Source organism: Spinacia oleracea, chromosome 2 (genome assembly GCF_020520425.1).
Source record: "Spinacia oleracea cultivar Varoflay chromosome 2, BTI_SOV_V1, whole genome shotgun sequence".
NCBI lineage: Eukaryota > Viridiplantae > Streptophyta > Magnoliopsida > Caryophyllales > Amaranthaceae > Spinacia > Spinacia oleracea.
Window position 1 is genome coordinate 51288220 of NC_079488.1, and position 72089 is coordinate 51360308.

General features: G+C 37.6%; 2 protein-coding genes across 3 annotated transcripts; one reads left to right on the plus strand and one right to left on the minus strand.

The window, feature by feature from the left end:
• Nucleotides 1-15344: 15344 nt before the first annotated feature.
• On the minus strand, nt 15345-22787 carry LOC110790261 (armadillo repeat-containing protein LFR). Of its 2 annotated transcripts, none has more exons than XM_021995050.2 (8): nt 22526-22787; nt 17214-17383; nt 16968-17110; nt 16630-16880; nt 16421-16523; nt 16206-16344; nt 15989-16116; nt 15345-15881 (listed from the first exon to the last, which is right to left on the minus strand). In XM_021995050.2, exons 1-8 carry the CDS (start codon nt 22716-22718, stop codon nt 15626-15628), a joined length of 1383 nt encoding a protein of 460 aa, XP_021850742.1. In that variant the 5' UTR covers nt 22719-22787; the 3' UTR covers nt 15345-15625. The 2 variants fall into 2 exon arrangements, with proteins under 2 accessions (XP_021850742.1, XP_021850741.1); XM_021995049.2 differs by having other exon boundaries at nt 16421-16526.
• A 10585-nt stretch (nt 22788-33372) lies between these two features.
• On the plus strand, nt 33373-36909 carry LOC130467418 (uncharacterized). The gene is made up of 4 exons (XM_056835922.1): nt 33373-35750; nt 35832-36131; nt 36210-36315; nt 36400-36909. Exons 1-4 carry the CDS (start codon nt 33373-33375, stop codon nt 36907-36909), a joined length of 3294 nt encoding a protein of 1097 aa, XP_056691900.1.
• The last annotated feature ends 35180 nt before the right edge of the window (nt 36910-72089 follow it).

Below are 72089 nucleotides of genomic sequence, written 5' to 3' on the forward strand. Positions count from 1 at the left end.
ATGCTTGCATGGTAACTGTTGTTGTATGAAAATTCGATCAAGTCTAGATGGTCTTCCCAACTACCCTTAAAGTAAATAGCACAAGCCCTCATTCCATAGTCTGGTTAGTTCTCTCAGTCTGACCATCGGTTGGAGGGTGGAAAGCAGTGCTCATTTTCAATGTTGTCCCAAGGTTCAGCTGGACCTTTTGCCAAAATTTCGAGAGGAATCTTGAATCACGGTCTGAAATAATATCGGTTGGGACCCCATGCAACCTCACTACATGCTTAATGTAAGTCTTTGCAAGCTGTTTCTTTTTCCATGTCTCTTTAATCGGAATAAACACGGCTGATTTTGTTAGACGGTCCACAATCACCCAAATAGTATCATTTCCGTTCTTTGATCTAGGCAAGGCAGTAACAAAATCCATAGAAATGGAATCCCACTTCCATCCAGGCACTTCTAAAGGTTAAACTTTCCCCATGGGTCTTTTGTGGTCTATTTTGACTTTCTGACAGGTTAGGCATCTAGACACAAACTCAGCAACTTCCCGCTTCATATTAGGCCACCAATAGATTTGCTTCAGGTCTTTGTACAACTTGTCACCCCCAGGGTGCACAGAATATGGAGTATTATGCCCCTCATCCATAAGACGTCTCTTGAGTTCTTCACACTTCTGTGGTACACACCATCTCCCTTTAAACCTTAAACTACCATCATCATGAATCTTGAAATCTACTTCCTTCCCTTGCCCCATCTTTTCTTTGATCTTCTCTAAGTATTCATCCCCAGCTTGACTTTCTTTAATCTCCTCGAATATGGACAACCCCAATGATAATGCACTCAGTTTTTCTTTGGTTTCCCCAGGATTTACTATTTCCAGGCTAAGTCTCTGCATATCTCGACACAACTCTTCAGGAACTACCAAGACATTCATACTATGGCTCGATTTCCTACTCAATGCATCGGTAACCACATTTACTTTCCCCTCATTGTACTGAATGTTCAAATCATAATCCTTGATCAACTCTAACCATCTTCTTTGTCTCATGTTGAGATCTTTCTGGGTGAAAATGTATTTTAGGCTTTTGTGGTCTGTAAAGATCTTACATGTTGCCCCATATAGGTAATATTTCCAAATTTTCAAAGCGAAAACAATCGCAGCTAGCTCTAGATCATGGGTAGGGTAATTAGCCTCATACGGTTTCAATTGACGCGACGCATATGCAATCACCTTCCCATTTTGCTGTAACACACACCCCAACCCATTCTTCGACGCATCACTATATACCTCAAACCCTTCATTCCCATCAAGCAAGGTCAAAACAGGTGCGGAGGTTAAACGCTCCTTTAGAATTTGGAAAGCTTCCTCACATTTTTCGCTCCACTCAAATTTTGATTCTTTCTTCATCAAGTTGGTCATGGGTCTTGCTATCTTTGAGAAATCTCTCACAAATCTCCTATAATAACCAGCTAGGCCTAGGAAACTCCGTATATCAGACACATTCTTTGGAGTAGGCCACTCACTCACATTTTGAATCTTGGCAGGATCCAGAGAGACTCCTTCCTTTGACACATAATGTCCCAAAAATGCTACCTTTTCCAGACGAAACTCACACTTAGAGAACTTTGCATACAACTGGTTCTTCCTGAGCGTCTCCAAGATAACGCTCAAATGCTCATCATGTTCCTTTTCACTCCTCGAATAGATCAGAATATCATCAATGAATACCACAACAAACTTATCTAGGAATTCATGGAAAATCCTATTCATCAAATCCATAAATATGGCAGGTGCATTGGTTAACCCAAAAGGCATTACTGTAAACTCATAATGACCATAACGAGTCCTAAATGCAGTCTTAGGTATGTCTTTCTCAGCTACTCTCAACTGGTGATACCCCGAACGCAAATCGATCTTTGAGAACACACTCGCTCCATTCAACTGGTCAAACAGGTCATCTATCCTGGGCAAAGGGTATTTGTTTTTGATTTTTACATTGTTCAACTCCCTATAATCAATACATAACCGCATACTCCCATCTTTCTTTTTGACAAACAATACTGGAGCTCCCCGTGGTGATGCACTAGGCCTAATATACCCCTTGTCGAACAATTCTTGCAATTGGGTCTTCAACTCACTCATTTCTGGAGGTGTCATTCTATAAGGTGCCTTGGATATGGGTGCAGTTCCGGGATTTAACTCTATAGTAAACTCAAGGGCTCTAGCAGGTGGCATACCTGAAATCTCATCCGGAAATACATCCATTAATTCATTTACGATTGTAACATCCTCTATCTTCACCCCAACTTCTTTACTTACATCCTGGACACTACATAAAAATAATTCACACCCCTTATTGACCAACTTCCTCACTTGCATCGCAGAGATCACCCCAAAGTTCTTAGACTTCTCGAAACGCCTATATGATATCGATTTCCCAGTAGAGTTCTTTAGGCTGACTTTCTGAATCTCACAATCTATCATGGCCTTGTATAAACTTAGCCAATCCATACCCAGAATCACATCTAGGTCCCCCAAACTAAATTCTATCAAATTAGATGGAAAAGTGCAATCTTTTATCTTCAAAGGCAAGTTCTTAAACAATTTTGTACACCTTATGGTTGCACCCGTAGGCATACTAACAGGTAAATCAATTGCCTCAAAATCTACTAACTTCAAACTTTCAACAATAGAGGACGAAATAAAAGAATAAGTTGCCTCTGAATCAAACAATGTTTTAACAGGTAAGGAGTTAATAGAGAAAGTACCCGAAACTACATCTGTCGAACGTTCAGCTTCATTTCTGCTCATTACGAACAGTTTTCCCGGAGCCTTGTTGTTATTGTTGTTCCCATTGGCAGGTTTATTTTGGTTTCCCTGGTTATTTGGTGCCCCAGCAGGCTTCGAACCTTGGTTCCCTGAATGGATAAACCCTGGTTTCCCTTGGTTACTACTCTCACTACCATTCTGCTCTCTCTTCTGCTTAGTATAACATTCATACTCCCTATGCCCCTTTTTCTGGCAGTAATTACAAGTCACCAATTCTCCCCTGCAGTTTCTACCAGGATGGTTGCTATTGCACATCTTACAGTGATGCACTCTCTCAGATTGGTTTTTGTTGTTGTAGTTATTTCCCTGGTTATTTCTTCCCTGGAAATTTCCATTCCCATTACCATTTCCATTCCCATTTCCATTTCTATTCCTTTTGAAGTTCCCCTGACTTCCCCCAGCATTAAACTCTTTCCTTTTTTCCCCAACAACAATATTCTTCTTGTCTCTCCTGGTCTGCAGGCCATAAATATGAGCAGCTCTCCCATACACAATGTTTAAGGATGTAAAGGTTTCCCCACCTAATCCCAGTTGGATTTCATCGTTCAACCTTTGCTCAAACCTCTGAGCTTTTAGCTCCTCAGTAGCTACCACCTCAGGTGCAAACCTCGACAAAGCTATAAACTTGCTATAGTATTCAGCAATGGTCATATTCCCCATCCTAAGGTCGATGAACTCCTGAGCTTTCTGCTTTCACATAAAAGGAGGATAAAACTTCCCCCTCAAGACAACAATAAATGAATCCCAATTGAACCCCTCAACAGCACTTAGTCTAGTCCCATTTTCCCTCCACCAAAGGTCGGCCTCATCTTTCAGGTTCAGGACAGTTTGGCCCACTTTCATATGCTCAGGACAGTTTTCCGCCCCAAATAGTTTCTCAAACTCCCTGATCCAGTTTTCAAGGAAGGTGGGGTTTGCCTGCCCCTTAAAGTACGGTGGCTTAACTTTCGCAAGCCTTTCAAACATGTCCCCTGCAGAATCGGGGCGCTCAGTTCTTTCCTGGGTTAATCTTTCTGCCAAGAGGCGAATAGCAGCAGCTAGGTCGTTATTACTGGCCATCCTAGAGCGCGACCTGAAATTAATATACTCTAATTCATGTTCAAAACTTTACTTATATTATCCTCTAGCAATGTAATAACACACCAACATCCAGAATTCACATAAAATGAACAATCATTTACGAATGATATTCGCATGCAGAACATTCAACTGAGAAACAAAGAATAACTTCAATCATCACGAATAATAAGATAGAATAAAAGAAGAAAACATTCCCCTTGCGAGCCCACAATAAACTTTGATCCTTTGGATAATCAATAATCTAACTTTTATTCCTCAGAAGAATGTCAATAACAATCCTAAATATTAACACACACCTGTCCTCAAAATAAAATAAAAAGGTTCTATGACATAAACACAAACTATGTTGGGCGAATTGTCCAACATTATTTTCACACACAACTAAATATGTAAACAAAGCTAGAGGGAGACATCATCAGACTTGTCCTTTGATTCGCTATAACCTTCTAGGGTGAATAACTCGTATTTAAGTTCATCATCATCATCCATATCAAAATAATAAGCTTGTTTTCTTGGCCTTGAGGATCTTCGTGGACCTTGAGGTTGATGATTATCTTCCTCTGGCTCGGGCTCAGGCTCAGGCTCGGGCTCAGGCTCAGGCTCAGGCTCAGGCTCAGGCTCAGGCTCAGGCTCAGGCTCAGGCTCAGGCTCAGGCTCAGGCTCAGGCTCAGGCTCAGGCTCAGGCTCAGGCTCAGGCTCAGGCTCAGGCTCAGGCTCAGGCTCAGGCTCAGGCTCAGGCTCAGGCTCAGGCTCAGGCTCAGGCTCAGGCTCAGGCTCAAACTCAAACACAAACTCAAACTCAGGCTCAGGCTCAGAATCGCTTTCAGGTCTCAAAACAGCTTGATAAATATCGACCCTAGTTTGCCCTCTAGCACGATCAAACTCACGAAGGGCTTCATCATCACTATCAGGCTATCCTGCTCTTAAAACTTGACGCAGAATAAGTTCGTAGCTGGTGTAACTATTCACGCCAGACTCGTAATCCATTTCACTTTCATCATCGCTTAGAACAATAGGGTTAGAGTTGCTCCCTACTCTATTTTCTTCTATGTCAGACATGATTAGTGATCTATAACAATTAAACATAGTTTCTATGTTAGTAATTAGTACTCTCTCTTACCGTATGATCCCACAATACACAATATATAGCAATCGCAAAGCATAGGAAAGACACAAACAGTTAGAAGGCAGAGAAAGTACAATTAAGTTGATATAATGCAGACATGATGCTTCAATTCTATATGCCCTTTCCTATACTACCCGTCTCTCAAAATAATCATCATATGTCAAACATTGAAGCATAAAAAGAATAAAACAAGAATAATTTGTAAGAAATAATTTGATTAAACGAATAATTATTAAACGAATAAATAATTAACAAGTAAATAAAATAATATTTTTTACGGTACTGTAGCAGCAGGAGTAAAAATAATTTTTTTTTTTATTATTCCGAAAATATTAATTTAATTTCAAAAAATGAAATACACTTAATTCACATAAACGAGAAAATATTTCAAAGCACATAATTCAAGAATCGAACTTAAAATAAATTCAAACATTTCTAAGTAATAATGGAAATATTTCAATTTATTTACTAGTAGTAGCTTAATTCAATGAAATTCGTTTTATGTAACTAATTAGTTAGTTAGCCGCCTAAAAATTTAAAAGGTAGACACGAAATGTCAGTAAAACCTTTAGCTCTGATACCACTTTGTAACACCCCGACAATTCCCTTTTTCTAAAATAACCCCTTTTTATAAATATAACTATAGAGAATTATCAAAGTATTATCGCCCGTGTGAAAACGTAACGGCTTATTCAGAATTTTGCAGCGGAAAACATAAAACTAACTTTTAGGTTCATAAATAACCGATTACATATTAAATCCAAAACCAATCAACGGAAATAAGGAAATATAAATAGTACGACAAGTTTCAAGTCCAAAATAACAAACTAAGTCACTTAGCAAACAAAACTAAATATAAGATCTCTAATCCCGATCCCAATGATGCATCATCTTCAAACCGGTAGATGGACAACGCTTATTGATCCTTAGAGACTGCTCACCAAAGATGGGTCATCACAGGATCAATAAGGCATAGCCATGATCAACATACACAAACAAAGCACGTAATCAGCAAAGCTGAGTACTACATACAAAAACAATAATAATCCTAACATGATACTACTAAACCAACAATCCTAACATGATACTAACAAAACATAAGCAAGGATAACCAAAACATATTGACTTGAAGACTATACTTGACTGAACTAGACCTTTGTATCATTAGCATTAATTTAATTGAAATAGTCAATGGACTGAGTTGTCTACTAGAAGCCTTCACTAAGGAAGACGAGGTACGGGCGCGACTCCGTAACCCCAATGACCTGCGATATCGAGGGACTTTTGACTAAAATAGACCGGTGATCAATCCGGCCCAGAGAAAGCCATAGACGACCTATGACCCCAACTCCTGATTGTCCGTCACTTCAGACGTGCACACTCTAAAGCTATTGCTACTCAGTTTCACTTTACATGGTTTACAAATTAATACTTTGTTATGACTCAACAATCACATAAGTCATGCATTCAACAATTAATCAAAACTGTTTTTATCTTGGAATTAATTAAGCGATCACAGAGATGTCAACCAAAACTTATTCCAATTATTCCAACCTTTCCTTTAATACTGATCAACCCCTCTATATGGGTATAAGGTTTCAACTTACTAAACAAGGTCCTCGACCCTCATAAAGTAGTGAAAAGCTAAAAGGGAACAACGAATGATCGACCTAAATCAATATATATAATAATCTAATGTTCCCAACTAACATGTTCGCATCAGTCATCTACTAACATGTTATAATTCTCATAAAGAAATATATATGTTCAACATGTCCATCTAACAATATTAAACATGAAATTCCAACATAATCAAGTTCATCAACAAATTTCAACATGGTTTCAACAATTAACACACATTCCAAGAACACAAGTATGTACGTACCTTGTGTAAACAAATTGATAGGCCACTTTAACACTTTCAAAAGTCGCCTAAAGAGAATTCTCCGCCTAAAACAACCAACAAATAATCCCAATCAATTTCCAATCATTGGCAACCATCATAAAGCATTCTAAATGCACCCTAAGCATATTTAGAACCTTCCCCAATAACAAAACTTAAACATTTGATTTCCTAGCATCATAATTATTGAACTAGTGATTGAAATTCGTTGAAAACTTTTTGCAAACATCGTACTTTAATTTGCAGCAATATAAATTCATTTAAAAACTTCACCAAGGTCAATCTACGTTCCTAGTACATCAAAACGGTAAATTTAATAATCCGTACTCGTCCACCATGATTTACAATCATAAAAACCTTGAATTTCATACTTTAAACAAGCAAAAATCAATATTTCGATGTAATTAGATAATCTGAAAATTAATAACTTTATTATATAATTCGTATAATCTGAAATCTATAATTTACATCATAAAAACTATAATTTTCATTCAAGAAAACATAATTCGAATTAATAAAACATGATTAAACCCTAACTTATATTTTAATCAACCAAAACTGAAAATAATTCGTTTATAATATCAACACCAAATTTGAAAATCACATTCGAACCATAAAAATTATAAATTTAATTCAAGAACATAATTTAAATTAACAAACTATAATTAAAATAATTAGTTACTTAGGGCTTAAGAAATAACCAAGAATTAAAGAGGAGAGAAGAGGTTGGGCGGTGCACGACGCGTCAGCGGCGGAGAGGCTGGCTGGGTTGCTGTCGTGGTGTTGTTGCGGTGGTTGTTGTCGTGGTGTTGCTGTGCAAAAACCAAAAAAAAGGAGGGGAGTGAGGGAGGGAGAACGACATTGGGAACGAAGAGAAAAGGGAACGACCGAGAAGGGGAGAGGAGATTACCAGCGAAGGAGGCGGTGTTGTGGCTGCGTTGCGGCGACGATGAGAGGGACGGCGGCTGGGCAGAAAGCAATAATGAACGTGAATTAGGAGGAGAGAGAAACGACAGTGAGGAGGAGCAGTTACGTGAATAGGGAGAGGGTTTCTCTTTTTTCCTTTGTTTTTGTTTTTGGTTTCACGTGAATTAGAAAAGGGGAGGGAGTATTGTTTTTGGGTTTTATTGGTTTGGGCTTTACCCAATTGGGCTAGGAGTAGGATTTAGGTTGTTGAATCCATAAGGGTTAGGATTGCTTTCTAATTTCAATCGAACGTGATTTCGTAATTCGAATTCGTTTTAACGTAAAATTCAAAAATAATTTTTTACAAAATGTAATAAAATAATTATATTTTAATTACATATTCATTTCTAAAATTCGTAAATTCGTAAATTATATTTAAATATATTAAATATACGTTAAAGTATATAAAAATGTATAAAATTACGGGGGATTACATAAGTCACCATGAAACGGGTCTAAAAAGACCAATTTCTCACTAATCAATCCTGAAACTCAAGGCACACTCAATAAAACATATTAGAACTAAAAACGGCTCCTAAGAGCTCATTTGATGCATAAAAGTACTAAGGGACGGGGGTAAAACTCTATATAAAACACACATATCAGTACCCATGTTCTCCTTAACTACTCACTAACTATTACTGCTCAGTAACATGGGCATAGTTGGAGAGAAACAGGGGAGACCAAATCAAAACACTAATTGCACGTTTAAACAGAAATACGTGGGAGAGTTTTAAGGATCATGGAAAATCTTTTGCTTGAGAAACAAGGAGAATGAAAACAGAATCCTATGTTTACATTTATTAATTAAATTCATTTTATTTATTAACAAAGATTTTCTAATTTAAAACTCTTTTATAATTACAGTTAATATATTTCAATTAAAACGTACCAAAATACTTATGTCCCTTTCATTCCAAATTACGTATAATCTCATATGTTGTAGTCTTCATGTTGCACCTTTAGAAGCTTCACTTGAAGTCTTCCCAATTTGTTCCTTCTCTGGATCATCGAGGGTCCACATAATATATGAGGATCTCGCCTTAGGAACTCGCCTAAGGATCTCGCCTTTGTAAACATGCTTAATGATTAATTCTTCAATGTAGTGTCTAACATGGATCAAGTACTTGCTTATATTCCACGTTGCTTAGTTTATCCAACTCAGGATCTCCTTAACTTAGCATTATCCCTCTAAGGATCTCGGAACCTATTATGCAACATAACTTAACCAATAGTCAGGAGTTTGCTTTGTCATCATCAAAACTTTAGGGTCAACAATATTCCCCCTTTTTGGTGATGACAACAAAAGCAAACTTTCACTAAATGTAATTATAATCAATTAGCATAAATATAAAGCAATAAATTAAATAAAGTATTTTTATAAAAATTAACTTAAACTTCCGAAATGAAATTAAGGAAAATCAAAATTAATTTTAATAAACGAAATAAAATTAAAAACGAAAGAACAAATTTTTTTTAAAAAACTTACATCGAGAAGAGAGTAGTGAGACGGACTCAAGTGATCAATTTAAGTTAAGTTTGCATTCATTTCCCCCTGTTGGCATTAACAAAAAGTAGAAAAACACAATACTAATATATACCGATTATAGCGCCCTCCGATCAACGGTTGGCAAACTAAGTTAGCCTCAAAGTTAAGTTCCAACGTACTAAATTTGAATATAAAACATAATAACTAACGAGCCAAGTTTTTAGGGATATGATCATTTATGAGTTCCACAGAAAATAAAAGAATAAAAATCGTTATGTTTCCGGAAAGAGCGGTACACACCAAAAAAGAGGAAAAAATAAAATAAAAGAAAAAGTTAAAAAAAAAATCAAAAGCGTAATGTAACACAAATAGAAAGGATCAGGGAAGATGGCTAGGGTATGTAGCAAGTTTAGGTTGTTTCTTTCTCAACTGCATATCGATCCATATCCATTCTCAAGTTCTACTGCTTCCTTTAATTCTTCCACATTCTCATCATTATCCTCATTATCACAAGATATATCAACAAACAACAGAGGACTGTGCACCTTAGGAACCACCTTTTTAACCCTTTCATACTTTTTTTTTAATCAACGTCTTCCCCTTAATATTTACATCATAACCCAATATTTATGTCACACCAAATCTGATTAATTCCAAACCCCTTCACCAAATTTGCATCCTCGACCGAAGGAACACGGGATGAGGTAATTTCCCCATGAGAACGGGCTCCCCCTCTTTTTTTTTCTCTTTTTTTTCAGGTTTTTGGAGGGTGGCTGGCGGTTGGGGGTTGGGGTTGGGTGGGTGATTTGTGGTCGGGTCGTGGCTGAAAGGGACGAGGAGTGGTGGTGGCTGGGCGGAAACCGGGTCGTGGCTGGGGTATTTGTATGTGGTCGGTTCAGGGCGGAATCGGTCGACCGTTTGTGGACGGTCATCGGAGGGTCAGCGAGGGAGGCAGGGTGGTCGTGGTTTGGTGAAGGACGAAGCACGGTTGTGGCTGGCCTCGACGCGTGGGTTCACGACAGATTTGTGATGAGGGCGACGACGCGGCTGCCGGAGCGGTGGTGCTCGGTCGGTTGGCCAGTTTGTCGCCGGTCGCCGAGCCGAGTGCACCGGTGGTTGTGGCTCCTTGAGTCCGGCCGCCGGTGGTGGTGGTTAGGGTTTCAGATTTGGGGTTTTTGATTTTTAGGTTTTGTGGTGTTTGAATTTGGGGGTTTTATTTTTTATTTTTAGGGTTTGTGGTGGTGGAATTGGTGAGATGTGAATTTGTGGTGGCCTTGGGAATGAGAGATTCATAGGTGTGATCCATTAGCTTTTAATTTTGGAAAATATAAAATTTGATGGAAATAAAAAAATTTATGGATATATTTATAAAGAAAAATATAAAATAATTTGTGGTAAAATAAAATAAATAAAAGATGGAAAAAAATTGTAACAGAAATAATTTTGTAAAAGAAACTTGCATAATCTCTCGTACCACGATCTAAGAGCCTGCTTTAACCCATAAAGAGCTTTGTCAAGCTTATAGATGTGGTTCGGAAATTCGGGATTCTCGAAACCGGGGGGTTGTTCCACATAGACGTCTTCTTCAAGAAAACCATTTAAGAAATCACATTTGACGTCCATCTGACACAACTTAAATCCCATAAAGGCTGCAAAAGCAATTAAGATACGAATAGCTTCTAATCTAGCAATAGGAGCAAAAGTTTCTTCGAATCAATACCTTCCTGTTGATTGTAGCCTTTGACTACTAACCTTGCCTTGTTCCTAATGATTGTTATATGTTCATCGAGCTTGTTCCTGAACACCCACTTCAAACCTATGACCTTCTGATTCTTTGGTTTGGGTTTCAGATGCCACACCTTGTTCCTTTGGAACTCATTTAACTTATCTTGCATGGCAGTGATCCAATCAGCATCTTTCAATGCTTCAGTGTGGTTCCTTGGTTCGATTGTGGAGAAAAACGCATGAAAAGTACAGAAGTTCCTTAGTTGAGACCTTGTCTGAGTTCCTTTCCTAATGGCATTGATGATCAGTTCCATTGGGTGAGAACTTTGATGTTCCCAGGGCTTAGGTTGAAATTGTGCCACTAGAACATCTAAGGTCTCCTCAGTTCCTTCTGTTTCCTGAGATCCTTGTTCCTGTTGAATGATATTTTGTTCAATGTTAACTGGAACTTCTATTAGATCCTCTGCATCAGAGGTTTCTTGATCTTCTTTAGGTTCCTCGGGATCAGCAGTTTCTGGTTCCTCAGGATCAAGAACTCTTGGATTTCTTCGTAAAGGAACTTCTTGGTTAGTAGCAGTTTCTTGTGTTTGAGGATCTGCTATTTCATTTTGCTGTCTTCCGGGAGAGATTTCATCATCATTATCTGTAAAACGAATTAAACCAATTTCGAAATCTTCCTGTTCCTGAACTTCATCAACATTGTTAGCTTCATCAAGCATAATATGTACATTTTTAACTCTTCTAAAAGAGTCTTTAACAGAGGTGTTCCTGTCAGGAAACTCAAAGAACCTACCTTGTACATAAGATCTAACATTATTTAGGTAGGTCATGTGTCTTTTACTGGGTTCCAATGCCTTATTACTTTGAGACTTTATTGCTCTAAGCTTTTTAAAGTTATCTAGAGTTTCTATCAATAATTCCACTAATTTATTTTTAAAAAGAGATGGAAGAGTTGAGGAACATACTTCACTTGATGGATCTTGGGTGGATTCATCGATCTTTGCCATAAGACAAAGGTTTGCTGTTTCTTCTGGTTGATCCTCATCTTCTTCCGAGTCAGTGGCTTCTCCCCAAGCTTCGATCATTGCCTTCTTGAAGTTGGGTTTGGCAAAGGTAGATTTGTTGAATCTTTCCTTGTATTGATCCTTTCCCTTGCCTTTCCCTTTTTCATTTTCCCACTGAGGGCAGTCTTTGATTTGATGGTCAGAATCACCGCACTTGAAACATCCTTGGTCAGACTTGGAACCGCTTGGTTTTCTCACTGAGTTCCTTCCTCTTAGATTTCCAGGTTTAGAGTTCCTGTAAAATCTTTTCATTCTTCTGAACAACGTAGCAACCTCTTCTTCATCGGGTTCTGAGTCCTCCTGTTCCTCAGCCTTGAGAGCAAGTCCTCGGTTCTCAGGAACAGCTGCTCCTAGATGTAATTCGTGAGTCATCAAGGATCCCGCCAATTGTTCAATGTTGAATTTGGTGAAGTCCTTTGTTTCAAATAATGTAGTGACCTTGGTTCTCCATCTATCATCCTGAGGCATGCTCCTTAGGATCTTCCTAACTTGTTCATCATAGGGAATAATTCTTCCAAGAGAAACTAGCTCATTAGTAATGTTAGTCAAACGAGTAAACATTTCCTGTATTGTTTCTCTTGGTTGCATTTCGAAACGTTTATACTTAGACATTAATAAATAAAATTTTGAACGTTTGACCTCATTAGTTCCTTCATGAGTTATTTGAAGGAGATCCCAAATTTGCTTTGCGCTCTTGCACCCCATAACTCTGTTATGTTCGTGAGGTCCAAGGCCGCAATGCAAGATTTTCACAACAATTGCATAGATTTCAAATTTCTCAAAATCTTCCTTAATTAGTAAATTCAGATATAGGTTTAGGAACTACCTCATTTTGAGCATTGGTCGTTGTTACCTCGAAATCGCCGACTTCTATGACTCGCCAGACTTGATAGTTCTCTGCCTTGATATAGATCTTCATCCTGTTCTTCTAGTAGGTGTAGAATTTTTCGTTGAACATTGGAGGTCTTTGAGTGGAATAACCTTCCTCGAGTTTCTCGTAAGCGTTCATACTTTCCAGGAACTTTTTCTCAACAAGGTTTCCTGTATTTTTGTGAGATCCTACTCTGATACCAACTGAAAGTTCAGTAGGAACACTTGACAAGAGGGGGGGTGAATTGTTTCTTGGGAACTTGGGTAAGTTTCTTGCGGAATTTAAACAATAAAGAGACTGAGAACAATGAGCGAAGAAAGATGTGAAACTGAGGAACCTTCTTGATCCTAATCAAGAAGAACATCACAACTCTTTTGTAATAATGCAATAACTCTATTACAAATAAACTCTTTAGCTCGAGTTCCTCTCGAATACGAGTTCCCCACAGCAATCCCCGTCGATTACTGTGCTCCTCTTTCTCACTCTAACTTAACTCTAAGTCGCTCTTTTTCTCTTTGACTTAACTCTAAGTCACTCTTTATCTCTCTGACTTAACTCTAAGTCACTCAAGGATCACTCAGCCCTTAAACCCAAGATACAATTTGATAAATAAACTCTAGTACATAATAAAGCTTATAGCAATAAGGAACTCAAGGAACACTCTATTTTGCAAACTGATTCTTTTAAAACGTTTAACCTCTTTAAGATATATTTTGTAGAGATCAGTTGTGTGTTTTGAAAAGCAAAAACTCTTCTCCTTTTATAGAGGAGTTTTACCTAAGGTTGGGTACCCATGTTCTCCTCAACTACCCACTAACTGTTACTGCTCAGTAACATGGGCATAGTTGGAGAGAAACATGGGAGACCAAATTAAAACACTAATTGCACGTTTAAACAGAAATACGTGGGAGAGTTTTAAGGATCATGGAAAATCTTTTGCTTGAGAAACAAGGAGAATGAAAACAGAATCCTATGTTTACATTTATTAATTAAATTCATTTTATTTATTAACAAAGATTTTCTAATTTAAAACTCTTTTATAATTACAGTTAACGTACCAAAATACTTATGTCCATTTCATTCCAAATTACGTATAAACATTATTAAATACTTACATAAATCCTAAACATAATCTCATATGTTGTACCTTTAGAAGCTTCACTCGAAGTCTTCCCAATTGGTTCCTTCTCTGGAACATCGAGGATCCACATAATATATGAGGATCCCGCCTTAGGAACTCGCCTAAGGATCTCGCCTTTGTAAACTTGCTTAATGATTAATTCTTCAATGTAGTGTCTGACATGGATCAAGTACTTGCTTATATTCCACGTTGCTTAGTTTATCCAACTCAGGATCTCCTTAACTTAGCATTATCCCTCTAAGGATCTCGAACCTACTATGCAACATAACTTAACCAATAGTCAGGAGTTTGCTTTGTCATCATCAAAACTTTAGGGTCAACAAATTATTTCAATTACTGGTAAAAAAGATGAAACTCCAATAAGAAATCTTACTATTAGAAAGTTCTCCATGTTTGATCTTCTGCCAGGTTTTGGTTTCCATGGAGATTAGCTTGAACCCAAATAATTTTTTTTTTTTTACAGAGCTGAAATTCACCCGTTGTGCTGCCCACAAAACGCGGCCAGAACCATGGTCCAGCCGCCCACAAATGGCGGCGGCGACCATGGCTCAAACGCAGATCTTGTGCGACTGAGCCATGGTCGCCCCCGCATTTGTGGGCGGCTGAGCCATGGTTCTAGTCGCGTTATGTTGGTGGCACTATGTTAAAAAAAAATTGAATTATTTTTTAATTGATTAAAAATAGATTAAAAAAAATAATTAAAAAAAATAAAAAAAACTGTTTAACATTTTCATAATTTCGTTTGTAATTGGTAACATACTAACATATTATTAAAATGTTGTGAATTTTGAACATTTCAATTTTTTTAGGTAAAGGTCACATAAAATTATAAAATTTCGTTTTTATGATTTTTTTGTTATATGTTTATTTTTAAAATTTCAATTATTATATTATTATTATATTATTATTATTATTATTTATAAATCAAATGCTAACAAAGTCAAACATTTTACAAATAATTAGTGGGCAGCCGAGATAACATTTTATTATTATTATTATTATTATTATTATTATTATTATTATTATTATTATTAGTTTTACTATATTTTTTAATACTATTAGTATTACTATTACTATTACTATTACTATTATTATGGGATATAATTTTATAAGGGCAAATCCTTCCTTTCATATAAAAAACGCGGATGATTTTAGCGTAGGCGGGCGTCGAATAACGATACACTAATTTTAAGGAGGGGTTTAGTACAGTGTACACCCTTTCATAAACAATGTATGGAAGCCCATACGCAACAAAAAAATGTCATGACAAGAGCCCTCTGAATTCAGGCTAGAAAACTAATATTTGGACATACATTGATACATAATTCATAAATAACGATTACAGTGACAGGATTCATGAATACCAGACGAAACAGAAAGCTTTGTGCAGGGTATGGATTACAACCAAAGATGATAGTAATAGTAATAACCAGAAATCAGGCTAGTTACTACAGGCCCCATACCCCACGTGCCGATCCTTGTTTGTTGTTTGGCCGAGATGTCAATTCATACAGAATTCTTGCAAAAGTATCAGCATGCTTACTTTCCGAGAAGAGTATCTCAGCAAATGCGTTCTCATATGCAAGGAGGGGAACTCTGTTTTGTGGTTCAGAAACTAGGCTCTCTAAAATAGTAGCAGCTTTTCGACAGATTTCTGGAACAGGATGTGGTGCTTTGACAACTTTCAACAGTCGATCTATCGCCCTGAAATATATTTATACATGTTTAGTGACCAACTGACCACCACCAAGTAGATAACAAGAGTCCACAAAACTCTTAAAGAGGTGATAGATATCAGAAAGCAAGCTCACCATCGTTCACTTGCCAGCTTTAACCTGCAGTCCATATTAACTTCCACAAGATTATACAGTGCCCCCACAGCCGCTGCCTGTGCATCAACAGCTGGTAAGCTTAGTATATTAACTAATCGCTTGTAAATCTGCAAAGATGTTGGTGTATCAAGATCAGTAACTTAAATAGGAAACTTAGAGGGAAAAAGTAGATGTTATGACAGGATGTAGCTGTCACCTGAGTAGCAAATGGAAGAAGAAACGTTTCATTATCAGGATTTATGATCAAACGGCCAAGCAGTTCTGCGGCCGCACAATGCCACGCTTTAACCTGAGATTCAAGCATGCCCATGATAGCTTGAACTGCACGCTTTTCTCTAAATCCAACAAGAATATTAACAACAGTCTCGCGGCTCTCAATACTTTATAATAGAAACAAGATAATTTGCTTACGTCATGTTAATATATGAAGGCTTTGATGAGCTGAATATTCTTAGATCAAGGTACGGGCCCAAATTCACTATTGTCTCGAGGGCATTTGTCACAAGTTCTTCATCTTCTAGAGAAAAATGGAAGCTGATAAGTATCATAACAGAATTGACTCTAACCGTATACTTCAAATTTTAATATGAACAAGCGTGTTCTTGTTTATTTACTCTCACCCGTGTTTTGATCTTCTATACACTGGAATACAGTTTCCAAACAATGACGGTGCTGAGCCATGATGATTTCATTTTCATACATGAATGAGAAGTTTCGGAGGATATTAGATGCAGCAACACCACACAGCTGCTTTTCTGCACGTCCATCATCATCTAGATTGAATAAACCATCTTCCTCAAACCACCAACCAGTAGGTCGCCTTGCTGCATTCTTTTGTGATGAATCTATACCAGAAGAACCAGACGGAACACTGCACAAACATTTTTCATAATAAGCTTTTAGGGAAACAAAATCAAAGCCAGCAAGCATAAGGATGAAGATGCTAAATAAAATTTACATGGATTGCGAGTAATTGTCACTGGAAGCCAAAGCCTCATATTCACTTCCAAAACCTGTTACAAGAGCATTTGCCCCCAACAACCTCACCCGCCGATTTCTGGAAATATCCTTAGGTAAAGCTATGTCACGCCAGTCATCAATCTGTAAAATAGAGAGCAAGGGTCCAGATCACCATTGCAAGTCAAATATTGCCTTTGTGTTAGAAGTCAGAGAAAAGCAGTATAGTCTCACTGAATTGACATACAATTTGAAGAAGAGCATCCAACAATCCAGGTATCTTAGCAAGTGGGATAGCATCTTTGCGAATTTCATCCTTTTCTTTGAAAGAGAGTACAGTCAGAGTATTTAGTGCCCATGTCAGATCACTCTTTAAGCCACTCTGCAGAGCCAAAACAAGCCTTTTCTGGTTTTGATCTGAAATTGATATTCAAAGAGTTTAAACTCATAAAGAAACACCTAAATACTCATAAAGAGACAGGGATAAATTTTACTTTTACTTTCAAAATTAAAAAAAAAAATATTTAAAAAATCTCCAGTGTTGTGTAGATGCAGAAATTTCCCACGATATAAAAAATAATAAAAAGAATCATTCTTGCTCTTTCACCTTTTCCATATTCACTGACTCATTTAAAGAACAATGATGTAAGTATGTAACATTCATACCAGAGTAAGTTAAAGGCACGAGGCATATCCAAGGTCACATCAGTGCCCCTAAACCAGCGACATTCAAGAGGCAATGAGGCATGTGGACCCACACGCCTCCAGCCATCTCATTATACAGCCCCTTATGAACCTTTGGCTCAGACACCTCTTGTATGCACGCAAATGCCTCCATCTTCTCTTTCTCTCTCTCTCTCCCCCCCTCTATGTCCTATTCTCTTAGTGCTGTCAATCTGAGTTATAGACTAAAGCCTTTTGTTTTTGACCCCCCTCTTATTCTCTTTTCCTATTCTTTTCCTCGTACTCTTTTTGTACACCCCCTCCCCCCCTCCCCCATGTCTTTCTCTTTCCTTAATCACAGTAACTCACACACCCCTTACCCCAGAAAATATTTAAATAGTTAGGTTGTTACTTATTTTGTATTGAGATTGAGCAATCAATTCAACTAATCCCCTCAGACTTGGCCACTTGGGATTGCTTACGTAGAACCTTAGGGATCCGGCACGGACATATAGAACGCCAGCCCGTAACTTAATTAATAGGAGTTATTTCACTTGTAATTTTTTTCAAACAATAACCAAGGGAGGATCATTTTGGTCAAAGAAAAACTTGGTTGGAAGATTAAAAAATGTGACCAAATGCGCACAATGTCTCAAGCATGTAAGTAAGATGTGAAGTACATTTTACTAAAAAAAATATGAAAAGGAAGAAAGTGAAATGTTTCAAAGAATATCTCAAATTTGACGGTTGAGATTGTGTTGTGTGAATGAAGCAGAGAAGTTCTTATTTGGATCATCCTGTTAGTAGATTCAATCCAAAAGAAACAAATAAAAAAAAAAGTGCAGCTTGACATGTACTTCACTCCTAATCCTGAAAATGCAACCAGAAGTCGAAAGGATGGGAAAGGAAAGGAGGGAGGCAACGAACCATTAATGAAGTACATATGAAGGAGTCAAGGGGTAAAACTTGTAGGGACTAGGGAGATAGTACTTTTATGATGCGGAAATTGTATTTACCGCAGCTAGTAATGATAGCTTTCAAGTAATAATTGAAGCGATTGGATGATACAATCTCCAAATAAAACCATCTAACGTGATTGAGATAAGAGTTCTTCTTTTAAGAAAGTAGCAGGAAAGAATACGAGTATGATGATGATATGAATTTTTACTAGGCAAACTAAAGATCTTGAGAACTATGTTTGTTATTTTATGTACGAAGTACATTCTTATTCTGTTCGTATTGTGCTCTATTTTTTACACGTGACTGTTACATGTATTATACCAATGAACTATGATTTCTTGGGTAATTTGTGGACTGTATATTATCAAATGTCTTCGTCTTTAAGCATTAATTATTGTCAGGAAAATTTATCAAAAATTTACCAATTAAATAACAATTTTGTGAGAGAAACCTTTTATTTAAATAAAAAGGTGGCATGAAACAACCTTTTAAGATTCCTTTTATTTTTCACAAGAAGGTACCCATTACCAGATTGCGACAATTGACAAAAACATATTACCATCATCTGCCCGTCACGTAACCATTAACCCCATTTTTTTCATTTTCCCCTTCCCTTTCCCCCATTTTCTTTATCTGACCTCTCTCCTCATTTGCACAGGAAAAAAAAAATCAAAAAAGGATCGGAGAGAGACTTCCAGAAAATCGGAAGTTTGGAATGTAAACCAAATAGTTAAGACACCTCGATTCTTGCAATCACTCATTATGATTACAACAATCCTGCTTGTTACAGAGTTAGACTTAGACATGCCTTTACACAATGCACGTCCCTTTTTGCAGAACAAATTTCGGACCCGACCTTGATTAAGTTCTAGAATACGGTCCAGAGAATAATATAGGAGCTTTAGAGTTCCGGGTATGGAACTGACCCAGATCAAACGTAAGCTAACCTTGGGGGTTTAACCGAGGAAAACCCCTCGAAGTAAGCAAACAGTTTAAGGGAAAATGAGAAAGTAGAAAGAAGTTAGAGCAAGTACTAAATGTATCCTCCAATAAATGGAGGAAATATTTATAGGCGGTGAAATTCAGTACTTTGGCCTATGGTGCTACATGTGTGGTGGCGTACTACTATTTGTCGTTATGCTTGGTGACAAGCCTCTTGGTGTCGGCCTGGGAGGGTAATCTTGTCTTGGTCATCAATATTGACCTTTCGGTGGACTTATTTATTTTGGCTTGCCTCTGGCTAGCTCGGTTTGACCTGGCTAATTGATTATATGACCCCATGCAACTAGTCTCCCAAGAGTTGGCTTAACTTTATTAAGTTGGGTCTTCTCTTGTCTGATTCTTCTTTGCAGGTTTAGCCATGGGTATAATCCCCGTACGACTCCATACCACTAGTCCACCGAGAGTTGATCTATTTTCGTAAAGTTGGTTTTTCCTTGATGTTTTTTATACAGTGGAGTTATGTGCACGTGCGACGATATGTATAGCTTTTTTGTCACGTTTCCTTGTATTGGACTTTACGGTACTTAGTAATCATTTTTGGAGAGTTGAATCGTCATTTCCTTAGGTTTTTGAACCGTCATTTTTTACCCTCTTCCACGTGTCTTTTATCGGGCTCCTATGAGGTGAACAATCTTTTAATCCTGCCTCCGCTAGAAGCGAACCGCCACGTATTGCATGTGTGTCTTTCTCCTACTGGCCCTCCATTTCTCATTTAAAAGGGTTCCCTCTCAGTTAAACTTGCCTTTTTTCACTTCACCTTCTACACCCCGAGCTATTTCACATACTCTCTCACTTCCATTCAATTTCGCTTCTTTCAGGTGACTTTAAGCTCAAAGTTTATGTCTTTCGCTATTTTCCGCTAACATTTCCAATTGCACGTTCTTTGGTTGTGTTTTTGTGGCATTGGTGGTGGTACTTTTCTGGGTTTGCTGTTTACATATGGCTCCATTGACGCTTCGAGTTCGTGTCTTCATCTTTTCAGGATATCTTTAATGTTCTTCGGTTCTGCCAGGTGTTGATGACTGCCTCAGCGGCTCAGCCTTTTCTGGGTTCGCATCAATCCCTCTCACTAACTAAGCATCCAAAAAACTTACCTGCAAATGCACTTTTTCAGAGGTTTAGCTTCATCCTGGCCTTTCTCAGTGCCAAAAACGTTTCCCGCTGCCTATGCCTTACTCCTTACAATGAATTCAGTCGTCCTTTTTTATTTGCAAAGATCTTGTCTGCCATTTTTTGGTATGTTGCACCTGCGTTCTTTAGTCCGAACGACTTTGCCTTGCAATTATAGACTCCTGCCTCCATAATGAAAGTTGTCTTTTTCAACAAACTGATTTGATGATAACCTGATAAAGCGTCAATGAAGCTTAGCAGAGCATGTCCATTAGTGGTGTCCATCTTTTCAGACTTCAAATTTGCTTCTATGTAATTGAATTTATGAAAGGGTGCATTACAAGTCTTAAGAGATTTTGACTGAGCCAGAAAAGAAAAGAATGCACTTGATGAGGATAAGTTGCTTCCTCTATAAGTTCGTGAAGAAGGTTGAACGAGTGGAATGAGGGGGGCGCCTCGATCGAGAAAAAAGAATAGTAACCCCTAGTTACAAGAAGTGGGATACCTAAATTCAATCTATGATCAAGTTGTTCGTTATGAAACAGTTGAGGTCTTTTTGGACACCTTGGGCTTTGGAATGGATTCACTTGGGAGTAAGAAGTGGTGCGTGGGCTTGAAGAGTGGCGCGTGGGCCTGGTTGTTTAAGCCCATACTATCATGATTGCTTTCACAAGCCATTAGCATACCTGTAGAGATGTAGTTTACATGTTGGAGACTTCGAATTATTTGATTAATTAGTGGAATGATATAGGCGTGCAACCCAAGTTAATTAGTTAATCTAGTTCTCCTACAGCTTGTAGCTTAAAACACTTGCATGTTCTTTCGCCTATAAATATAACACTTACATATCATTTAGCCTATAAATATAACACTTGCATATCTTTTAGCCTATAAATATAACACATACACCATCAAATCAGATGACGTTTATGAATATTGAACATTGTTTGTTGATAGAAATCTGAACTTTTGTGAGGCAAGCTTAGACTAGAGGATTAATCGTTGCCTTTAATTCAAACTCAAGAAAATTGCTCTTGAATCTATACTAAACATTAAAGCATAATCATCACTTATTTCCTTCCATCTTCCATAAATAATACTTGGATCATCAAGATCCGTATCAGCAGTTCAACAATATTGCAGCAGTTTATTTTTTCCAAATATCATGGTCAGTCATCAAAGTAGCAAGAGAACATACAAGGATGTTACTGAATACAAATACCAGAGAGTTGATCATGGTTCTCACCCCAAAGTACCTTAATTTTAAAAGCGAAACCTTACTCATTCAGAAATTGAACCATTACCAGCCTTCAAGCCAATGGGAAAGTTTAAGTATGCAAACTAGGGGTGGTACAGAAATGACCCTAAACTTTTTTCTTTTAAGAAGAAAAGCAAGCCAAAAAATTTATCAATTAAATCGAGTATCTGCCAAAGTGAGACTATTTTAGAGGACCAAGTCCGAATAAACTTGATCAAATTTTACATTGAGACCACCTTGCCATTAGACGAGTTATAGGCCCTTTTCAATGAATCTTAATCTCATAAGACCAATTTTTTTCTTTTAATGATGCAGGTATTAATCAATCACCGTCTGTAAAGCCCAATATCCCATTTGTGCGCAAAATTTAAGCAACACGAAACGAAATGACAGGTTTTTCTAAAAAAATGCACCCAAAATTAGAACCTATAATCCAACTTCTAAAAATTAACAATTAAAATAAATAAATCTTCAACAATGAAAAAGAGCAGGGCAAAAGATACAACATTGAAATCTAAAACACGTTGAGGGAAGTAGAGAGGTGGGAGTAAGAGGAAGAGACAAACCAGCAAAGGCGCTGTGGACCTGAAGGGTAGGGCCCAGAAGAGTGTGAGGTGCAGCAGAATCGGCGGCGGCAGCAACAGCGGCGACGGCAGCGCTGTTAGTTCCACTCCCGAGCGGACGTCCCCTCTTCGGCGCCGGAGTGGAGGCTCCACCACCTCCGGACCCTCCTTGCTTCACCTGTTCTCTCTTTTGCATTTCTTTTTTTCCAATTTTTGGTTTTGTTCAACAACACCAAGGGCAGGTTTAATTTGGCACTAGTGGTTTAAAAAATTAGCGAAGGGAAGCGATATCCAACTAATATATTAAAGGAAAAAATCTAATATATATTATATAATATATATATATATATATATAAAGGAGACATATTTGTTGAATTATTAGAGCGCCACGTAGTATTACTAATGATTTCGGCCAATGAAAAATAAGATTTCTAATTTATTTTTGAATTAAAAAAATCAATTTTCACGTAGATAATTAATTAGGTGCCACGTAGATATTTTAATTAATTAATTACTAATATATACAACTCCATCTAAAATCAAATACTCTAATAATTAAAAAATAAATCTAAAATAAAATTCATCCAAAATCAAACACTAATCTAAAATAAAATAAATAAGATTCAATTTAATATCAAACATTAATCCAATATTAGAGCGCCACATAATGGTTTCTGCAAAAATGAAAAATAAGATTTCAAAATTAATTTTAAATTAAAAAAAATAGAGTTTCATGTAGATAAATAATTAAGTGTCAGGTAGATATTTTTATTAATTAATTATTAATATTATGCATATACAATTTCGTCCAAAAATAAACACTCTCACAATTAAAAAAAATAAGATTCAATTTAAAATCAAACATTAATCCAATATTAGAGCGCCACATAATGGTTTCTGCCAATGAAAAATAAGATTTCAAAATTAATTTTGAATTGAAAAAAAGTAGAGTTTCACGTAGATAAATAATAAAGTGCCACGTAGATATTTTTATTAATTAATTATATTAATATTACGCATATACAATTTCATCCAGTAAACGGCGGCAGTAACTCTAACTGTCCTAAGGTAGCGTCGTTTTTTGATGGTTTTTCCCCTTCTCACAGCTGCTCTTTCCACTTGATTATTGATGGAGCTGGCTTAAAAAAAAATGGTTTAGACCCGCAAAAACAAACACTCTCATAATTAAAAAAAAAAAAAAATCTAAAATAAAATTCAATGCAAAATAAAAAACTAATCTAATCTAATTTATAAAATTGGTATATACAAATGAGTTTTATTTAAACATGACAATTTAATAGAATCCATGCATCGCACGGGCTAAAATCTAGTATTTCTAATAATCCATTCTTCCAACGATTTTTCATTAATAATTCAATCTTTAAATTTTGAAATTTTGTGAAATATTACCTTCATTTTTTTTAAGTTTTATTAATTACTACCTTATAAAAACTTTTTTATATTTTCCTACTTGTAAGTTATATATGTTTGAGTAACACTATGTTGTAACAGTACACGTTAAATTTTTCCGTTTGTGAGCCCCACCCAACTGCAGAAGTGAAAGCAAAGAGAAAACCCCACGTTTTAATTTCTTTCTCACTTTCTCTATCCTCCGCTTCTTAACCCCTCTTCCTTCTCTTTGCTCTGTTTTTCAGTTTCTTTTCGCAATATATAAAATAATCTCAAGGAGTAGCCGTCGAGGCTCCTCCTTCTCCTTCCTCGTCTTTGTTCAGCAGCTCTCACTCTTTCTCTTTCTCTTTCTCTCTCTCTCTCCTCTTTTTTCCCTCCGGCAACCTTTGCGTCGTGGCCCACCTGAAGGTGGTTAGTCACCCAACAGCGGTAAGAACAACCACTTTGAGATTTCATCCCGTTTATTTTTCCCATTTGATTTGCGCAACAAATTGCGTGAATTGGATAAGGTATCAACCAACATTTTGATCGGATTTTGGGTCGAATTTTCATATATTGGGGTTCATATCAAAATTGGGGCACAAATCAGTTTTATGCATAAATTAATAGATTATTTGGGCATAAATTAGGTCGAAAATCGAAATTAAATGAGCTGAATAATCAGATTATTTAGCTGAATGATTTCGAATTAATCTTGGTTTTGTTTCGATTTTATTCCTCCCTATGAAACTTATACAATTAATCAATTAATATTTGCATAAATTGTCATGTTGATCGAAATTTTGGGGGCGATTTAAGCATAATACAAATCTTATTTTGAAACTATTTTTTTGTCTCTTTTTTTTTTCCGACTATGACAAAAAAAATTGACGAGCATATATTTTTGTATAAAATCTCATGTGTTGAAGATGGCTCGGAAGAATCTTCCAATTAAACAAATAAGTAAGCATTAATCTCATATTATACTACTTAAAGTACATAGTTTTAACAATTTAATACCTTATTTGTCCCCTGAGAAGACAATAAAGAATAAATGTGAGGACAAAGATTGAGAAAGAGGAAAGAGAAATTCGTTGATAGGGGAGTAAATTGAGGACTCAGGGGTAAATTCAAGTTAAAAAATGGAAGAAAGTCGTTGGGGTTGGGGCACACAAACGGAGAATTTAACGTCTACTGTTACAAGGTAGTGTTACTTAAACATATGAAACTTATAAGGTAGGAAAATATTAAAAAAAAATTATAAGGTAGTAATTCACAAAACATCCAAACATTAAGTAGTTTTTCACAAAAATTCCTTTAAATTATTATCTAATAATCCAACCTATATACCCCATTTACTTTTATTCCATCCATATATTGATAACAGTGTAAGAAGGTCAACACATTTTTTAATTTTTTCTTCACCCTCTCTACTCAAATTTACTTCTTCCTTCCTCCTTCCTTTCTTATTGCTTTCTTCTTCCTTCCTCCAACATTGCATCATCCTTCGCCTTCCTTCCACCTCACCAAACTCCAGCCCTAACAAACTCCAGCCCTAACAAACACCATCTACAATAATAAACACCAAGCTAGGTATACCCTCCCTTATTTCTCCTTTTCTCCAATGCATAAAACACTCCTTCAACACCTCTCCACAATCACCCACGCATCCCCACCTCCATCAACCAAATTGACCCATCCACCATCTCTACATCACTCACACCATTAACACCCCTTCCTCTCCCCGATCCGTCCAGCAATGCCCCGCACCTATAGGCAATTCCAAACAACCTTCAATTCCTCACCCATCTCCTATGAATTTCAACTATATGCCACTTATTAATCGAATAACTCACAAATCAAATATCAGACATCACATCAAATAATGTGATTATACCACAATCAAGTAGTTTCTTCATTATAGAACTTCTTTAACCTATGGACATCGAAGTCTGGTTAGCAATTGCGAGGCCGCGACGGCTGCGACTAACATGTACCGCATAATTGGATTAAGCCCATTATTGGAACTTTGATGTGGTATTTTTTGGTTAATTGAGATGATAATTCATTATCTAGTTTCTAGGATGTACAACTCTAAATCTATGGGTTTGTTAATTTTATGGGGTTTTCTTGTTTTGAATTTTATAAAGAATTGTCATTCGATCAACTTACTTAAAGGTTAATCAGTTATCTTTTTTGTGTGGGTTGTAATTAATTTGGGAGGTTTTGTGTAATATTTTTTTGAACACCGTCAAATTGGATGAAATCCATGTTTGCCTTCGGTAGAGGAAGATGATGGAATGAAAGAGGATGAAGGAAAGTGACAGGCTAAAGTCGTATCACCTTATCAAAAATAACCTAAGTTCACTAGCTAGGTAGCAAAGGGAAGTCAGGATCGAATCCACAAGGAAACAGTGTTCTTTCTATTACTAATTAACTAATCTAGACTATTGGTATCAAAAGGTTTGAATTGGTTTGTATGCTAAACTAAGGCAATAATCGAAATAGAGTGTAACAATATTAAGGGAATCTAGGGCAGCGGTTCACCACAAATGCAGACCGGGATTGGACAACGAACATTAACAATCAATTAACAATCACAACTAGGAAAACATGCATCTCTCGAATATTATGAATTCCTTAGGATAAAACAACTAGCAGGCTCTCACTATGTACTAGAAATAATTCATATCTAATAGCCACAGACCAAAAACATCAGATTTATACCTCTCGGCGCATAATCTAAAGTTAATCAAACTCTAATCAAAATAGTCCGTCCGAACAGAATTGACGAGCAATAATAATAAGCTATAGAAATTATAATCAATCAATCAATAATCAAGTCCACATATAATCCCAAACATGCATTCATGGATCTCCTAAACCCTAGAAATTGAACTACTCACTCATGATCACAAATAACAAAGCGATTAATATGATGGAAAACATGATTAAAGCAACAAAGTAAATTAAAGTAAGAAATAATACCAAATTGAAGAACAAGGAAATAATAAAGCTTGAATCTTTTATTAGAATTAAAAACTAAGTGTTTGAAGAAATTAGAGAGAGAGTAAAATAGAATAAGTGCTCAAAAGTAGAATAAAAAGAGGTCTCTAAAAATAATAGGGCTTAGAATATATAGTTTGCCCAAAATAAAGCCTAAAAGCCGGAAAAGAAACTCGCGAAAAACTGCAGAAGGTTGGCATCGCCCGATCGGGCGTCACTTCGCCCGATCGGGCGATGTGCTCGATAGTCGGCCCGATCGGGCGGTTTGCGAAATGTTCACAGCTGCACCCAGAAGGCCGCCCGATCCGGACCGGGCGAAGTGCGCCCGATCGGGCGTGCACAGAAAGCTTCAAATCTCTTTTCTTTCGCCCGATCTTCGCGATTCGCCCTCGGCTCACAGGGCGATTTGCAATCATCAACATCTTTCGCCCATATCACCGAGTCTAACTCCCGGGGCTCAACCATAAGCATCCAAGGCTCCCGAAAGTCGACGATAATGGTCCCGAACTTCCTCGGGCTCGTGTAGTGGCCTAAATCACCATGAAACGGGTCTAAAAAGACCAATTTCTCACTAATCAAACCTGAAACTTAAGGCACACTCAATAACACATATTAGTACTAAAAACGGCTCCTAAGAGCTCATTTGACGCATAAAAGTACTAAGGGACGGGGGTAAAATACTATATAAAACACACATATCAAACTTGTTAGGTTATGATACATATGACAATTCATAAATCATGCGGAAACAATCATTAAGCCAGGAATACATATTATTTACACATAATCATATAGCATAATTTAGATGCATACTCTTTGTTGCGTGCCTTCCCTAGCTGCGCCCGAACCGAACAAGAACAAGTATTTTAGGACTCCAAGTGTCGTCCCTCCGTAGATAGTCCACAGCACGTCCGGATCCGCCTTAAGATTGACCAACTAGAATCGCCCTTAAGGTACTAAAGATTTTCGGCACTTATGGTCAAGAAATGTGTCTGAATTTTCTCTCAAAAACTCACTTTGAATACTTGAATAATCTTGTATAAATAATGACCCCTAGGCCCTTATTTATAGAGGTATGGAAAAGGAATTGTAATCCTACTAGGATGTGGATTTGTTAATTAGAACTTTATTAGGACTCTAAATAACAAAGCAATTCTAATAAGATTAGGATTTTAATCTTCGCACGAATCCCAATAGAATTAGGATTTCCGGCATACGCATCGCACAAGCCGTGCACCCGCGCAGGCCTTGCGGCCCACGACAAGCGCACAGCCCATGTGCGGTGCTGCGTGCGCGCGCGCGCCCTTGGCTGGGCCTGGCCTTGCGCTGGGCCTGGTCGAGGCGTGCGTTGCGTGCGGCTCGCTAGGCGATGGCCTGGCTTCGTGCTGGGCCTTCGTCTAGCGGGCCTCGTCCGATGCTAATTCGTACGATACGCTTCCGATTAAATTCCCGATTCCGGAATTCATTTCCGATACGAACAACATTTAATATTTCCGATTCCGGAATTAATTTCCGTTTCGAACAAATATTTAATATTTCCGTTTCTGACAATATTTCCGTTTCCGGCAATATTTCCGATTCCGGCAATATTTCCATTTCCGATAATATTTTCCGATACGTACCATGTTTCCGTTTCTGGCAACATCTACGACTTGGATAATATTTATATTTCCGATACGATCCATATTTCCGTTTCCGGCAATATCATCGTTTCCGGAGTATTCATTTCTTGCCTGTGACGATCTCAGCTCCCACTGAAACCAAGATCCGTCGATTCCGAATATCCATAGATGGAGTATTTTATGCCATTAAATACTTGATCCGTTTACGTACTATTTGTGTGACCCTACGGGTTCAGTCAAGAGTAAGTTGTGGATTAATATCATTAATTCCACTTGAACTGAAGCGGCCTCTAGCTAGGCATTCAGCTCACTTGATCTCACTGAATTATTAACTTGTTAATTAATACTGAACCGCATTTATTAGACTTAACATAGAATGCATACTTGGACCAAGGGCATTATTTCCTTCAGTCTCCCACTTGTCCTTAGGGACAAGTGTGCATTTCCTAATTCCTTTGTCGCTCGATGCTTGCTCTTGAACATAAGGTAAGAGTTGTCATCCTTATTATGTCCAGAGGTGTTTCTCGGTTTCAGAGTTCAACTGATCAAATAAACAGAGAATCATAGCCTATGATTCATCCGAGCACGGCCATGCATTTCACAGTTTCTAGCTCTCCGAGTGGCCTTGTACAACTTTTAAGCATCTCATCCCGATTTATGGGAGGACAATCCCAATCTTGCGATCTTGAGATTAGACTTCGTTTGATAGGTGATTACCTGAGCGTTGCCTTTATAGCCTCCTTTTACGGTGCGACGGTTGGTCAACGTCAAAGCAACCAGTTCTCAAACAAGTAATCTCAAATCACTCAGGTATTGACACTACAAAAATAGGGTGCATATTTAGACCGATCAGTTTCGACGCTGTTGGAAAGGGTCGCATGGGTAAGGGGGGCGCGAATATATAATCTGCATATTTCGACGGTTTGTACAGTCGAAACAAATTTCGACTTTCCGGAGCGTCGATATGTGCATAAAAAGACACGTGGGTAACACGTGTTGCATAAAGAATTTATTTTTCACAAAAATTCCCGCCTAACTGAAACTTTCGCAATCCCGCTTTACTGGGCTGCAACTTCCACGTTTCTCTCAACTCCTCCATCACCGACCTTGCTAGCTAGCTCCAAAACCTAACCACCCTCCGACGAATCCGACGAATCCGTCCTCTATCATCACGTTCAACACCGTTAGCGCCCTTGGATTTCGTCTTCAACCTATACCGTTAGCAGAATCAAATCCCTCAATTCTCTCAGTTCATCCCACTTTTATCTCACTTCTCATCCTATATTTTCAAGGAAATCGCAATTGAATTCGAAATTCGCCCAAAAAATTCAAGATAAATTCGCTGCTTCCTCTGTTTTTTTGTTGGAGAAATTTGAGCATCATCTGGGTTTTGAGTTGCTGCTTCCTTGGTGTATCTGATAAATCCGCTCAATTCTTGACTGTAATTCGATCTTCCAGGTTAGTTTTCTTGTTTTTTTATTTTTTTTATTTTTACTTTTGTTGCTGAAATTGTATGTTTTAACTTTTAAGTTCTTCTCTACATATTTAAAATATTTTCAGGAAATATATATACAAATTGTATGGTTATTTAGTTTTTGTAGCTGTATTTTGTGAAATAATTGTCTCAACATCTTGATCGAAAAGAGTTTTTTTGGAATTTTTGCTTCAATTCGTGTATTTGTTGATGTATTTTCTTTAAACTTGGGTTATGTGTTTAGCTGTCTAGGTTAGGCTTGATAGTGTGGATGTAAAAACAAAAATCTGGATTTAATTATTCCAGAAAATACCAAGAGCTATTGGCTTTTTTTACATGATGATTGGCTTTTTTTCTATCCTTTTTCTGTTGGCTTCCAGGAGTCAGCAGGATTGGTGATCATACCTGATGGATTTGTTTTTCACTTAATGTTATTTTGGCATGTATATTGGCTGCAAGAGACCTTTAATACGATATCAACCACCAATAACTTGAGAAATGATAACATGGAATGGATATCAACAAGAACTGCATCAAACAGACCTAAATGAACTCCCAAAAATTATGGTTCAGTAACTGATTCCAGTAGTTTTGTTATGGTTTAGATGTAAATCCCGGAATTGAGAAAGTTTACTTACAGAAAATTTGTATTGGTCCAGTGAGTTTGTTAATGGTTTAGGAATAAGGACTGTAATTTAGGGAGATTGCTTATGGAATACGGTAATGCTTCCTGTTATGTTATTATTCGACAAATGTATGAGGTGAGACGCTTTAGTGTGGTGATTCCATTTGGGATATTTTACTAGAGAGAAATCTTTTCTACTAAAGGAGAACAATGCGTCTCTTTGTATGTCTACCCAGATAAGATTACTTGCTGCTTTATTGCCTACTGCATTCATAACTGTCTGAAATGCAGATAAGAATCTACATTTAGCAAAGCATGGAACTGAAAGAAAGCACCACCCCCGAGTTTTAGGTCTGAACTCTGAACACCAACCTGTAGTTTGGCATCTTGGATATGACCTGTCCCAGATTCGTAGTTGTGTTTTGAGAGTCAAATAAATGTTATCCTGTTAAACTCAACTAGTAATGTACATTATGTCTTCCTTTTTAATGGGCGTATCATTGTCGCCCTTTTTCATACTCCGCTTCTGCGTTGGGTCTGGTTGCCCTCGCTTCTATCCTATAATGCGTATCATCTTGTTTTCCATTCTCTATGATTATGCCATATCACCTACAGTAACCAATCAATAACATTAAATACCTGGGTTTAAGTTAGTGATGTGTCGAAACATAATCAGGACACGACATGAGACTTAAGAGTTGACAGTTGAGACTTGAGACATGATCTAAAACCATTCCTGAGTTAGGTTGTGAACCCCTCAAATGAAGAAGAAAGAATTTTGAAGAGTCCGTCTGGGTTATCAGTATGTACCTATCAAAATGATCCAACGAACACGGGTTTAGAGCACAAAGAAGTAAAATTACTAAATCAGAAACAAGAAATTATTATATCAAAGATTAAAATTTTCACAATAAAATATCCTTGTTGTTTTCTCCCATATTAGGTTTATTCTAATCAGATCAGTTCTGATCAATTATGATGTTCTGTTCTGATCCGTTCTGATCAGATCAGTTCTGTTAGTTCTGATCAGATAGTTATGTTCTGATCAGTTCTGATCAGATCATTCTGCTCTGATCAGCTCCAGTAATAGTATCCTTGTTGTTTTCTCCCATATTAGATGTGTTCTGGTCAGATTAGTTCTGATCAGTTATGATGTTCCGTTCTGATCAGATCAGTTCTGTTCTGATCAGTTCAGATCAGATCAGTTCTGTTCTGATCAGTTCAGATCAGATCAGTTCTGTTCTGATCAGTTCTGATCAGATGAGTTCAGTTCTGATCAGTTCTGATCAGATCAGTTTTTATCGGTTCAGTTCTGACCAGTTTGTTCAGATCCGTTCTGTCTTAAGGATTTCAGTTTCAACCTGTTCATAGAGCTGCTTCTACTTCACATTCTGTAGATCCAAATATCTTCTACTGAATTTTTTTTCTCTTATTGTGCTAGCTAGGTATTTAAATACATGAAACCATTCTCTCTATTCTTGATAAGTTTATAGGGAATAAGAATATTCAAATCACTATCACCACTAATCAACACATCTACCATATTTATTGTCGCTTATTGTCACCTTATAGATTTTTTGTTTTTTCTTTATAAGGGTTGTAAATTGTAATATTCTTCGTTAGTTTCAACACCTATTTGCTTATTATTTGACACTAGTATGTGCCCGTGCTAATGCACGGGAACTTAAGATTTTAAAAAGTTAACTAAATATTATTTTCCTTTCTTATACTTGTACTTAATTATATTTTTTTGGTTAATATATTTTTACTTACCATTTCAAATTTGTATTTTTACTTACCATTTCAAATATGTATCTTACACAGAAGCATTGGAAGCTTTGGACTTTATTTCAAGTGGCCGCCGGTTTTAAGCTTCTTCGTGGAATTTGGGATCTACTTTATCCCAACATCTCTCTCCCAAGCGTTTTACAGGTGCTTAGTGTTAAATTTGACATTCTTATTATTATGAAGAATTTGCCTTCATTTTTCTAATCAACTTGTGGTTGTGTGTAAGTGATAAAAAGATTAAATCATACATATTATCAAACAAAAAATTTGAGTGCAATTATTAGACTCCTGCCTTGGATATTTTCTTTTAGCTTTTACCATCTTATTCATTATGTTGAAATTTTGTGCTCATAAATGAGTGAAACTCGCATGCTTTGTTTTCCTTGTTGAATTCACGTGCAGTTGAAAGTATGACCTTCTATGCTAAAAAAATATAATATGGAGTTAATGGAAATGAAGTTCTAGTGAGAAGATGAATATAGGTACCAAATATTAGTCACTAGTGAAGAAGAATTAAAGAAGAAACATAAAGTTATGTCATGTGCTTTTCAGAATCAATTTATAACATTTGGTTTTGTAGAAATCCTGTTGTTTTTAAGAAGGCTTTTAAATCAGTAAATGCTTTTGTAAAAGAGATATTGTTTAAGGCCTCTTGTAGAAGCACTAATTAGATTATTGGTAATATCTTAGGTTGGATAGGTGCCTCTGTTAGAGGTGATTTTGTTTGGTGGCCCTCGATTAATGTAACCTTGATGTTTCAAGGTCTCTTTTGTTGTTAATAAAATCATTGTTAATTGCCAAAAAAAGAAAGCATAAAGTTATGTTATGAATTATATGTTATATCAAGGTTATAAGAATGATCATAACGTTTACCTATAAAATTTCATATTATACAACGCATATTACTAATTATATATCTTATTACTATACTATTTTTCGTATAGATATGGATACAAGTTGGATAGATCTACCCACTGGCCACCCTGAATATATCGATGGTTGTATGCAATTCATTGCGTTTGCCAATCAAGGTCTATTCGAAGGAAAAATTAGATGTCCATGTAAGAACTGTAAGGTGGATAAATGGTTCCCGGTTAATGATGTAGAGCGACATATTTTGTTTAAGGGGTTTTATAAGTCGTATAGAAATTGGATCTTTCATGGTAAAGGGGATATGGTTCAACGTATGTTAGGGAGTGATGGAGGGAGTACTAGTGAAGGATCCCTTGGTAATCAAAGTGGGTTTGTAGGTCGAGATAATATGGGAGGACTATTAAGATCAGCTTTTAGTGTTAATGTGCCACCCAATTTTCCAACTTTTGAAGCAAGAGAGGATGGTGAATGGACTGAGGAGCCCGTGTCATACGACACAGATGTTGAATATGATGATTCTACAATAGAAGAAGATGCGACATATAAGAAGCTACTTCAAGCTTCTGAGGAGAAATTATATGAGGGGTGTATTAATTTTTCAAAGTTATCTTTTCTTCTACACTTATTTCACTTGAAGTGTATGCATCACTGGTCCATTGAATCTTTCAATATGCTCTTGAAGCTGATTTTAGATGCATTTCCTCAAATACTTGATTTTCCCTCGTCTTATTATTACAGTAAGAAAATGATAAAAGACTTGGGCCTTGGGTATGAAAAAATTGATGCTTGTCCTAATGATTGTATGCTGTATTGGGGTGAATTTTTAGAGAAAGACAAATGTCATGTTTGTGGTAAATCGAGGTGGAAAACAACCAAGGGTAAGAAGGGTGACGATGTAAGTGATCAAGGTACGAATACTTGTAAGAAAGGTGTGCCAGCTAAGGTAATGCGATATTTTCCTCTTATCCCAAGACTAAAAAGAATCTACATGTCATCAGAAACAGCAGAAGATATGAGATGGCATGATACAGAGCGATTGGGTGAAGATGATAAGAAGATTTTGAGGCATCCTTCCGATGCCTTAGCGTGGAAGGCATTTGATGAGCGTTATAGAGATTTTGCATTAGACCCTCGTAGTGTTCGATTAGGTCTTGCGAGCGATGGGTTTAATCCATACCGTTTAATGAACACTACTTATAGTACATGGCCAGTGGTGTTGATTCCTTATAATCTTCCACCATGGCTATGTATGAAACCATCTTCTTTCATTTTGTCCACACTTATTCCCGGAAAAGCAAGTCCTGGAAATGATATTGACGTGTATTTGCAACCATTAGTTCATGAGTTAAAATTGCTGTGGGGAGGGGTTGAAGCTTTTGATGCTTTTGACGGAGTGAAATTTAATTTGCGCGCGGCTCTGCTTTGGACTATTAATGACTTTCCTGGCTATGCAATGCTCTCTGGTTTGAGCACAAAAGGTTACAATGCATGTCCTATATGCATGGATTCCACACCTTCTGATAGATTTGGGAACAAGATTTGTTATTGTAGCTATAGAAAATGGTTACCCGCAGATCACCCATATCGACGTCAGGGTGAAAAGTTTTGTGAGAAGTTTGGAACTAATGAGTTGAGTGAAGCCCCATCTCGTCCTAGCGGCACTGATATATTGAGGCAACAAGAAAAGGTCGAGTATGTTTATGGAAATTCAAAGGCACCACCGAAAAAGAGACAAAGAGGACATACTGATAACAATGATGTCCAAGATGAAATTGTCTTTGGTACCAAGAGAAGCATATTCTTTGATTTGGTGTATTGGGAGCATAATCTTCTAAGGCATAATTTAGACGTTATGCACATTGAGAAAAATGTGTCTGAGAATCTTTTGGGAACACTTCTTAGTATGGATAAGAGTAGAGATAATAGGGATGATCGAGAAGCCCTTGAAGCATGGAGAATAAAGACTCACCTTTGGCTTAGTGCTGATCATAATGGAAATGAATACATGCCTCCAGCTTCCTATTCTATGTCTAGGGAGGAAAAAGAGAGATTCTTAACTGTTTTGCAGAAACTTAAAGTTCCGGATGGATATGGATCCAACCTTTCTAGTTGTGTGAATATGAAGCAAAGGAAGTTGATTAACCTCAAGAGTCATGACAACCATGTTCTAATGCAAGATATCCTCCCCGTCGCCTTAAGAGCTTCTAATGCTACAAAGGTGATTGACTTGTTGGCTAGATTGTCTTCGTTTTTCAAGAAGTTGTGCTCCACCAGTATTGATCCAGATGATTTAGATGGTCTTCAAGATGGAATTGTTTTAACTCTTTGTCAGTTGGAAATGGAGTTTTTGCCTTCATTTTTCACAATCATGGTCCATTTGTTGATTCACTTAGTGGAGGAGGTTAAACTTGGTGGACCAGTGCAATACAGATGGATGTATCCCATTGAAAGGTTTATATCTTACCTATGTGAATTATATATTTTTTTATTAAATAATTTACATTTATTATATACAAATATTTTATTTGAAAGGTACTTGTCCCATTTGAAGTCACATGTAACCAATAAAGCCCAACCTGAAGGATCTATTGCGGAAGGCTACCTTTTAGAGGAGACAATTAGGTTTTGCTCGAGATATCTTCAAGGTGTTAAGACCATCTTCAACATGCCTAAAAGGATGGATGATGACATTTCAAATTCTGATGATTACTTATTTAATTCCGGCGGTCGAGTCATTGGAAAGGAGGTCAGCATTCGCCTTGATGGTCAAAGCTTAAAACAAGCCCATCGCTACGTTTTACTTCACTCTGATGAGATCAAAGGGGATCTAGAGTAAGTATTATGTTGGTTTTCTTTTGAATAAAAAATTTTGTAATAAATCACTCTTATGTTTTTTCTTCTTCCACGAAGTGAATTTTTAACCGAGAAGCGTCAAATGAACTTAGAAATTTCCGTCGCGGAGAGTGATGAAAGTAAATGGATCATCAATGAATTTGGAGGGTGGCTGCGAAACAAGGTTACTTAAGTTCTTTTAATGTTAATACATACTTCTGTTTTTGAAAAAATAAACTTTATTTGATATAATTAAGTATTATCGTAGGTACATTTCATAGATGCAACCACCGAAGATGGGAAACTAAGAAAAGCTTTGGCGGGTGGTTTGCATTCTTATGGTAGAAAATTAAAAGGATACATAATCAATGGATACAAATTCCTTTCCACTGATCGCGATTGTCGTCTTTTGACACAAAATTCTGGAGTTATGGTTGAAGCGGATGGAGTGGCATACTACGGAAAAGTGATGGATATCTATGAATTAAATTACTATGGAGATTATAAAGTTGTATTGTTTCGTTGTGATTGGGTAGACATTCGTAGGGGTGTAAGAACATATCCAAACGGCGGAGTATGTGTCAATTTCTCTAAATTGATGCATACTGGACGATTATTGCAAGATGATCCATTTGTCTTCTCATCTCAAGCAAAACAAGTTTTTTACATAGAAGATGAGATACAAAAAGGATGGTTCCATGTTGTTAAGAATAAGCCTAGAGATTTGTTTGATTTAGGTGATTCTTTACCAGTAGCGGAAGAGGGTGGGGCCGATTGACCATGCTTATTTATTTTATGCCGTTATTCTTTGTATTTGTATTCTATTGATTCGATCTATGGACTTATTATCTTTTATTTTCAATGTACTAGTTATATCATGCTCTTTTCCGGAAGCTCTTGGGTTACTCTCTTGTATTGTCTCTTGGTTATTGGGATTATTGCATAATAAAGTAAGGATTGAGGTGAGTGACTAATGAAGGGAAAGATTAAAAGGAAAGACTGGGATGATGGATTGTGGATAAATCTGCAATTCAGCAATATGATATCTGAATTTAGTTTAATGTTTGAAACAACGTTTAATCTTATATCATTCACCTTAATTAGGTTTGCAGATTAACACATTTATTTCTCTGTACACCCATATATAGTGGTGAGCCTATTGACGGTTTCACCCCTATGAATGTCTTCACAATGTAGCATGGCTGAAGTTTGTAGCAAATTACTGAAATTTTATTCAAAATAAAACTAACTAAAGGCTGAGCATCTGCATCTGTGCTGCTGGTTTCAAGCTGAGTTCAGCCTTTTCTTCAAGTTGTTCTGGGTAGGGTTCTCTAATCTGTTCTGATGTTCTGTTCTGATGTATGCAGGGGCTGGTTTTTTTTCTCTTGCATTTTGGTTCTTTTCTCTTGCAGTCTGGTTGCAGGCGACTTATCGGTTGAGGTCTGCTACTATCTTTTTACGTTACAGTTGATTCTTCTGTGTTGGCTGGCTTCTTAAGTGTTTCAGCTTCCTGTTGTGTTGACTTCCCGCCTGCTATGCTAATATTTATGAGTAGATTGCTTTTGCAACTCAGTAGCAGGCAACTTACTATTTAGAAGCTTAATATAGACGTGGAGTTAATTGGTCGACTATGAACCAAAGGATAAGTCTCATGTATTGTTTCTCTTGTCTTTGTGATAGAATGGATAGATGTGTGTGTGTGTGACGGGGGATGCTTCGATGCGTTGCTTTGAAATAGACAGTAAATCTGGTTGTGTAGGCAGCTTTGTGGGATATACCAAGTCACCTTACCTTTCACGTTCCTTATTTGTAACTAATTTTACTTAAAGAAAACTAAGCTTAGATAGGAATTTCACCTCCCAGATGCTGCAGCAGCAAAGAACTTCTCTGTTCTGCGGATCGGTTCTGGAACAACAAAATGTGAAGCCTGATATGACCATTGATGAGAATCTCTGCAAAGTTTTCCTTTGAGACGCTTGATGAGTTGTTGGAACTCCTTTCTCTGTGGTCTATGTCCACAAAGTATGAAGTGTGCCGTTTGTTTATTTTTAACCTTTTCCAACTCAGGAATAATGTTTAAGGAACTTGAAGTTGCTGCATCGCTCTCATTTGCTGTCAAATTCGACTTACTGGTTCCATCTTTACTTACATCTTCATCATTATCAACAAACAGCTTACTTCTGATACATTCATCATTGTCTTGCACCTCATCAGTCTTGTTTAACACTAGTGTGCCACGCCTCTTTTTCCCCGCTATTTTACCAGCATGTTTTCCACCCTTACTAACTGCATCACTCTCATTGATTGTCAAATTGGACTTAGTACTGATCTGCTTTCCACCATCAACATTCGTTTTATTTGCATCGCCCTCATTGACTTGCACCTCAGACTTGTTTAACACCAGAGTACCACCACGCCTCTTCTTCCCAGCTAATTTACCAGCAGATTTAACACCCTTACTAGTACTTTGATCATTTGCAAGAACAGGTTCGTTTTCTTTGTCAAATTTCGTTTAATCAAGATGACAGTCTTGTAAAGATAACAGTTTTCTAGATTGATGTACTGTTTTTGGATTTGTTCTTGTCCAAGGGTCCCAGAGTAAACTTGGTGTGCATCGGGATTCAGTCTCAGTTTGTCCTTGGCTAGTAAGATTGCAGCCTGGCTGCATTTGCTGATATGCCAGGAGTTCTCTCTATAGGAGAAGTTGTCTCTTGGTTTATAGATCAGTGAATTTCTAGACAAAAGAAGTATGAGTCAATTTACTGCTAATCTGTGGTTCCATCTAGGATTTTGTTAGTGTTTTCTGCTTCCATCTGTTTATAACAAGGTTTTTGAGTTGGTTGCTTATTTTGTTCCTTCTTTAGTTGATGGTAGATAATGTCCTAAGTCTAGAAAGATAGGGCTGAACATGCTTACCTACATTCTGAATTCCAACTCTGACATAAGAACGAAAACAATGCCACCAAATTTCCTGATAACGCCATTGTATATATATATACTATATGTTAAGATAGAGTTATAGTACCCTTAAAAAAAGAAAAAAGATGTAGTACCATACTACTAATACTAATAGTATCCTAATATTGATTGATAAAAATAAGTTTCTTGTTTTCAAGAAACACAAACCTGTCAAGTATTATGTTTACAGAGTGTATTTTTTGTTTTATGGAGCAAATTCTTTTCTGAAAGAATAATGGTTTTGTAAAGATAAATATTCTATTTAATCCAAGTCATGGTGTATTCCATGTTATTAGGTTCTGCATTCTTTGATTATTGAGTCTCTATGTTCATAATCGAACTTATTGGCTGACTGCACTGCTAGATTTTTTACGGTAGTCCATAAGAATTTTGAGCTGTGTATTTAGTTGTGGCCTTACTAGTTCAAATTACACTATCATCTTGATTAGACAAAGTATTAATTAATCCCAGATATGCAGCTTGCTTATATCCTATTTACTATTTAGTGTTTCATTCTTATATTTGTTGGTTTCATCATTTTTTTTTATTCATGGCTGATTGTGTTTCTTACTTGCTGAACAGGAACTAAAAGTCATGACTTACAGTACTAAAAGAACATTTTTAGCTACCGATGACAGATCAAGCCTTGGTGCATCGAAGTCACCCAAACCTTCTGATCCATCACCCAAATCTTCTGATCCATCCATCCAAAACTGGGGACCGTTCACCCCTCCAACACTTGGAGTATCACAATCATTTGGGTCTGTTTCACAACCCATCAAACAACCCACAACTGCTAAAAAACCCACCCTTTCTACATCATCTCCTTCAATGGTTGCATCACAATCATCCATGCCTCGGTCTACTTCCATGATTTCAAAGCAAAAACTTAAGACATCATCAAAACTAGCTGTTACCCAGTCAAAACCATCCTCTAACCCATTACCACAATCAATTTCGCCAACTCTTACAGGAGCATCACAACCGCAAACAAAGGTTGCACAAAGTAGATGGTCAAAAGGACCTTTGTTTCCCAACCTCATTGAAATAGCAGCACAAAAAACAGCAACAACGAATCTTGCAGCCTCACACCAACCTACTGTGAAGCCTAACCTGCAGAGTACTACTCAGCCTAAAAGCCGGAAAAGAAACTCGCGAAAAACTGCAGAAGGTTGGCATCGCCCGATCGGGCGTCACTTCGCCCGATCGGGCGATGTGCTCGATAGTCGGCCCGATCGGGCGGTTTGCGAAATGTTCACAGCTGCACCCAGAAGGCCGCCCGATCCGGACCGGGCGAAGTGCGCCCGATCGGGCGTGCACAGAAAGCTTCAAATCTCTTTTCTTTCGCCCGATCTTCGCGATTCGCCCTCGGCTCACAGGGCGATTTGCAATCATCAACATCTTTCGCCCATATCACCGAGTCTAACTCCCGGGGCTCAACCATAAGCATCCAAGGCTCCCGAAAGTCGACGATAATGGTCCCGAACTTCCTCGGGCTCGTGTAGTGGCCTAAATCACCATGAAGCGGGTCTAAAAAGACCAATTTCTCACTAATCAAACCTGAAACTTAAGGCACACTCAATAACACATATTAGTACTAAAAACGGCTCCTAAGAACTCATTTGACGCATAAAAGTACTAAGGGACGGGGGTAAAATACTATATAAAACACACATATCAAACTTGTTAGGTTATGATACATATGACAATTCATAAATCATGCGGAAACAACCATTAAGCCAGGAATACATATTATTTACACATAATCATATAGCATAATTTAGATGCATACTCTTTGTTGCGTGCCTTCCCTAGCTGCGCCCGAACCGAACAAGAACAAGTCTTTTAGGACTCCAAGTGTCGTCCCTCCGTAGATAGTCCACAGCACGTCCGGATCCGCCTTAAGATTGACCAACTAGAATCGCCCTTAAGGTACTAAAGATTTTCGGCACTTATGGTCAAGAAATGTGTCTGAATTTTCTCTCAAAAACTCACTTTGAATACTTGAATAATCTTGTATAAATAATGACCCCTAGGCCCTTATTTATAGAGGTATGGAAAATGAATTGTAATCCTACTAGGATGTGGATTTGTTAATTAGAACTTTATTAGGACTCTAAATAACAAAGCAATTCTAATAAGATTAGGATTTTAATCTTCGCACGAATCCCAATAGAATTAGGATTTCCGGCATACGCATCGCACAAGCCGTGCACCCGCGCAGGCCTTGCGGCCCACGACAAGCGCACAACCCATGTGCGGTGCTGCGTGCGCGCGCGCGCCCTTGGCTGGGCCTGGCCTTGCGTTGGGCCTGGTCGAGGCGTGCGTTGCGTGCGGCTCGCTGGGCGATGGCCTGGCTTCGTGCTGGGCCTTCGTCTAGCGGGCCTCGTCCGATGCTAATTCGTACGATACGCTTCCGATTAAATTCCCGATTCCGGAATTCATTTCCGATACGAACAACATTTAATATTTCCGATTCCGGAATTAATTTCCGTTTCGAACAAATATTTAATATTTCCGTTTCTGACAATATTTCCGTTTCCGGCAATATTTCCGATTCCGGCAATATTTCCATTTCCGATAATATTTTCCGATACGTACCATGTTTCCGTTTCTGGCAACATCTACGACTTGGATAATATTTATATTTCCGATACGATCTATATTTCCGTTTCCGGCAATATCATCGTTTCCGGAGTATTCATTTCTTGCCTGTGACGATCTCAGCTCCCACTGAAACCAAGATCCGTCGATTCCGAATATCCATAGATGGAGTATTTAATGCCATTAAATACTTGATCCGTTTACGTACTATTTGTGTGACCCTACGGGTTCAGTCAAGAGTAAGCTGTGGATTAATATCATTAATTCCACTTGAACTGAAGCGGCCTCTAGCTAGGCATTCAGCTCACTTGATCTCACTGAATTATTAACTTGTTAATTAATACTGAACCGCATTTATTAGACTTAACATAGAATGCATACTTGGACCAAGGGCATTATTTCCTTCAAAACTCCCCCAAGTTAGATCCTTGCTTGTCCCTAAGCAAGGAAATCATCGATGAATACAAGACCAACTTCACCACCAACATATTTCAAAATGAAAAACATAATTCAAGGCAAAATCTAACGAACATGCATCAATGTCAACCAATTAAATCCACCCAACCACAAATCCTCCCTAACAATCGTCACACAAAGCGAACCACAAGTGCACAATGGAATTCAAGACTAGTGCTCACACACTCGTCACTCATTTATGTGGCGGGTAAAAGATGTACCCGTTCGCTCTCCTCCCAACATATGAGTGAACAATGCCCGACCAAACTCACAACACTCGTGTGTCTAGAAAAACATACACTCAACCTATTAGTCGACTCGAAATGTGTCATGTCATAACTTGCATTGATAAACAACTATTTTCACATTAATACAACTCTATGCACAAAGGTCGGAAGGTCTTCAAAGCTTGTAATAATAGGCTTAGGTTTGGGTATAATGTGAGCTTTAAAGCCTTGGCTCTAGGGAGCATAAATCCTAAATACAACCATGATCAACCAAAATAATGACCATAACCCTCCCACTCAACACATGACAAAACAACAAATAACCAACACCATACTTTCTTGCCTTTTTTCACAATTATAACCAATCATTCATAAGGATATGAACTTGCAAAACTTGATTGAAACAATACTTTGAACTTTTTCTGAGAGCAATAGATTTTTCTCTTTTTTTTTTTCTTTCTTTTAGAAACCTTCACATTTGTTTTATTCTTCTCATCTCCTTCATTTTTCAACTCATTTTTTCATCAACAAAAATGATAAGAAGAACTCCCTTTTCCAATACTCAATATGCTCAAAATGTACCACACCGCAACTCCCTCACCTCACTACTATTAGCTCCCCCAAGCTAGGCTTGGGACTAGTAACCAATGGGGAATTCACGGGATTGTAATGTGGTTAGTCACCGAATAAAGGGCACAAGCACAACATGGGTAGAAAAAGAGGGAACAAATGTATCTAAATTTATCTGAAGGCTACCTAAATAGAAAAAATGCCTTCGTCCTCCACAATGTGCATGTATATGAGTCATAAAACACTACTAACAGTTGCAAACCAATACTCAAAATCAAATACACACCAGGAAGCTATCACATAACCTAACCAAATCAACTAGTCAAGCACCAAGTCCACAAATAGTTAATCAGAGTTGACTCATGTCATGGCATCAAAGTAATCGAATATTAAATCATGTCTAACACACCTACATTACTCATCATCAAATACCAAGAATCAAAACAATTTCCAATAAAAAGGGGCACATGGAAGCATGATTTTGTACTCATCGGAACGTATTTTTTTTTTCAAAGCAATAAATTAACCTAAAAAGCAATAAACACACTAAAAGAAACACACCAAAATAAGTGAATGCAAAATGAAAAGAAAAACATACCTAAAATGTACAAGTGAGTGAAACACCCCCCAAGCTAAATCAGACAATGTCCTCATTGGCTCAAGGGGTATCGAACCATCTCGATCATCCTCAGCATCAGTGATGGCCTTGACCATCATCACCATCATCACCACCTCGACCACCATGATCGCTAGGGCCCTCTCCATACCCACCGTAGTGGTTAGGTGTGAAGGTGCCCATGGAACCGGGAGCTCCATATCCCTCCGCGGGATAGGTAAACCAGGAAGAGTGCTGGGCATCCGCAGCAATACAGCCCTGTCTGGCATACTGATCATAGATAGGGAACATGGCCCTCTGGTGATCACTCGCGAACTCATGAAAACCGATCTCAAGCCTGCCCAACCTCTCATGAACGGACCCCTACTCCTGTTCCGGTGTAGGCCCACCTTGTGGCCTCCCCTCATCCCCTTGACGCCCCCTCCTAAAGTAGGTGCGAGGCTCGGGCTGAAACTGGTGGGGCTCTGGCTGTGGGTCAGGCTGGGGCTCAGGCTGCTGCTCGTGATCAATCCCAACATATAAATAGTGAGCCTGGCCGGGTCTGAAATGGGTGCGGCCTTGAGGGTCAGGCAAGGAGAAAAGCATGTTCCCCTCGAACATCCAATACATAGCACCCGGGCGAAACAAACCATGCTCACCCTGCAGTCGGCGAAGCCCAGCAAAATAGGCCAAGTCTAGTAAGTTGCTACCTAAAACCGGAGTCTGGTTAGCCTCAACAAAGTTTACCGTGGCCATGGCAATGTGGGTGATCAACCCACCAATGGTGATGCGAGTGGTGTGGGAGCTAGTGGCTATTGAATAAAGTTGGGAAGCCATATGATGGGCTAAGTTCATTGTATACCTCTGTTCCCCCTCTAAACCATAGCCACCCAAAATCTCCAGCTCCGTACTCCTAACATTCTGAGTCTCCTCTCTACCAAATATGGTAAACCCTAGGAACATGTAGAACACAATGGGGATAGGGTGTTTGATATGTGTGTTTTATATAGAGTTTTTACCCCCGTCCTTTAGTACTTTTTGATCTCAAATGAGCGCTTCGGAGCGATTTTGAGTACTAATGTGCTCCTTGTAGTGTGTTTGTAGTTTCAGGTTCATCATTGTAGGAATTAGCATATTTTTGTGCATTTCCTACTCATTTGAATCAATACAAGAGATTGTGTACTTTCGAGAGCACGAACATTAAGTTTAAAGAGTTTTGAAGCAAAGCGAATAACGAAGAAAGTACAAAAATGACTATAGTCCACTATTTTAAGCATAACTCAAGTTCTACAACTTCAAAAGATGTAATTCCAATTGGGTTGGATTCTAGACTTCAATAGATTTCCAACAAGTGGTCACTCGCCTAATTCCGACGAATAACGAAGGAGATATGCCATTTTGAAGATAGAGGATCGTGCAGTTTCAACACGCGCCCGATCGGGCGGGCTTCGCCCGATCCGGATCGGGCAGTCATTCTGGGCGCTGTTCAGGGCATTTTGCAACCGCCCGATCGGGCGGAATTTCGCCCGATCGGGCCCACTATCGAGCACATCGCCCGATCGGGCGAAGCGTCGCCCGATCGGGCCACGCCAACCTCCAGCGTATTTCGCGAGATTTTATTTCCGATTTTGGGCTCTATTTTGGGCAAACTATAAATACTAGCCCCTTATATTTTTAGTGACATCTTTTATTCTAGTTTTCAATACTTAGTTTATTTCTAGTTTTCTCTCCAATTATTCAAATACTTATTTTTTAATTTCAAGTAAAGATCCAAACTTTATTATTTTATTTGTTCTTCAATTCGGTATTATTTCCTACCTTAATTTATTTTGTTGCTTTAATCATGTTTTCCATTATGCTAATTGCTTTCTTATTTATTATCATGAGTGAGTAGTTTAATTTCTAGGGTTTAGGGGATCCATGAATGCATGATTGGGATTATATGTGGGCTTGATTATTGATTGATTGATTATGATTTCTATAGCTTATTATTATTGCTCGTCAATTCTGTTCGGCCGGACTATTTTGATTTGAGTTTGATTAACCTTGGATTATGCGCCGAGAGGTATAAATCTGATGTTTTTGGTCTGTGGCTATTAGATAGGAATTATTTCTAGTACGTAGCGAGAGCCCGCTAGTTGTTCTATCCTAAGGAATTCATAAGATTCGAGAGATGCATGTTTTCCTAGTTATGATTGTTAATTGATTGTCATTGTTCGTTGTCCAATCCCGGTCTGTATTTATGGTGAACTGCTGCCCTAGATTCCTTTAATATTGTTATTCTCCGATTTGATTATTTGCTTTAGTTTAATACACAACCCAATCCAAACTCTTGTTACCAGTAGTCTAGATTAATAATTTAATAGTAGAAAGAACGCCTGTTTCCCTGTGGATACGATCCCTGCTTCCCTTGCTATATTTTTAGTTGGTGAACGTTAGGTTTATCTTTGATAGGAGTACGATTTAGCCTGTCAAATTTTGGCGCCGTTGCCGGGGAAACGGTTTAATTTTCCGCTACTAATTTTATAATCTAGATTATTTTCTTGAGTCTCATAGAACTTCCTGTTCTTTGAGACCATGTATATATTTTATTTTCTTTAGTTTATTTTTTTATTATTTTTTATTTATTATTTTTTTAATTTTTTTTTCCCCTGAAAAAAATGGATTATTATTCTTTCCCTCAATTCTTAAATGAGCCTTTTTGGGTGTATTTCGATAGGCTAAATGATTTTATTGGTTACCACAATTTTAATCTTTGGGATTCTTGTGGTTTTGCTTATGGTGGTTTAAATGAGTATACAAGGAATGTGATAGAAAGTAGATTTAATGGTGATTTTCGAGCCTTGTCTTTGGATGATATGTGGGATTACTATATGTGGTTTGCAAGGGATTTGTATGAGCGTGAAATGGCGATTTATGTTACATGTGCTAATCCAAATTATGAGCATAATCTACATGTTTCTACCCCCTCTCCCTTGAATGCTTGTTATAATGAGGTGCATTCTAATGTTTATGATAATCATGTATATTCTAACGACTTATCTAACCCTTGCATGGATATCAATGTTTTGCCTCATGATTCCACTGTTGCTTCTCCCGTGTATTATTGTGAACCCTTGCTCAATCCTGTTCAACCCGAATCAGAAAGCAGAGATAGCTTCTTAGAGGAATTAAGAAGATTAAACTCTGAGATTGAGATTCAGTGTACTAGATCTCAAGAGGCTACTAATGAGATTATTAAAGCTAGTAAGGCTACTCTTGAGAGATTTAGAAAAGTTCCAGAAATTATTGAAAATAATGATTCGAGTTGTGTTGGGGATGGGGGTCAACTGAGTGAACCCATAGGCAACCAAGAGTGGGAGGAGCTTATAACAGAGGCTGAGGATGAGTGGGAGGATGATGATTTGACTGTTGGATCAATGGATGAAGGATTTGTTGAATCTGAAAAGCCATATGTCATAGAGCAAGTCCATAAGGAAGTTGAAGTTGATAAAACCCTTGTTGTTGTGTCAACCCCTACCCCTCATATTCCAAGTCCAAGAAGGGTTATTCTTAGCCCCATTTACACCGTCTCACTCCCCTTCTCTTTCCCCATAAAACCTTTACTTGAGGATCTTCCTCCTCCCCATGAAAATCAAATGCCCAATGACCCAATAGAGTATGTTCCTCTTTGTGAATCTTTCGCAGGTACTTACAATACTTACAAAGAAGAGGTGGATGCTTTGCAGAGAGCTCTATATGGTGAAGAGCCTATCCACCATGAATTCCAAAACACAGAGAGAGCTATTTCATTGATCATTGAGGTTGAAGAATCAATAGTCCGTAAAAACAACTTCCATAAGGAGAGTATGCCTACTTTCTCTTTTCCTTCCTTTTCTTATTCTTCTTTTATTGTTGTTTTTTCTTTTTGTTCTTCTTCCTTTAGGCATCCTACTCCTTACTGGCATAGAGTTCATTCGGACTTTATGCAAATGTTGTTGTTGATTATCGTGCATGTCTTGTTGCACGAAAGTTGTGCGAGTGCGCATGACAAGCTTCTGCGCTCTTTCGTTGGTTATTTACTAACCAATCTCTTTGCGGGAGGCACGATTTGATGATGCTGAGACACGAAAGGCCGAAAGCTCGGTGAACGGTGGGCACCGTATTCATGATCGGGGTCGTGGTCTGTCACTTCCCACGCCACATAGCTCATCCAAGGCAATTGATTCGACACCAGATGGCACCATCTTTGGTGCCCCCATTCGATGAGTTGTCGTGGCTCTCATCCCCTTCCTTTCGTTGTCTGTACATAAACTGAGATTGTGTAATGGGGACATTGCATCAATCTAATAGGGGATGATTATTTCACTATCCATTTATTGCTTTTCGTAGTGTATTTTTTGCTTTTGTTTGTGTGTTTTAGTATAATTTTTGAGCAAGTGTGTGTTTCATTGTAGTTTTTGGTGTTAGAGAGGTGAGAAGAGGGTATTTTACGGTTTGGACGTTTAATGCTGTGCAGGTCTAAGGCTCCAAGTTCGAAAAAGTTGAATTCAAGCTGAAACGGAGTAGTCTGCGTTTTGCCCGATCCGGATCGGGCGAGGAGCGCCGGATCGGGCGCGTGTCGATTCAAGGAAAATGTTGGAAAATCGCCCGAACGGGCGACGGTTGCCCGATCCACACAAAAGGCGAGTGAAAAGCCCGATCGGGCGAAATTCCGCCCGATCGGGCGGTTGATGATGACGTCGTAGAAAGGTCAAGGAAGGATTCTGGGCTGAGAAAAGTCAATAAAACAAGGCATTGCATTTTGCCCGATCCGGATCGGGCGAGGTGCGCCCGATAGGGCGCGCACAGATTCAACGGAAAGGTTCGAAATTCGCCCGATCGGGCGATCTGCTGCCCGATCGGGCGATCTGCTGCCCGATCGGGCGATTTGCGAATCAGCGACAAATAAGCCACGGTTTGCTCACTTTCCTCATGATACCCCTTGAGCCAATGAGGACATGGTCTGATTTAGCTTGGGGGGTGTTTCACTCACTTGTACATATTAGGTATGTTTTTCCTTTTATTTTTGCATTTACTTATTTTTGTGTGTTTATTTTGGTGTGTTTAATGTTTTCTAGAGTAGTTTATTGCTTTGAAAAAAATAAAAATACAAAAATACGTTCCGATGAATACAATATCATGCTTCCCTGTGCCCCTTGAACGAAAATTGTTTTGATTCTTGGTATTTGATGATGGGCAATGTAGATGTGTTAGCCATGATTTGATATTCGATTGCTTTGATGCCTTAACATGAGTCAACTCCGACTAACTATTTGTGGACTTGGTGCTTGACTAGTTGATTTGGTTAGGATGTGTGATAGCTTCCTGGTGTGTCATTGATTTTGAGTATTGATTTGCAACTATTAGTAGTGTTTTATGACTCATATACATGCACATTGTGGAGGACGAAGGCATTTTTCTATTTAGGTAGCCTTCAGATGAAATTAGATACATTTGTCCCCTCCTTTTCTACCCATGTTGTTGTTAGGTTATGATACATATGACAATTCATAAATCATGCGGAAAAACCATAAATCCAGGAAAGCATATTATTTACACATAATCATTTAGCATAGTTTAGATGCATACTCTTTGTTGCGTGCCTTCCCCAGCTGCGCCCGAACCGAACAAGAACAAGTCTTTAGGACTCCAAGTGTCGTCCCTCCGTAGATAGTCCACAACACGTCCGGATCCGCCTTAAGCTTGACCAACTAGGATCGCCCTTAAGGTTCTTAGAATTTTCGGCACTTATAGGCAATTGTGTGACTGAATTTTTGCTCTCAAAAATCACTTTGAATACTTGAATACTCGATGTAAATATGTGACCCTAGGCACCTATTTATAGAGTTATGGAAAAGGATTTGGAATCCTATTAGGATACTAATTTATTTAATTATAATCCTACTAGGACTCTAATTAAATAAACTAAATCTTTTAGGATTAGATTTAATCATATGACAAATCCCGGTAGCCTTAGGATTCGAGTAACACACTTCGAGTGATACGCTAGCACCGCACGCAGGCCTTGCGGCCCACGCACAGCGCCAGCCCACTCGTCGAAGCCCCGCGCGCGCGCCAAGGCCATTGCTGGGCCTGGCCTTGCGCTGGACCGGGCGTGGCTTGGCAGCGTGTTTTTGGGCGCTTGGGCTTGCTGAGCGTAGGCCTGGCTTCGTGCTGGGCCTTCGTCTAGCAAGTCTCGTCCGATGCTAATTCGTACGACGCGCTTCCGATTAAATTCCCGATTCCGGAATTTATTTCCGATACGAACAATATTTAATATTTCCGATTCCGGAATTAATTTCCGTTTCGAACAAATATTTAATATTTCCGTTTCCGGAATTATTTTCCGATTCCGATAATATTTCCGATTCTGACAATATTTCTGTTTCCGGCAATATTTCCGATTCCGGCAATATTTCCATTTCCGATAATATTTTCCGATACGTACCATGTTTCCGTTTCCGGCAACATCAACGACTTGGATAATATTTATATTTCCGATACGATCCATATTTCCGTTTCCGGCAATATCATCGTTTCCGGAGCATTCATTTCTTGCCTGTGACGATCTCAGCTCCCACTGAAACCAAGATCCGTCGATTCCGAATATCCATAGATGGAGTATTTAATGCCATAAAATACTTGATCCGTTTACGTACTATTTGTGTGACCCTACGGGTTCAGTCAAGAGTAAGCTGTGGATTAATATCATTAATTCCACTTGAACTGAAGCGGCCTCTAGCTAGGCATTCAGCTCACTTGATCTCACTGAATTATTAACTTGTTAATTAATACTGAACCGCATTTATTAGACTTAACATTGAATGCATACTTGGACCAAGGGCATTATTTCCTTCAGTCTCCCACTTGTCCTTAGGGACAAGTGTGCATTTCCTAATTCCTTTGTCGCTCGATGCTTGCTCTTGAACATAAGGTAAGAGTTGTCATCCTTATTATGTCCAGAGGTGTTCCTCGGTTTCAGAGTTCAACTGATCAAATAAACAGATAATCATAGCCTATGATTCATCCGAGCACGGCCATGCATTTCACAGTTTCTAGCTCTCCGAGTGGCCTTGTACAACTTTTAAGCATCTCATCCCGATTTATGGGAGCACAATCCCAATCTTGCGATCTTGAGATTAGACTTCGTTTGATAGGTGATTACCTGAGCGTTGCCTTTATAGCCTCCTTTTACGGTGCGACGGTTGGTCAACGTCAAAGTAACCAGTTCTCAAACAAGTAATCTCAAATCACTCAGGTATTGAGGATTTAGTGTCTAATAATTTTAATGAAATTTACTTATGACAGATTTTCATCTCTTACAGTAAAGTTTCATAGGTCTTGTCCGATACTAGTCTTCCCAAAGTAAGTATCTATGCAAATGATTATGACATTGCCATGTCCACATAGTTCAAGAAACAGAACTACTAGTCATCTTGCATTCTAGTCGTCTAACGTTTTCTATGCGTCCAATTTTATAGAAAACTCCGGCTAGGGACCATTTCCAACCTTTGACATTCAAGTTCACTTGATAGACATTTCTTAGTCACAGGACTGGTCCTAACAGTCTATCTTGAATATATCGTCAAATTGAAGGGACTCATCATTTAATACTAAACCAAGATTAAATGGAATATGAAAATTCATTTCATATATGATAAATGTTCAACCCCAATGTTTTACCACCATGGGCCTCAAACCCATCTTCTAAAACAGTTTATGGAATTCAAAGCTATGCTTGATTTCCAGTGCTACAACGTGAGTGTTGCTTCTCACTTGTTGCATAGGTTTAGTTATCATGCTTTGCCAATCTTAATATCCTTTTCATCGAATGTTCTTCGAGATATGATGATAAGATCTTTTCGAGTTTGTTTATTATGTGATCTAGTCTTTCTTACTTTAATGGTGGTTTTACTCATTTTGCAATGAAGAACCATCAAGTTAGCAGACGTTTTTCTTGCTTCAAGAGTGGTTCTACGCATTTTTCAATGAAGAACCATCAAGCCAGCAGATAGGTGATCTACCCAAGTTCAGTGAAGAACTTTAAACAACCCTGTTTTATTGCTTCTTAGGCAATAATTACTTTTACTTCAACTGTATAGGTTGCTAGTGATGCTTTGTTTGGATTTACCTATCCAAGCAGTTCATAGATATGTGGAAGACTCTCCAACTATATCTTAGAACATAGAAATTATTATTTTAATTTCCCACGCAACAACTCATGGTCTCCAATCCATGTTGCCATTTCAAAACACGATGCTCTATAGCTCGTCCTTATCAATGGTTAACTCCAAAGGGTCTTGCTTGATCCTTTGCCAGTGTTTATGCGTGTAGCATCAATATTTAGCATATCTTTATTTCCTTGAATCAAGAACTATTCCTATGTACCTTTTCAAGTACCATAAGTATTCTTGATCTCAATCTAGTTGATCTTTACTTAGATCAATAGAGATTGGTATATGTTCGTCATGGCTAAAGTCATACGATACGTTTTTGACGATCCTCATATTATATCATACATGATAAATTCTTTTGCAGAATAATTCCCAATTGAATTCTATTCATGTAACTTTAGCTCATCTAGTTTCAGTAGATACTAAATCCAGCTAAATTCTTTGACATATAATATAGGTTTAAGAATCTTACTTAGATTCTTTGATGTTTAACTTAGTAAATGCTTATACATAGTTCAAACATCCTTTACTTAGATTTATTCATATGGGTCGAATATCTCCAATGGAGTCTTTCGTGTTTGATTTAGTAAATGCCATTACTTAATCCAAAACAATATCATAAGATCTTTGTAAATAGATCTTAATACCCAGTATGTACTAAGTTTTTCCATGGTCCATCATTGATGAATAATTTCAAATCTAAGTCATTAGCATTTGAATGTTATTTCACAATAGAGAGATATGTGTGTGATACACATAGGACCAATTAAGTTTTACGTACTCTCACTAAACTTCTTATATATCTATAAGAATCATGTATATTTTATGAAACTAAAATACTTATTAGCTTCACTAAAATACAATTCCAATTCCCAATTGCTTGCTTAAATCTGTACTTAGATTTCCTAAGCTGGCATTCATTTCAAGCATTATTTGGATCCACAAATCCTATGACATGCCATGTACATAGTTTTCTTCCAACATTTGATTGAGGAATATGTTTTGTCATCCAATTGCCATATGTACCAATATGCAATCATTGCTTGATTTATAGACTTGAGCATTACGGTTATGCATGAGGTTTCAACACAATCCATGTCATGAATTTGCTTGTAACCTTTAGCAACTAATCTAGTTTGTGTGTGAACACAATTCAATGTTTGATGGTTTTTATCCTTTAAAACAAACTTGCAACCAATAGGTGTGAAACTATTCTTGCAAATCAACAAAATTTCAATTTTGTCATCAAAACATTGAGTATGTTTTATGGCCTCTAACCATTTAAAACATTTGAGTCTATATATGGCCTCTAACCATTTTCGGGAATCTGGGTTTTGTCATAGCTTTCTTACAGGTCACAAACTCATTAATCTACATGATAATAGTTTGACTGCAAGTTCTAGGTTTCTTCACTATCTAATAGAAGAATTGCATAGTTTTAGTGATTTGAACTCTATGCCTACTTGGGTATAGAACATCAAACAATAGAATATCAATAGCCACTTGAAAGTTCTTTGAATATTCTGTTCTCCTTGAAGCACTTGTAAAGTCTTCTAAGAGATGTCTTATTCTTTAAAGCCATTTCTAAAGTCCTTAAAGAATACATGTTCGGGTTTTCTAAAGAACTTCGAAAAGCCTCCTGAATGTCCGTTTATGTTTGTTGTTCGCCTCGAAGACTTTCGAGGTCTATTTTCTCCCACTTGTCATTTTGGAAACGAATCTCCAAAAGGACATTATTTCGAGCAAACAAACATTATGTTCTCAAAAATTCGTGGTAGAAACAATACCCTTGTGTCTCATTTGAATAAATCACAATGAAACATATATCTATACTTGGGCCTTAGTTTGTCGAATGACAAACACTAAGCTCCCACTGAGTTTTGCAACTCTCTAGATATATTTTATGAAAAGTTATTCTGAAATTACTTTTCAATAGCTTTGACGAATTTGGTTTAGTTTGGTGGTAGTTGAGCATTTTGTTTTAGAAATTATAGGAAAAGTCTTTATGATTCATCATTAATCGAATCAAGTACTAATTGACTTCGATTATTCCAACTAAGATATGCCATATCTTATGGACCTAGATTGTGAAATTACAACACACAATCATTGATGATCATATTTGGTCTCAAGTAATCATGATCTAACCTAGATCTTTATGATTTCTTGCCAAGTGGATTTTATACTTCTGAATCTTTGAACTAGCCAAACAGATTCAACTTATATCACATTTGAGTAAATAAACCTATATTCACTCAAATCCATGTGAAATAATAAAGTCATAAAATCTTTCTTTAGCTTTGAACTCTATTGTCTAGGCGTTCTAACAATAGTTCATATCTTTTGTTACTTTCAACAAGTAAGACTAGCTTGTCTTGAATTGATCTAGAAATCAATCAACTTTCAAAAGTCCATCAAAATAGAGCTTATGAATGTTAACTTATTGATATGGTCTAAGCAACAATGCTAAAGGTTAGTGGAACTCAAATCAAGAGATTGATTTGAACCTAGTAAAGTTCTTATTGTTAAAGAGTTGTTTGTTTTAATCAAGCATATTGACTCAACCCGTAAATGACCATTTCATTCAAATAAACAAACAAACATTTGTTTTTGTTTTTCTTGAATGTGAGTCTTTCTGTGTTTGAAGCAGAAATTTAGGTATGCTGATTATGGAACAAAATAGCCATTAAGTTCCAGCCTTGAAAGGACTTAAAACAAACTAGATGACCCTACAACTAATGTAGCATTGCCATGCTTCATTTCCCACTTGTAGGTCATTAGTGTAGCCTAGCTTCCATTGTTTGAGTTATTACCGAAGTAAGAACCTCAAGCGGTATATGATACCAAGGAAGTTTGATTCCTAGGTCACTTCTCTTTAAACATAAACTTATAGGTAGAAACGGAATTATAAATTCCTTTCATTTGTTCCTTTGTTTTCCTATTTCTTGTACCCTTTCTTATAGTCTTAAGAATTGAATTCTATAGTGTTGACTTTTATACTTTGTTAGACATGTCCGATGTCATTCCAACAGAGTTCTTTCCATTTTATTTATGTTGAATATTCTGTTTCAACTAGATGATCTTACCAGAAGCTTCTAAAGTTCTCTAAGCATGAATCTATTCGAATGTCTAGGGACTAGACTCATTCGAGAAATAAATGGACAAAGATATTAGGTTGTTAACCATTGGTAAGGCTGAGCGTTTAAACTCAATGCTTTATGATCTCAACTACATTGTATTTTGAATTCACAAGCACTAATTGGTTTGCCATTCGATTTTGATATTCGAAAACAACCATAAAAGTCGATATAAGAAACGTACATTTTAAATTGCTCATTTTCTCTCATTTCCGTGAATCGTTCTTGGATTCACTACCAATCGAGGAAATTTGCTGTTACCTTTCTAAAAGGATTTATTGTAGTGCAAGATATTTAATTATAAACAATAATTAAAACATTCATTGAAGCATGCAAAGTCTAAACATTTATCATGAATAATAACTTGAAAATGAAAGCAATCATGCAATTTAAACAAGTCATTAGCATTTTATTCGAATTATGTGTTCCGGCAGGTGTGAATAAAATGATTCCAAGACCCTAAAACCATTGAAGAATTAAGCACAGTTTGTCGACTCAATTCTAAAATATTTTAGGTAAGCAAAAGCCTTTTGCTAATAGTCTAGAAACTACTCTTGGTTGATAGGTACGTCTAAGAACTTATTAGGTAAACCTATCGATTTTGCCACGACATAAAAGGACTCCTTACTTATATCGTTGAGTTTCACCAAAACTAACGTGTACTCAAAATTATTTGTGTACCTTGCCCCTTTAGGACCAATAAGTAACACCTCGCTGAGCGAAAACTATTACTAGATTGATGTAAAGGATATCCAAGCAAGTGTATATTTTGGCATGGCACCTTTTAACTCAATTTTTAAGTTTGGAACTTAAGGCTCTTACTATGTTGGTTAGATTTTAAGTGAACTAAAATCCTTAATCATGCAACATAATCAAGCTTTTGATCTCATGCATTTTAAGACATATTTAAAAGCAATAAATAACTTAAAACATGCATAAGATAAATGTGATCTAGTATGGCCCGACTTCATCTTGAAGATTTAACTTCAAAGTCCGTCTTGAAAATCTCCGTTGGAGGCACCATTTTCTTCAAATAGAATAAGCTATAATTAAAACTAATTACAACTATTTGATGGTACGCAGACCATATTTGAATTGAAAAACAACTTTGGTACTTTAGACCAATTACATTCAAATTAATGGTACGCAGACCATATTTTCTATCCTATTTGGGCCATACTAGTCACTTCATAACCTGCAAAACAGTACTTATACAATATATACCATTCACCCATTCATTATCATGAATGGCCCACATAGCTGGTTAGTAAAACACATTATGCATCACATAAACATTTGCAACAATTAATCAAGGGCACCAATAATCTACAAATTATTCAGTCCTTATTAATTCTAATCAAGTTGTTTTAACCTTAAGGATTTGTAGACCTAATCAAGAGTTTATGACTAAAAAGGGCTCCCACTTAAACCAATAAATTCATATGCTTTACTAATTTTAAACATAAAAATGTATTTCTAGTCTAACCGGAAACATACAAATTTAATTAAAATTTAAAGCTCATATAAATTTATAATTGAATCCAAAAAGTTTAATTTAATTTCAGTCGTATTTAAATTAATTCATGATTTTAATTTTAGTAAAATATTTAGAATAAATAAAATTTATTATAATTACAATATTCAAAATTAAAATCCAAGAAAATAATTTAAATTATTAATTTTAAAATTAATTAAAATTACGTAAACTGAAAATTTCAAAACGATCTAATCGCAACGCAACAATCCCACGCAACGCACGCCCATGGGCCACACGCACACAGCCATCGATGGCCATGTGCGCGCAGCCCATGCGCTGCGTCGCATCGCTGCTGCTCAGCATCGCAAGGCATCACGCATGGTGCTCGCTGCGCGCGCCAGCGCTCGACGCACGAGCATGCTTCCGCAGCCCATCGCTGGGCGCAGCGCTCGTCGCACGTCGCAACACGCACCCGCACGCCATCGCTGGGCGCAGCGCTCGTCGCACGCACAACAAGCACTCGCACGCCATCGCTGGGCGCAGCGCTCGTCGCACGCACAACAAGCACTCGCACTCCATCGCTGGGCGCAGCGCTCGTCGCACGCACAACAAGCACTCGCACGCCATCGCTGGGCGCAGCGCTCGTCGCACGCACAAGAGCGCTCGTTGCGCGCGAGCGATTGATGCTTGGGCGTAGCACTCGTGGCACGCGAGCTTGCGCTCGCTGCGCTTGAGGCAGTGCGCGCTGTGGCGCAGCTCGCTTGCTGCCCACACGCGACTGCTCGTGCCTTGCTCTCGCCCTCGCCCATTCGCCCATTGCACACCGCCCACGACACAAGGCAGGGCTGCTGCCTTGTGCTCGTGCACCATGGCCTTGCTCATTGCATTCGTACCGCATGGGCGACGAGCTCCCTTGCTCGTCGTCACATGCCCGCACTGTACAACACCCCTTAAGGGTAACACGTAGCGTCCATTGCTTTGTGCGTGCAAGTTATATGAGCGAATCGCATAAAAAATTTAAAATTTATATTCAAAATTAATGACAAATTAATAAATAATATTAATTTCATAATTTCAGGGTGAAAAATCGAAAATTTATTATTCAATTGATTTCCGATTAACATGGATTCAAGTCTAGGTCATAAAAATTTAAAATTTAACATAAAGTTACAATTTTTATGGTGGTTTTTAATCATAGGTATCTAATTAAATTATAACTAATTATGAAAATCAAATTAATTCTAAATTATTCCAATTTTCAACAAATTAATCATAATTACAAATTAGATTGCATAATTAACAAGGCTAGGCATTCAAACTTGTTAAACATATACAGTAGGTCAATCAAAAATTCAAGATTTATCAACAAGAATCGCAAATATTTAATTTAACATCTTAAATTTACGAAATTTTGCATTCGAAAAACTAAAACCTCCGAAAAGTCATAGTTAGGCTTCGAATTTGAGAATTCTGGGTTCAACCAAAAATTACAATTTTTGTCAAAATTTTAGAATGCCTTTTACATGCGGAATTGACACAAAAATCACTCGATTTGGATGAGTAACGAAGAAACTGCCGAAAAACTGCGTACGTATAATTAAATAAACGCAATTTGCAATTAATTAACAATTACGAAAATTAATCACCCCTTTTAATTCTTGCAAATTTGTAATATTTAACCATGTTCATGCAATTTAGATTATGAAAATAATAAGAGGCTCGTGATACCACTGTTAGGTTATGATACATATGACAATTCATAAATCATGCGGAAAAACCATAAAGCCAGGAAAGCATATTATTTACACATAATCATTTAGCATAGTTTAGATGCATACTCTTTGTTGCGTGCCTTCCCTAGCTGCGCCCGAACCGAACAAGAACAAGTCTTTAGGACTCCAAGTGTCGTCCCTCCGTAGATAGTCCACAACACGTCCGGATCCGCCTTAAGCTTGACCAACTAGGATCGCCCTTAAGGTACTTAGAATTTTCGGCACTTATAGGCAATTGTGTGACTGAATTTTTGCTCTCAAAAATCACTTTGAATACTTGAATACTCGATGTAAATATGTGACCCTAGGCACCTATTTATAGAGTTATGGAAAAGGATTTGGAATCTTATTAGGATACTAATTTATTTAATTATAATCCTACTAGGACTCTAATTAAATAAACTAAATCTTATGACAAATCCCGGTAGCCTTAGGATTCGAGTAACACACTTCGAGTGATACGCTAGCACCGCACGCAGGCCTTGCGGCCCACGCACAGCGTCAGCCCACTCGTCGCAGCCCCGCGCGCGCGCCAAGACCATTGCTGGGTCTGGCCTTGCGCTGGACCGGGTGTGGCTTGGCAGCGTGTTTTTGGGCGCTTGGGCTTGCTGAGCGTAGGCCTGGCTTCGTGCTGGGCCTTCGTCTAGCAAGTCTCGTCCGATGCTAATTCGTACGACGCGCTTCCGATTAAATTCCCGATTCCGGAATTTATTTCCGATACGAACAATATTTAATATTTCCGATTCCGGAATTAATTTCCGTTTCGAACAAATATTTAATATTTCCGTTTCCGGAATTATTTTCCGATTCCGATAATATTTCCGATTCTGACAATATTTCTGTTTCCGGCAATATTTCCGATTCCGGCAATATTTCCATTTCAGATAATATTTTCCGATACGTACCATGTTTCCGTTTCCGGCAACATCTACGACTTGGATAATATTTATATTTCCGATACAATCCATATTTCCGTTTCCGGCAATATCATCGTTTCCGGAGCATTCATTTCTTGCCTGTGACGATCTCAGCTCCCACTGAAACCAAGATCCGTCGATTCCGAATATCCATAGATGGAGTATTTAATGCCATTAAATACTTGATCCGTTTACATACTATTTGTGTGACCCTACGGGTTCAGTCAAGAGTAAGCTATGGATTAATATCATTAATTCCACTTGAACTGAAGCGGCCTCTAGCTAGGCATTCAGCTCACTTGATCTCACTGAATTATTAACTTGTTAATTAATACTGAACCGCATTTATTAGACTTAACATTGAATGCATACTTGGACCAAGGGCATTATTTCCTTCAGTTGTTGCTTGTGCCCTTTTATTCGGTGACTAGCCATATTACAAGCCCATGAAAAACCCCATTGGTTACTAGTCCCAAGCCTAGCTTGGGGGAGCTAATAGTAGTGAGGTGAGGGAGTTGTAATGTGCTACATTTTGAGCACAAAGTAGGTATTATAAAAGGAGTTCGTCTTATCATGTTTGTTGTTGAAAATGAGTTGAAAATGAAAAGAGATGAAAGAACAAAACAAATGTGAAGGTTTCTAAAAAGAAAGAAAAAAAAGAGAGATTGAAAAGGAAAAGAAAGAGAAAAATCTATTACTCTCATAAAAAAGTTCAAAGTGTTGTTTCAATCAAGTTCTGCAAATTTATATCCTTATGAGTGATTGGTTACAATTGTGAAAAAAGGCAAGAAAGTATGGTGTTGGCTATTTGTTGTTTTGTCATGTGTTGAGTGGGAGATTATGGTCATTATGTTGATTGATCACGGTTGTTTTTAGGATTTATGCTCCCCAAAGCCAAGGCTTTAAAGCTCACATTATACCCAAATTTACCGCACCCTTACCTAAGCCTATTATTACAAGCTTTGAAGACCTTCCAACCTTTGTGCATAGAGTCATACTTATGTGAAAATAGTTGTTTATCAATGCAAGTTATGACATGACACATTTCAAGTCGACTACTAGGTTGAGTATATGTTTTTCTAGACACACGAGTGTTGTGAGTTTGGGAGGGCATTGTTCACATATATGTTGGGAGGAGAGCGAACGGGTACATCTTTTATCCGCCACATAAATGAGTGACGAGTGTGTGAGCACTAGTCTTGAATTCCATTGTGCACTTGTGGTTTGCTTTGCATGACGATTGTTAGGGAGGATTTGTGGTTGGGTGGATTTTATTGGTTGACATTGATGCATGCTCGTTGGATTTTGCCTTGAATTATGTTTTTCATTTTGAAATATGTTGGGGGTGAAGTTGGTCTTGTATTCATCGATGATTTCCTTGCTTAGGGACAAGCAAGGATCTAGCTTGGGGGAGTTTGATATGTGTGTTTTATATAGAGTTTTTACCCCCGTCCTTTAGTACTTTTTGATCTCAAATGAGCTCTTCGGAGCGATTTTTAGTACTAATGTGCTCCTTGTAGTGTGTTTGTAGTTTCAGGTTCATCATTGTAGGAATTAGCATATTTTTGTGCATTTCCTACTCATTTGAATCAATACAAGAGATTATGTACTTTCGAGAGCACGAACATTAAGTTTGAAGAGTTTTGAAGAAAAGCGAATAACGAAGGAAGTACAAAAATGACTATAGTCCACTATTTTAAGCATAACTCAAGTTCTACAACTTCAAAATATGTAATTCCAATTGGGTTGGATTCTAGACTTCAATAGATTTCCAACAAGTGGTCACTCGCCTAATTCCAACGAATAACGAAGGAGATATGCCATTTTGAAGATAGAGGATCGTGCAGTTTCAACACGCGCCCGATCGGGCGGGCTTCGCCCGATCCGGATCGGGCAGTCATTCTGGGCGCTGTTCAGGGAATTTTGCAACCGCCCGATCGGGCGGAATTTCGCCCGATCGGGCCCACTATCGAGCACATCGCCCGATCGGGCGAAGCGTCGCCCGATCGGGCCACGCCAACCTCCAGCGTATTTCGCGAGATTTTATTTCCGATTTTGGGCTCTATTTTGGGCAAACTATAAATACTAGCCCCTTATATTTTTAGTGACATCTTTTATTCTAGTTTTCAATACTTAGTTTATTTCTAGTTTTCTCTCCAATTATTCAAATACTTAGTTTTTAATTTCAAGTAAAGATCCAAACTTTATTATTTTATTTGTTCTTCAATTCGGTATTATTTCCTACCTTAATTTATTTTGTTGCTTTAATCATGTTTTCCATTATGCTAATTGCTTTGTTATTTATTATCATGAGTGAGTAGTTTAATTTCTAGGGTTTAGGGGATCCATGAATGCATGATTGGGATTATATGTGGGCTTGATTATTGATTGATTGATTATAATTTCTATAGCTTATTATTATTGCTCGTCAATTCTGTTCGGCCGGACTATTTTGATTTGAGTTTGATTAACCTTGGATTATGCGCCGAGAGGTATAAATCTGATGTTTTTGGTCTGTGGCTATTAGATAGGAATTATTTCTAGTACGTAGCGAGAGCCCGCTAGTTGTTCTATCCTAAGGAATTCATAAGATTCGAGAGATGCATGTTTTCCTAGTTATGATTGTTAATTGATTGTCATTGTTCGTTGTCCAATCCCGGTCTGCATTTATGGTGAACTGCTGCCCTAGATTCCTTTAATATTGTTATTTTCCGATTTGATTATTTGCTTTAGTTTAATACACAACCCAATCCAAACTCTTGTTACCAGTAGGCTAGATTAATAATTTAATAGTAGAAAGAACGCCTGTTTCCCTGTGGATACGATCCCTGCTTCCCTTGCTATATTTTTAGTTGGTGAACGTTAGGTTTATCTTTGATAGGAGTACGATTTAGCCTGTCAGTGTTGTATCTTGGAAGCATGCAAGTGTTGCATACTACCGAGATCACTATTACCAGTCACCTTTACCCATATTTCACAGTTATTATGGGCACTACTAGGCTTCCTACTAGGGGTAGTGGACAATCCAAAAATTCCACCAAAATCAGCAATACTCAAATTAACATTACGGTTCATCAAATGAAAATGAACCGAAGATACATTCCTATAACCTTCTCTACGCAATTGCAAAGAACTCAGAAACTCCAAAGTCAATCGTCTAAATGTAAGACGCAACATGCTATATATATTTTTCATGCCAACACCATAAAAACCTCGTTTTACATCCTATTCAATGCCCATATCATGAAGTGAATTTTGACATATAAAACGAGTAGGGATTACCTCCCTCTTTTTGAGGTGGATGAACCGGTCCCGTTGCCACTCCGTAGTAAAAATAACATCCGGAAAGTCCCGGTCGGCTTCGAACTGGGGCGGCAGCGGTGGTGGTGTCGGCTCACGAGCTCGGCTTGTGGAAGCCTCATGTTGGTTCGTTGCTTGCATGGTGCAATTCCTCTTAGGACGGCTAGACATTGTAGTAAATATGAATTTTGAAGGTTTTTTGGATTTTTGGTGGAATTTGGGGATTTGGTGGAGAGTGGAGGAAACTGAAATTAGTTAGGTGTAGGTTGTAGAGGATGATGAGAGGAATATTTTGATGTATGGTGTGTTAAATTTGGTGAAGAATTGAGTGAGATATGAGGGTTGGAAGTTTTGTGAGATTGGGGTTTAATGGAGGAAGAGAGAGAAAGCTTGGGTTGAAGAAGATTAGAATGAAGGAGAGAATAAGGTCCCGTGGTTATTTACGCAGAATTCGCAAATCGCCCGATCGGGCGAAATATCAAACTTCAAAAATCATCTGCGCGCGCCCGATCCGGATCGGGCAGAATGCGAAACCACTTCTTTTTTATTCTTCAGCCCAGAATTCTTCCCCTGACCTTGAAACGACGCCATCAATAACCGCCCGATCGGGCGGTATTTTGCCCGATCGGGCATTCCACTCGACAAACGAGTCGATCGGGAAACCATCGCCCGTTCGGGCAATTTTCAACTTTTTTCTTTCAATCGAGACGAGCCCGATCGGGCGCATCACGCCCGACTCGAATCGAGCGATTTGCAGACTACTCCTTTTCGGCTTTAATTCCACTTTTTCGAACTTCGAGCCTTAGACCTGCAAAGCATTAAACACCCAAACCGTAAAATACCCTCTTCTCACCTCTCTAATACCAAAAACTACACTGAAACACACACTTGAAAAGAATTACACTAAAACACACAAACGGAAGCAAAAAAAAGGTATACTACTTGTAGACACCTACTTTTGTCCCCATTCCCGAAAGGGAAGGTTCGATGATGAGAACATAAAATCTCCACTTGGCAACGCATCTCCTATAAAATAACGAATCTCAATCACCCTTTTCATTTCACCCGAAGCCTGCTATTTATGGAAACCTGCTAAAAATAGTAGCTGCCGTAAAGGGTAGTTGCTAAAAGTAGTAAGAATAAAAAGATAGAAACGTGTCAGAATTAGGTGTTGCACTCCAACATAAATCCTAAAAGAGATAGAAATTGTAAAAGGAATTCTATTCCTATCGCAGTTCGATAAAAGAGTTAACGTATTAATTAAACTCATAACGAACCTAGAGTTCGTAAAGGGCCCAGACGCATTCCGTCGTAAATTGATACGCACCAAATAACTCGGATTAAGTCTCTTAATGAACTCCGTACTCTAGAGTCCAATCTGACAAAGAATTCTGCCAGACCCTATTTTCAACGCCCAGCCCTGGGCGCCGAAATCTTTGACGCCCAGAGCTGGGCGCCGAAAATACCTGGGACGGATTCTTTTCCTAATCCGTTTCGTATTCAAATTCCTGAAAATCTATCTTTCTACGCCACTCTTTCCTATAAATAGACCCCTAAAACCGACGTGAAGACAACAACAACACACAATTATATTCTGAGTATTGACTCTAAACCCCTAAGCCTAAGCCTCACAATGCAAAACTGATCACGCGTTCTGTCGCAATCGATCCATAAATCGAACAGAACGTATCCTGTCCCATAATTTGAGATTCGTTAAATAAAAGGAGAAATAGCAAAGTCAAAGTGGTTAGTTTTCTGAGAATCGTGACGCACCTCTCAAGGGTGCGTCGTAATGTGTCCCTTTTCCATGGTTTAATTGCTTTCCTCGCCCTTTTATGAACTGTTAAACTAACTAAATCTGATTGTTCGATCACGCTTAATAAATATGATATTTTTGGGAAATTGGATTATCATGCTAGGTCCCTTAAAACAATCTAAATCAGATAATCGCGCTCGATCTAGTCTTATATGTTGCATATTGTTAAAATCAACTCAGATTAGTTTAATAGTTAACGCATGTCCCTTCAATTATTTATGCTGAGCTAGTAAGGATATCTTGCCTCTGGAGTTATCGATGAAGGAAATAATGCCTTTGGTCCAAGTATGCATTCTATGTTAAGTCTAATAAGTGCGGTTCAGTATAAATTAACAAGTTAATAATTCAGTGAGATCAAGTGAGCTGAATGCCTAGCTAGAGGCCGCTTCAGTTCAAGTGGAATTAATGATATTAATCCACAGCTTACTCTTGACTGAACCCGTAGGGTCACACAAATAGTACGTAAACGGATCAAGTATTTAATGGCATTAAATACTCCATCTATGGATATTCGGAATCGACTGATCTTGTTTTCAGTGGGAGCTGAGATCGTCACAGGCAAGAAATGAATGCTCCGGAAACGATGATATTGCCGGAAACGGAAATATGGATCGTATCGGAAATATAAATATTATCCAAGTCGTAGATGTTGCCGGAAACGGAAACATGGTACGTATCGGAAAATATTATCGGAAATGGAAATATTGCCGGAATCGGAAATATTGCCGGAAACGGAAATATTGTCAGAATCGGAAATATTATCGGAATCGGAAAATAATTCCGGAAACGGAAATATTAAATATTTGTTCGAAACGGAAATTAATTCCGGAATCGGAAATATTAAATATTGTTCGTATCGGAAATAAATTCCGGAATCGGGAATTTAATCGGAAGCGCGTCGTACGAATTAGCATCGGACGAGACTTGCTAGACGAAGGCCCAACACGAAGCCAGGCCTACGCTCAGCAAGCCCAAGCGCCCAAAAACACGCTGCCAAGCCACGCCCGGTCCAGCGCAAGGCCAGGCCTAGCAATGGCCTTGGCGCGCGCGCGGGGCTGCGACGAGTGGGCTAGCGCTGTGCGTGGGCCGCAAGGCCTACGTGCGGTGCTAGCGTATCACTCGAAGTGTGTTACTCGAATCCTAAGGCTACCGGGATTTGTCATATGATTAAATCTAATCCTAAAAGATTTAGTTTATTTAATTAGAGTCCTAGTAGGATTATAATTAAATAAATTAGTATCCTAATAGGATTCCAAATCCTTTTCCATAACTCTATAAATAGGTGCCTAGGGTCACATATTTACATCCAGTATTCAAGTATTCAAAGTGATTTTTGAGAGCAAAATTCAGTCATACAATTGCCTATACTAGCCGAAAATTCTAAGTACCTTAAGGGCGATCCTAGTTGGTCAAGCTTAAGGCGGATCCGGACCTGCTGTGGACTATCTACGGAGGGACGACACTTGGAGTCCTAAAGACTTGTTCTTGTTCGGTTCGGGCGCAGCTAGGGAAGGCACGCAACAAAGTGTATGCATCTAAACTATGCTAAATGATTATGTGTAAATAATATGCTTTCCTGGCTTTATGGTTTTTCCGCATGATTTATGTATTGTCATATGTATCATAACCTAACAGTGGTATCACGAGCCTCTTATTATTTTCATAATCTAAATTGCATGAACATGGTTAAATATTACAAATTTGCAAGAATTAAAAGGGGTGATTAATTTTTGTAATTGTTAATTAATTGCAAATTGCGTTTATTTAATTATACGTACGCAGTTTTTCGGCAGTTTCTTCGTTACTCATCCAAATCGAGTAATTTTTGTGTCAATTCCGCATGTAAAAGGCATTCTAAAATTTTGACAAAATTAGTATTTTTCGGCCGAAGCCAGAATTATCAAATTCGAAGCCTAACTATGACTTTTCGGAGGTTTTAGTTTTTCGAATGCAAAATTTCGTAAATTTAAGATGTTAAATTAAATATTTGCGATTCTTGTTGATAAATCTTGAATTTTTGATTGACCTACTGTATATGTTTAACAAGTTTGAATGCCTAGCCTTGTTAATTATGCAATCTAATTTGTAATTATGATTAATTTGTTGAAAATTGGAATAATTTAGAATTAATTTGATTTTCATAATTAGTTATAATTTAATTAGATACCTATGATTAAAAACCACCATAAAAATTGTAAATTTATGTTAAATTTTAAATTTTTATGACCTAGACTTGAATCCATGTTAATCGGAAATCAATTGAATAATAAATTTTCGATTTTTCGCCCTGAAATTATGAAATTAATATTATTTATTAATTTGTCATTAATTTTGAATATAAATTTTAAATTTTTTATGCGATTCGCTCATATAACTTGCACGCACAAAGCAATGGACGCTACGTGTTACCCTTAAGGGGTGTTGTACAGTGCGGGCATGTGACGACGAGCAAGGGAGCTCGTCGCCCATGCGGTACGAATGCAATGAGCAAGGCCATGGTGCACGAGCACAAGGCAGCAGCCCTGCCTTGTGTCGTGGGCGGTGTGCAATGGGCGAATGGGCGAGGGCGAGAGCAAGGCACGAGCAGTCGCGTGTGGGCAGCAAGCGAGCTGCGCCACAGCGCGCACTGCCTCGCGCGCAGCGAGGGCAAGCTCGCGTGCCACGAGTGCTACGCCCAAGCATCAATCGCTCGCGCGCAACGAGCGCTCTTGTGCGTGCGACGAGCGCTGCGCCCAGCGATGGCGTGCGAGTGCTTGTTGTGCGTGCGACGAGCGCTGCGCCCAGCGATGGCGTGCAAGTGCTTATTGCGACGTGCGACGAGCGCTGCGCCCAGCGATGGGCTGCGGCAGCATGCTCGTGCGTCGAGCGCTGGCGCGCGCAGCGAGCACCAGCTCGCGTGATGCCTTGCGATGGTGAGCAGCAGCAATGCGAGGCAGCGCATGGGCTGCGCGCACATGGCCAGCGATGGCTGTGTGCGTGTGGCCCATGGGCGTGCGTTGCGTGGGGTTGTTGCGTTGCGATTAGATCGTTTTGAAATTTTAATTTGAAATTTTCAATTTACGTAATTTTAATTAATTTTAAAATTGATAATTTAAATTATTTTCTTGGATTTTAATTTTGAATATTGTAATTATAATAAATTTTATTTATTCTAATTATTTTACTAAAATTAAAATCATGAATTAATTTAAATACGACTGAAATTAAATTAAACTTTTTGGATTCAATTATAAATGTATATGAGCTTTAAATTTTAATTAAATTTGTATGTTTCCGGTTAGACTAGAAATACATTTTTATGTTTAAAATTAGTAAAGCATATGACTTTATTGGTTTAAGTGGGAGCCCATTTTAGTCATAAACTCTTGATTAGGTCTACAAATCCTTAAGGTTAAAACAACTTGATTAGAATTAATAAGGACTGAATAATTGGTAGATTATTGGTGCCCTTGATTAATTGCTGCAAATGTTTATGTGATGCATAATGTGTTTTACTAACCAGCTATGTGGGCCATTCATGATAATGAATGGGTGAATGGTATATATTGTATATGTACTGTTTTGCAGGTTATGAAGTGACTAGTATGGCCCAAATAGGATAGAAAATATGGTCTACGTACCATTAATTTGAATGTAATTGGTCTAAAGTACCAAAGTTGTTTTTCAATTCAAATATGGTCTGCGTACCATCAAATAGTTGTAATTAGTTTGAATTATAGCTTATCCTATTTGAAGAAAATGGTGCCTCCCACGGAGATTTTCAAGACGGACTTTGAAGTTAAAGCTTCAAGATGAAGTCGGGCCATACTAGATCACATTTATCTTATGCATGTTTTAAGTTATTTATTGCTTTTAAATATGTCTTAAAATGCATGAGATCAAAAGCTTGATTATGTTGCATAATTAAGGATTTTAGTTCACTTAAAATCTAACCAACATAGTAAGAGCCTTAAGTTCCAAACTTAAAAATTGAATTAAAAGGTGTCATGCCAAAATATACACTTGCTTGGATATCCTTTACATCAATCTAGTAATAGTTTTCGCTCAGCGAGGTGTTACTTATTGGTCCTAAAGGGGCAAGGTACACAAATAATTGTGAGTACATGTTAGTTTTGGTGAAACTCAACGATATAAGTAAGGAGTCCTTTTATGTCGTGGCAAAATCGATAGGTTTACCTAATAAGTTCTTAGACGTACCTATCAACCAATAATAGTTTCTAGACTATTAGCAAAAGGCTTTTGCTTACCTAAGATGTTTTAGGATTAAGTCGAAAAACTGTGTTTAATTCTTCAATGATTTTAGGATCTTGGAATCATTTTATTCACACCTGCCGGAACAATAAATTCGAATAAAATGCTAATAACTTGTTGAAATTGCATGATTGCTTTAATTTTCAAGTTATTACTCATGATAAATGTTTAGACTTTGCATTCTTCAATGTATGTTTTAATTATTGTTTATAATTAAATATCTTGCACTACAGTAAATCCTTTTAGAAAGGTAACAGTAAATTTCCTCGATTGGTAGTGAGTCCAAGAACGATTCACGGAAATGAGAGAAAATGAGCAATTTAAAATGTACGTTTCTTATAGCGACTTTTATGGTTGTTTTCGAGTATCAAAATCGAATGGCAAACCAATTGGTGCTTGTGAATTCAAAATACACTGTAGTTTTGAGATCATAAAGCATTGAGTTTAAACGCTCAGCTTTACCTATGGTTAACAACCTAAAATCTTTTTCCATTTAATTCTCGAATGAGTCTAGACACTAGACATTCGAATAGATCGATGCTTAGAGAACTTTAGAAGCTTCTGGTAAGATAATCTACTTGAAACAAAATATTCAACATAAATTAAAATGGTAATTAAGAACCTTGTTGGAGTGACATTGGACATGTCTAACAAAGTATAAAAGTCAACACTAAAGAATTCAATTCTTAAGACTATAAGAAAGGGTACAAGAAATAGGAAAACGAGGAACAAATGAAAGGAGTTTACGATTCCGTTTCTACCTATAAGTTTATGTTTAAAGAAAAGTGACCTAGCAATCAAACTTCCTTGGTATCATATACCGCTTGAGGTTCTTACTTCGGTAATAACTCAAACAATGGAAGCTAGGCTACACTAATGACCTACAAGTGGGATATGAAGCATGGCAATGCTACATTAGTTGTAGGGTCATCTAGTTTGTTTTAAGTCCTTTCAAAGGCTGGAACTTAATGGCTATTTTGTTCCATAATCAACATACCTAAATTTCTGTTTTCAAACACAGAAAGACTCACATTCAAGAAAAACAAAAACAATGTTTGTTTGTTTATTTGAATGAAATGGTCAATTACAGGTTGAGTCAATATGCTTGATTAAAACAAACAACTCTTTAAAGACCTTTACTAGGTTCAAATCAACCCCTTGATTTGAGTTCCACTAATCTTTGGCATTGTTGCTTAGACCATATCAACAAGTTAAACTTCAAAAGCTCTATTTTGATGGACTTTTGAAAGTTCATTGATTTCTAGATCAATTGAAGACAAGCTAGTCTTACTTGTTGAAAGTAACAAAGAATATGAACTATTGTTAGAACGCCTAGACGATAGAGTTCAAAGCTAAAGAAAGGTTTTATGACTTTATTATTTCACATGGATTTGAGTGAATATAGGTTTATTTACTCAAATGTGATATAAGTTGAATCTGTTTGGCTAGTTCAAAGATTCAGAAGTATAAAATCCACTTGGCAAGAAATCATAAAGATCTAGGTTAGATCATGTTGATGATTACTTGAGACCAAATATGATCATCAATGATTGTGTGTTATAATTTCACAATCTAGGTCCATAAGATATGGCATATCTTAGTTGGAATAATCGAAGTCAATTAGTACTTGATTCGATTAATGATGAATCATAAAGACTTTTCCTATAATTTCTAAAACAAAATGCTCAACTACCACCAAACTAAACCAAATTCGTCAAAGCTATTGAAAAGTAATTTCAGAATAACTTTTCATAAAATATATCTAGAGAGTTGCTAAACTCAGTGGGAGCTTAGTGTTTGTTATTCAACAAACTAAGGCCCAAGTATAGATATATGTTTCATTGTGATTTATTCAAATGAGACACAAGGGTATTGTTTCTACCACGAATTTTTTGAGAACATAATGTTTGTTTGCTCGAAATAATGTCCTTTTGGAGATTCGTTTCCAAAATGACAAGTGGGAGAAAATAGACCTCGAAAGTCTTCGAGGCGAACAACAAACATAAACGGACATTCTGGAGGATTTTCGAAGTTCTTTAGAAAATCCGAACACGTATTCTTTAAGGACTTTAGAAGTGGCTTTTAAAGAATAGACATCTCTTAGAAGACTTTACAAGTGCTTCAAGGAGAAAAAAATATTCAAAGGACTTTCAAGTGGCTATTGATATTCTATTGTTTGATGTTCTATACCCAAGTAGGCATAGAGTTCAGGTCACTGAATCTATGCGATTCCTCTATTAGATAGTGAAGAAACCTACAACTTGCAGTCAAACTATTATCATGTAGATTAATGAGTTTGTGACTTGTAAGAAAGCTATGACGAAACCCAGATTCCCTAAAATGGTTAGAGGCCATATATAGACTCAAATGTTTTAAATGGTTAGAGGCCATAAAACATACTCAATGTTTTGATGACAAAATTGAAATTTTGTTGATTTGCAAGAATAGTTTCACACCTATTGGTTGCAAGTTTGTTTTAAGGATAAAAACCATCAAACATGAAATTGTGTTCACACACAAAGCTAGATTAGTTGCTAAAGGTTACAAGCAAATTCACGGCGTGGATTGTGTTGAAACCTCATGCATAATCGTAATGCTCAAGTCTATAAATCAAGCAATGATTGCATATTGGTACATATGGCAATTGGATGACAAAACAATTCCTCAATAAAATGTTGGAATAAACTATGTACATGGTATGTCATAGGATTTGTGGATCCAAATAAATGCTTGAAAAGGAAAGCTAGCTTATGAAATCTAAGTACAGATTTAAGCAAGCAATTGGGAATTAGAAATGTATTTTAGTGAAACTAATAAGTATTTTAGTTTCATAAAATGTACGTGATACTTATAGATATATAAGAAGTTTAGTGGGAGTACGTAAAACTTAATTGGTCCTATGTGTATCACACACATATCTCTCTATTGTGAAATAACATTCAAATGCTAATGACTTAGATTTGAAATTATTCATCAATGATGGACCAAGGCGAAACTTAGTACATACTGGGTATTAAGATCTATTTACAAAGATCTTATGATATTGTTTAGTAATGGCATTTACTAAATCAAACACGAAAGACTCCATTGGAGATATTCGATCCATATGAATAAATCTAAGTAATGAATGTTTGAACTATGTATAAGAATTTACTAAGTTAAACATCAAAGAATCTAATGAGATTCTTCACCTATATTATATGTCAAAGAATTTAGCTAGATTTAGTATCTACTGAAATTGAATGAGCTAAAGTTACATGAATAGAATTCAATTGGGAATTATTCTGCAAAAGAATTTATCATGTATGATATAATATGAGGATCGTCAAAAACGTATCGTATGACTTTAGGCATGACGAACATATACCAATCTCTATTGATCTAAGTGAAGATCAACTAGATTAAGATCAAGAATACTTATGGTACTTGAAAAGGTACATAGGATTAGTTCTTGATTCAAGGAAATAAAGATATGCTAAATATTGATGCTACACGCATAAACACTGGAAAAGGATCAAGCAAGACCCTTTGGAGTTAACCATTGATAAGGACGAGCTATAGAGCATCGTGTTTTGAAATGGCAACATGGGTTGGAGACCATGAGTTGTTGCGTGGGAAATTAAAATATTAATTTCTATGTTCTAAGATACAGCTGGAAAGTCTTCCACATGTCTGTGAACTGC

Coding starts and splice junctions, on each gene's coding strand:
- LOC110790261 (XM_021995049.2), bottom strand. CDS start 22,718: ATGCAAAAGAGAGAACAGGTGAAGCAAGGAGGGTCCGGAGGTGGTGGA. Junction 17,384..22,525: donor GGTCCACAGCGCCTTTGCTG/GTTTGTCTCTTC, acceptor TATCAATTTCAG/ATCAAAACCAGAAAAGGCTT. Junction 15,882..15,988: donor AAGCTGGCAAGTGAACGATG/GTGAGCTTGCTT, acceptor AATATATTTCAG/GGCGATAGATCGACTGTTGA.
- LOC130467418 (XM_056835922.1), top strand. CDS start 33,373: ATGGATACAAGTTGGATAGATCTACCCACTGGCCACCCTGAATATATC. Junction 36,132..36,209: donor GAGATCAAAGGGGATCTAGA/GTAAGTATTATG, acceptor TCTTCCACGAAG/TGAATTTTTAACCGAGAAGC. Junction 36,316..36,399: donor GAGGGTGGCTGCGAAACAAG/GTTACTTAAGTT, acceptor GTATTATCGTAG/GTACATTTCATAGATGCAAC.